We start from the raw sequence: 60948 nt of genomic DNA, 5'->3' as shown, positions 1-60948 counted from the left end.
TGGGAAACTTGGTGCGGAAACACAGGAACTATTTTTATAAGGACGGCTGTTCCCGGGGCTAGGGGGCTGTCGCGGGCTTGGAGTGCGGGATACGCCTATGCCCACCAATGGCGCTGTACACGGGGGTCTTCGTGACTATAGGGGCAGCGAGGGAGAGCTGGGTGAACCTCCAGCTCGGAATTTAACTGTGTTTAGAGCAGACAAGAGTGCATCTTGGGCCAGAAGGTGGCCGGTGGTCCTAATTCGTGGTGAACTCATGGGTCATCTTTTCTCTGGGGCTGGCCTCCCAGACTGGCCCTGATTTGGGGTCGGGAGCACTGCGGGATTTCTGCAGCCACTTACTGGTTCCTGGAGTGCGGGCCAGACAGTATTAAGTCGCGGGAGTGTCTAGCCCAGTTTCCCGACATAGAGTCACAACGCCCCCCACCCCCCACCACGAGCTATTCTCTAGTGCGCACGCGTCAGCAACCCTTTGCGCAGTAGCCGGACGCAACCATAGCCAAAAATCCGAGACTAAACAGAGACAGCTAGGAACTGACAGTGGAGCCCTCCACCAAGCTGCCTAGAGAAGCGCTTCCACCCGCAGACAGCGCACCGGAAGCGGAAGCGGGCCTAGGCCGTCCCCTGAGCGGCCATCTTGGAGGCTGAGCGGCGGTAGCGGCGGCGAGGCTGCGGCGGGTGCGGTGGGCCGAGACCCAGCGCAGGTGCGGCTCACGGCGCGGGCCCCACTCTTCCGCACCCTGCTCTGGCGTCGACCACGGCGAACAGCGGCAGCGGCCTCAGGGAGAGGTGAGCGCTCGCGGGCTGCGCGGGGCCTTGGGCCGCTCGTTCGCCCCGCCGGAGCCGGCTGCAGCGGCGGGCGGGGACTCGGGGACTCCACACGTCGGGTCCCGTTCGTTACGTCGCCGGCTGTGCCCGGACCCGGAGCGCCCCTGCGCGGACCCGAGGTCGGTTACTGAGGGCGCTTGGGGTTCCTGTTTGGGGCTGGTCCATCGGGAGGCAGGTTAGGGGTTTTGTTTGCCACTCGGCGGATTCTCTCACGAAGAGGCCTGTTGGTTGGGGCGCTCGAAATACTCCGAGGAGGAGCCACGTTTGATCTTTAAAAACGTATCCCGTGAGTTTGTTGTGGGGTGGTAGCCGTTGAGTGCCCCCTTTCATCTCGAACAGTTAGAACCTCAGACTACTTAATAGACCCCAACAGGAGCGAGTGTGTCCGCAGTTATGCCCTTGAAGGTAATACAACAAAACCTTTGGCAGTAAGAGTGGGACTTGAGCCCGTTTCGGGGGTCGGGGTGAGGACGGTCGATGCTTATTATCCACCTTTGCTAACTGCGGACTCTCAGCCAGTGACCTCACTTCCTTTTTAGTGTACATCACTTAGGTGTATGTTTAACCTAAGTCAAGCTCTCAACATTATCAGATCCAGATAGACTAGGAAGAGAGAAGAGCAGAGTTCACTGTAAGCCAACAAGTGCATAAGAATATACCTTTTTTTAAGTAGTGGTACAAGGCTTTATTCATGCCAGGTGTGTGTAATGGGGGAAAAAGGATTTTAGGATTGTATTTGATTATAAAGTCCTGTGTATGATCTTCAGCCAGAGATAGGTCTAGATCCTAGAACTTGGAGTCATTACTCTGCACATCATGTCTTCCTGTACTCAGCGTCAGTTCAGTTCTCGGTGTGTGTAAGAAAGTGGTGCTGAGGCTGTTTATTGTGAGCCTCTGGCTTCCTCCAAGCCCATGGAGTAATCCTGGAGAAGGTAAAACTCCCTGAAAATCCTGGCCTTGGGTGTGTCATGTACCCTTCTGATCATCCGTCAGGCCAAGGTCTTATTCTACACTGTCACCTAACCTGTGTGTAGTGTTGTGGGAGAGAGATGTCCAAAAGGAAAAAGAACTACCACTTTGGCACAGTGATGAAGGACTGAAAAGAGCTGCCAGTGAATGGCTGCTTCTGTCACCTTCCATCCCCTAGGAGAGTCATGAAAGATACTGCTGTTCTGATTGAGGTAGAGGAGGAGCAGTTAGGGCAGCAGATAGTGAATCATAAGTATGGTGTTATATGCTTAACAGCAAGTTTGAGGCTGGAGATGCAGCCTAGTGATAGAATACTTGCCTACTCCTCAAGAGGCTCTAGGTTTAATTTCCAATGCTGAAAGAAAAAACAGAAGTTAAAGCTGATCACAGTGTTAGATGCCTTTAATGTCAGCACTTGGGAGGCAGAGGCAGAAGGATCTTTGAGTTTGAGGTCAGCCTGGTTTACACAGGACAGCCAGAGCTATGCACTGAGACCTTGTCTCAAAAAAAAAAAAAAAAAAAAAAAAAAAAGTTAAAAGCAAGTATGAGAAAGAATTTCGTCCTGTGGTTGACTAGGCAGAAATTTTTTTTTTTTTTTTTTTAAAGTTTATGTAACCCCGGCTCTCCTGGACTTCTCTCTGTAGACAAGGCTGGCCTTGAACTCACAAAGATATACCTGTCTCAGCCTCCCAAGTGCCAGGATTGAAGATGTGCACTAAACTATTTTTTTAAGACAGGATCTTCAAAAAAAAGAAAGACAGGAAAATGTATGTATTCCAGGCTATCAGGCTATATAACTTATGATCATCTGCGTCTACCTACTGGGATTATAGATAAACACCAACCATGCTTTGCTTATGTGGTGCCAGGAATTAAACCCAGGTCTTCATGCATGTCAGGCAAGCACAACTATAGCCTGGCACAACTAACTGCTTAGTTTCCTGTGTGTGTCCACTAACCTGTCTGGACACTTAGCTCAAGCCAAATACAGTTGTGTTGGAATTACTCAATGAAGTTATTTTTTTACATGTTGGAGTTTTAACTTTAGGGGTGAAGGCTTGTAGTTCTGCTTGTGGATCATTGGATATTGCTTTGTTTCTTACTAGGTGCTGGGCAAGTTGAGCTCTCTGGCCCACATGGCTTCTGAAGCTAAGAACTTGGGGACAATGCTTTCTGGAAGCATTTCTTGGCCATGCTGGACTGTAACCTTGTTCCTGGTGTGAGCATTCTTGGATGCATCAGGCAAAAGCCCTTGATTCTGCCAGAAAGGTTTTTGTGCACTATACTCTTAGACCATGGGGGGGGTGGTGGTTGGTGGTGGTGGTGGTGGTTGTGGTTGGTGGTGGTGGTTGTGAGGTAGAAAGGCCAGGAAAGGAGGCATTTGACTAGGGAGATCAGAGAGGTCCCTGATGGATGTAGCTCAGAATAGGTAGGGAAGGATGCAGGTATATTTTCCACCAGTCCATATTGGGCTGAGAAGGTTGGGTTTTGTTAGGTGCTATGAAAACAAGGTGTAGGTGGGTTTATTTTTTTAAGGGTTTGGCAGAAAAAAAAAAGCTGTTACCATCTGCTGTCTTTGGTGGGGAGTGGATGCTTAAAGTGCATTGGTGTTAGTGTACAAGGACTCAACTGTGAAGAGCTTGGAGGAGGGTCTTGTAGTTGACAGGAAGTAATGCGTTCCTACATTATAGTTACTGGGATTGGAAGGAAGGCTCTTTCACATATCCCCGCCCCCATTGAGGGGCCACAACGGCACCTTTGCTGAGACTGCACATGAGGGATTGTGGTAGATAACCTAGCCAAGCCATTCCCTTTGAAGGTTCTGAGGGTACAGAGTAAGCACATACCTAGTCCTGGTTGTCATGGGGTATCAGTACTGGTAGAGAAGGCAGATACCGTAGTCTGTGGTGATGGTGTCTACCAAGAAGTTAGTCAGGCTAAAGGTTAAAGGTTGTTAACTTTCAAACAATATGTAAAGCAAATATTGAAGAGAGTGAAGAGCATGTGGCTGTCTGTCTGTCTGGGAATAATTCATACAAAGGCTAGAATAGGCTGGGTTTATCTGACTGGGAGATCATGTTGGGGATTTCTAGCTGTTTTTGATGTTTGATGATGTCTGTAGTCATGGTTAAAATGATCAGACAGCACTGTGTGAGACAGGTTAGGGTGGCCTGGTGATGGTGGGAGGAAGCTGCAATGGGGAAGTCTGTGCTTCCAGTGTCACAAGATAAAGCCCATATCCAGCCTGCTCTGTTATAGCCAAACTCATCTATTTTTCATTTAAATTTAAAATAAATATTTATTTTTGGTAGTGGGAGATGTATGCCAATGCATGTGCACAGAAGTCAGAAAAGCTTGTATTTTGTCAGTTCTCTCCTTCTGCCATATAGATCCTGGGGATTGAATTCAGGTCATCAGACTTGGCAACAAGTGTCTTTACCCACTGAACCATCTCACCAGCCTATTAACTTTTTTCTAATTTGTATATCCCCAAATGGCCCCTCAATCATTTTAGACTGGTGGTATTCACACTTTATTTTTAGGTGTAGATTTTTTTGTATGTTTCTGTCTTAAATTATGAGGAAAGAGAACAAGTAGGAGCTCTTGTAAATCTGTGACGGTGGGGCCCTAGTCCCACCACTGTCCATCCTTATCTTCTGGAGTAGAACTGAGGGGTCTGAGTCTGATTCAGTCTTCTCTCTCTCTTTGAGAAAGAGTCTCACTATGTAGACCAGGCTGACTTCAAACTCAGATCTGCCTGCCTTTGCCTCCCATGCGCTATGATTAAAAATGTGAACCACCACATTCAGCTGGACTCTTCTCTTTAAAAGTTTTTAGTTATATTTATTTATTGTTTGTGGATGCATGTGTGTTTGTGCATGAGTGAGTGTGCATGTCTGTGGACACTTGTGTGAAAGTCATCAGACAGCTTGCAGCAGTTAGTTCTTTTCCTTCTGCTATGTGGGTTCTGAGGAACAACCTCCTCTCATCAGTCTTGCCTGGCAAGCACTTTTACCTGTTTACTGAGATATCTTCAGAAAACCCCAGTCCCTTCTCTAGTACTTTCATGGTTTCCCTCCCTGTATGTATCTGCCACTGCTGCCCTATGTTGAAGCACCAGAGTGACCTTCCTAATAGAAGGTTCTAGGTATCTTAAGGTGGGGCCTAAAACTCTTGGGATTCTGGAAGTTTGGCCTTGCCTCTCTGGCTACCCTTTGTCCTTTATTTTGTTTAAATCCTGTTTGACGTATGACCAATGTAGCCCCCTAAACATGCCTTTTCCACTGCCTAGTCCATGCAGCTAGATTTCTGAAAGTTCTTATTTCATTTCTTTAGCCTCACACTGTCTCTATCTACCCTTGCCATTGTTACTTGTGACCAGTGATAAATGTGTAACAGGACCAGAATGGCCACTGGTACTCACTAATTTTCTGCTGTGAAATGTCCACCATTGAGGTATTGCTGATCAGATTTAAAGGATGTAAATAGTTGCTCTTTGGAGCTTGTGCAAGCTGGCTTCAGTATGCCTACCCAGGTCCCACTTGAATGAAATGTCCCATGTAAATTCTTGGAGGACTGTAATGTAGTTTCATGGTTCTTTCTACCTTGCATCTGTGTTAGGTGCTTGGTTTTGTGTTACAGGTATGAAAGTGGTGGTGGTGGTAGGGGCATATAGACAAAGAACTGAGGGAGGGACTTGATGGTGGGTGGGCCACAGATGGGAAGTAGAGGTATTCACTGCTGAAGTTGTTCATAGTAAGGAAATCATGTGTCTGTTTGGTTCTTTGTAAATAGAGATGTCTTTTTTTTCTTTTTTCTTTTTTGAATAGATGAGCAATAACAGCAATAAGAGAGCTCCAACAACAGCAACACAAAGGTTGAAGCAGGACTACCTTCGAATTAAGAAAGACCCAGTGCCTTACATCTGTGCAGAGCCCCTCCCTTCAAATATTCTTGAATGGTAAGACTACTGTAGTCACTCTGTTGCAGGTCCTGTAGTGGTCCAGCTGCTAGGCCTGGTCATGGTAGAGGCAGTCTTGTAACTCCTCAGCTGTAGATGGATACTTGAGAGGCCTGTCAATACTCTGGGCTTTGCAATGAGTGTTATGTCAAGAATATTATAGAGTCCTGCTTGGCTTAGGCTAGGACTAAAAGGAGAAATCTTCTACCCTGAGGTAGTACTTATATGGGCTTTGAGTTTATAAATCTCTCAAGTGTTGCTCAGGTGCATTAGGGTTGGGCTGCCCTTTGCTTTCTGACACTGGGAATTCACTCTGTAGCCTGGGAACATTAGTGTCAACATTGATACGATGAACCCTTGACTCTGGCCTAAGCCAAGCGCTCCTAACTTTTGCACTGACAGTGATAGAGCTTGTGAAAAACATTTGGTGCATAGTAGCTCTTTTGCTCCATTAAAAGTGTGGAGTCATCGGGTATGGTGGCACACATTAACCCAGGACTTGGGAGGCAGAGGCAGGTAGATCTCTGAATCTCTGAATTCAAGACTAGCCTGGCCTAGAGTTCTAAGCCAGAGCTACACCGAGAAACCTTGTCTTGAAAAACCAAACCAAACAAAAAGGATAGAGTCACGAGGTTTCATGTTCTCTGTGGAAGGAGTCACAAGGTTTCATGTTCTCTGTGGAAGTGCTCATTACCAGCTTTGAGAAATGAAATACAAGACTTGACTCACCAGAAAACATTTCTTACTGGGTGTGGCACATACCTTTAATCTCAGGATTCAGGAGGCAGAGTTGTGGGCCAGCCAATACAGTGTACTGAGGTCCTGTTTTTTGTTTGTTTGTATTTAAGACATTTTTTTAATACTTTTATAATTTTCCAAATCCAGAGAAAAATTTTTCCAGAGTTAAAAAGAAATGTTTTGCCGGGCGTGGTGGCGCATGCCTTTAGTTCGAGCACTCGGGAGGCAGAGGCAGGTGGATTTCTGAGTTCGAGGCCAGCCTGGTCTACAGAGTGAGTTCCAGGATCAGCCAGGACTATACAGAGAAACCCTGTCTCGAAAAACCAAAAAAAAAAAAAAAAGAAAGAAAAAAGAAATGTTTTGCGTTTGGACGTTGATAGAAGAAATGCATGAGGGGCCTCTTCAGTGGCATTAGAACTAACCCTGTTCCAGAGATGAGAGTTCGATGTAGTCCCTAGGAGACAGTTGGCTGATATGGGGACAGATTTCATTGCTGGGTCACTGGTTACCTGGTTAGTGGGAGTATCTTTGTTGTATGTGGAACTCATCTTCATGTGCTGGTTACAGGTCTCTAAGTCCACCCTTTGACTTGATTATGTGCTAAGAAGGACTTGCTTGAGATTTAAATTAAATCAATTTTTTATTGCATTGATTGTGTTTGTGGGGTGGGTACACATGTGTCAACACATATATGGGAAGGTCATAGAACAGTTTGGGGAGCCAGTTCTCTCCTTCTAACTTATAGAATCCTGGGAATCAAACTCAGGCATCATATTGGCAGTATGTGCCTTTGCCCATTAATCCATCTCACCAACTCGCACATAAGATTTGCTAGGACGAAAAGCAACAAAGGAAAAGAGGTATGTGGGGTGAAGTTCATAGGCATGCAGACAGAAGCATGTAGATTCTTGACTCTGGGCATTTGCTCAAAGCACACTCAGTTCCCCAAAACTGAGATTGGACAGCATATGAGATATGTCACTGAAGAAGCTCATTAGGCACTTACTGCCTAGTAGCCTCTTTGTTCCCAGAAATAATGACTCTGAAACTGAGCTATATTTGAATAAATGCCTAGGCCAACAGCCCTGGCTCTGTTCCCTACCTAGCTAGTATCTCAGTAATCCAGTTTATTCTAGTCTAAGTTCTTCTACTGGTTAGATACTTCTCAGGTTTATGCATCTGTCTCCTCCATTGTTGGGGCAAATCTACTCTGCCTGGCTCTTTCCCAGAATTTCCCTCTCTGTGGGAACTCTCACCTCCTATTTCCTGCCTCAGCTCGTTGGCCATAGACTTTTTTATTGACAGGTGATGCTTCCACACAGTATATAAAGATTCTTTACACACAGGTTCTGTTTGAATGGCCATTAGTGTCTGCCACCCACTAAAACACCAAACTCTTAGGAGAGAAGGATTCAGCATGAGCTATGATGTCTTTGTTCTCTTTTTATTAGGGTTGTGGGCATTGCCCCCAAACTGTAGTGCCAGACCTTTTGTGAGAATTCTGTAGTTTTAGAGAATTTATGGTACACAAATCAAGTAATTTCCTTCTCTCTCTGTTAGGCATTATGTTGTCCGAGGCCCTGAGATGACTCCTTATGAAGGTTAGTAGAAAATCTGAATCACTCCTTTCCATGTAAATGACTGTCTGTTCTGGTCACAGAGCAGCCACATTATTTACTTGAATCTTGTCCTAGAAATGTTTGCTCCTTTTGGTTTTGTTGGACTGTTTGTAACCATCTGCATTTCCCCAGCCTCTTATGTTGGTTAGAAGCGGAGAAAGATTTTTTTTAATGTATATGGGTATTTGCTTGTGTACCATGTATGTGCCTGGAGCCCACAGAAAAGGGGGTCAGTATCTGGAGTTCTAGATGATTGTGATCTACCATGTAGTTGCTGGGAATTGAACCTGGGTCCTTTTGCAAGAAAAGAGTGCTCTTAACTGCTGAACCATCTCTCCAGCCCAGAATAAATAGTAAGATGTTCTTCTGTTTCTAAGGCCAAACAAAGTAGAGATAAAGTTTTGCTAGATACTTTTTAATGTCAGATTAGTCTCTAAGCCAAACAGAGGCATGTGATGCTTAGGAAGGTCCTAGGGATCTTTATAGGACCTATCAGGGTCTCACTTCTTTATTGCTTTTTAGTGTTGACATGGTGGCCTGATCCCTCAGGTTACCAGCTGCCACTAGCTAGGGTTCTCAGTGATTTTAATAAATTAGTTCTTGAAACTGTCAGTAGGTTTCTAGGGTCTTATGGCAAGGTTGACATCTCTAGGCAAGCCCAGGGCAGAGCACTGGCCAGATGGGTAGTGCCTCTGCTTTCAACCATCAGGCCTAACTTCACATGGCAAGTGTAGCAGGCCTTCACCTAGTGGAAACCTTGTGGAGGACTGAGATGGGTCTGTGGGGCTCTGGGTTCCATTCTCAGCACAAACAAAAAAGAAAAGAAAATGACTGCTTGGAATGTTTGGTTCAGTGCTTGGGTGATTGAGAATAAAAAGGGCAAACTCTTTCAGGTTATTTGGCTGATAATTCTTTAACGGGTTCTTCTTTGGTCCAGGAACCCAGGTGTTGGGGTAATTTGTTCTGGAGAATGAGTTCACAGGGGCTGGGTGTGTGTGTGTCTGTGTCTGTGTCTGTCATGATGATGGTGCTAACACTAGAACTTACCTGTGCCCCATAGCAGTAGGGTGTGGGTTAATTGAGGGAGGCATACAGGCCATGTATCTCCAGGAGTCCTTGAATTTCTTTCGGTCAGTCTCTTAAGAGACAGATGGGGGCTGGTGAGATGGCTCAGTGGGTAAGAGCACCCGACTGCTCTTCCGAAGGTCCAGAGTTCAAATCCCAGCAACCACATGGTGGCTCACAACCATCCGTAACGAGATCTGGCGCCCTCTTCTGGAGTGTCTGAAGACAGCTACAGTGTACTTACTTATAATAAATAAATAAATCTTTAAAAAAAAAAAAAAAAAAAGAGACAGATGGGCTTCCAAATACATGATGAAAATAATATAAAATAACTTTGTGTGTTTGACATGCGTGCATATATAGAAATGAGTCATGGATATCTATCTCTAGTGGGAGACTGTGGGTACTATTTTGAGTTTTGAAGTTATTTTGGGTTTTGTTTTTAATTTTTAAATAAATTTCTGTATGTGTGTATGTACAAATAAGTGTATGTATGTGGCACTGTTTGTACAGGAGCTCATAGAGGTCAGCAGAGGTGTTGGATTCTCTGTAGCTAGAGTTATAGATAGTTTTGAATAGCGATATGGGTGCTTGGAACCAAACCCAGGTCCTTTGCAAAAGCAATAGATACTCTTTTCTCTTTTTTTCCTTCAGTAGGTACTCTTAACTGCTGAGCCATCTCCAGCCTGCTTTTAAATTTTAAATAGCATTTAACCACTATGTGATCTCTTGTAGCACCAGACTTACCAAGGTTTGCTGATGTGGTGATGGGCTAGAGAGGGTAGCTCAGAAAGATGTATAAGCAGAGAACCTTGGAGACTGCCAGATCTTGCCAACTCAACCCTGACCTGTTTCCTAATCTATAACTCTAGTGGTGTCTTAGCTGTCAATGCTGGTGTACTTCCTATTCTCCCATCTTTTTATCCTCTTCTGTGTCACCTGTGGGTATGTCCCTCGGGCTGACAGTTTACTGAATCTCTTTGCTGCATCTCCTCAGCTGTCCCTACCCAATGTTATCTATACCTACCAAGGACTAACCTTTGGTGTAGGTATAGATAACATTCTCTCAGGGTGTATAAGGAATCCTTGTCATGGTCAAGAGCTTGGCTCAGTCCTCAGTTTCTTGTCTTCTGGTATATGTTGCTGTTGATGACTGCTTTTCTGATGTGCTCCTTGGTTTTTGAGCTATTCTGTCCCTTCCTCCCTGCCTTCCTAGTGGCTCCTCTGCAATTCCACATTTTTGTCCTGAGCTCTCTGGCAGTTCTATATCTAGTGCTCTTGGACGCACCTATCCCAAGAATACAAAATTGACTTCCTATGGAAAATTTGCTAAAAATGTATCACTAATTGTGGATTTAATGTGACCCTATTCATGTTTTATTAATGTTAAAGGCTCACTTTAAACTTTACATGAAAGGACAAAGAACCTAAAGTGGATTCCTTTTTTTTTACCCCAAAGGCATTGATGGTTCTGTGTTCTCTGGGTGTGTCTGTTCCTAGGCTTGGGCCATGGTTATGCTTGTGGCCCGTCCCTCCGGGACTCTTCTTTGTGCTCTTCTTGGGTAGGCTTGTAGAGGGAGGACCTTTTGCTGACTCTGTTCCATGACAAGAACTGCACTTTGATTTCAGGGGGGAGGGTCTATGTTGCTGTGATTATTTGGTAAAAATATTCCTCACACTTTGAAGGTGAGGCCTTTGGCCACCAATAAACACTGAGTATCCTTTGTAATTTAACCTGTGTCTTAAGTTAGGGATGTATCTCAGTGGTAGACTTCTTGCTTAGCATGTGCAAAAGGCTCCAGGTCTAATCACCACCATAACCAAACAATAAGTAATGTGTATTTATACACAAAGAATCACATTTCACCGTGGGTGTGGGCACATGTGTGTGCTGGTGTACTCAATTATGAAGAAGCTAGAGGAGGTTGTCAGCTCTCTATTCCATTTGAGGAAGGGTTTCCCTGAACCTGGAATTGTAATTTTTCTGCTAGACTAGCAGCCTTCATTGCTGGAGTTGCAAGCATACCATCTTGTTCTGTGGGTTCTAGAATGCAAACTCTGATTTTAATGCCTGCATAGCTGGTTCTTAGTTTCTGATTCATCTTTTCAACCCTCATTTGTGTTCTGTAAGTAGTTCTCTGATATCCAGTTTTCTTATCTGATTTGCACTATGTTGTGTCGTGTAGATTTCACCAAGCTCATGCCTGACATCCATTCTTGTGGTCCTTTTCTTTGAAATGCAAGTGGGTGCTTCTTTTCATCCCTGCAGATAAATGCTGGTGTTTGCTAGGAAACAAATGAAGTCGTGGAAGAGGCAGAGATCTGAAGCAACTGTAGTTGTCTTCTGACGATGTAGTTCTCAGTAAGGGAGGAACATGAAGATTTGGGAGAGAAAAGGGTAGTTCTATAGCTGTAGTGGGACAAGTGATAATTATAGTCTCCTGTGAGTACAGGTGTAATAGATGGGGAGTCAGATACTCGGGGACAGGCTGAAGTGTTGGACAGTAGTGCAAGCCCTGGAGAATAAAGTCAGTAGTTGGTTAAGCTTGTGAGCCAGCATAGGGAGAGGACAGGAGGAGACCACGGGCTTGGGATGCCAGCTAGAAACTGGGTAAGGTTGGTGGGAGTTGAGAAACAGTTACATTGGATGTTGACAAGGCTAATACTTTCTTTTTTCTTTTGGTGTAGGTGGCTATTATCATGGAAAACTAATTTTTCCCAGAGAATTTCCATTTAAGCCTCCTAGTATTTACATGATAACTCCCAATGGAAGATTTAAGTGCAACACAAGGTAAGCTTCCTGGTGATGCAATGCTTTGAGCTGTCTGTGCTCATGGGAAGTGTGCATTCTTGCTTACAAAATCACTTTCTTTCAGGCTGTGTCTCTCCATCACAGATTTCCACCCAGATACATGGAATCCAGCGTGGTCCGTTTCCACCATTCTAACAGGGCTCCTGAGTTTTATGGTGGAGAAAGGCCCCACCCTGGGGAGCATAGAGACATCGGACTTCACGGTGAGGTGTGGTAGCGCCTCGCCCGGGGTCTTGTGGCACTGTGGCCTCCAACCTTTCATCCTGGGCTGATTCTGTTCTGAGACATGGAACGGTTTTCCTCTTGAGCAGATGGAGGCTGTATGGGTCTCCCACAAACCAGCTCCCTGTTCCTGGCCACACTGTAGAAATATCTCTGCTTTGGCTGCCTCACACCATGGCTCTTGGCCTCACTGTCCAGTTCTGTCTCCAACTCTGCTTTTGTTTTTTGCTAAGCATCACTGATATTCCTGTACTCCTCAGGAAACTTTGTAAGGCTTGATGCGGGGACACAGAACATGTTTCCTGCTTGTTTTATTTCTCTAATGTTTATTTACCATGTTTAATGTTAATTGATAACAAAATATAAGTAAGCCTTCATAAGACTAATTTTTTGGGGGGGGGAGAAGCATTTTAGATGTTTTCTATAATATTGATCACACAAGTCTGTTTTGAGATTTTGTTTTGCTTTGCCATTAGGATCTCATTATTAGCATAGGGTGTATGGAACTCACCTATGTAGAATAGTGTGCACCACCATATTCAGCTCTTTTTTTAGTTTTTTGTTTTTGTTTTTGTTTTTTAAGTTAGCTGGGCAATGCTGGCTCATGCCTTTAATCCCAGCACTCAGGAGGCAGAGGCAGGTAGATTTCTTGAGTTTGATGATAGCCTAGTCTATAGAGTGTGTTCCAGGACAACCAGGTCTATATAGATAAATTCTGTCTCAAAAAACAAACAAATTAAAATTAGCTTTCTGGCTGATAATTCCCTTCTCTTTTTTCCTAGAAAAAACAGCTGGCAGCACAGAGTCTAGTGTTTAATTTAAAAGATAAAGTCTTTTGTGAATTATTTCCTGAAGTTGTGGAGGTAAGAAGGCAAAAGTTGGAACTTTTTTTTAGTTTTGTCTTCCTTTATGTTAAAAACACTTTCAGATATAATTGTTTCCAAAGAGAAGCTGTGTTTGTGTGCTTACTGCTGTGTTCCTGTAGGTGTTGTAGTGGGATTGCAGGCCCTCCTGGTTGCTGGAGGACATAGAAGGCTCTGTACTGGTCATGCCTCCAGATGCACACACTATTGGGTGACAGAGCTAGTTCTTCTCCAGGACCCTATAGTGTGTGAAAGACAGAGCTTAGGGATGGGGAGAAACTCTGAGGAACATACACAAGTGTCCACACAGAGACATGCTTGCTGATCAGCGGCCATCCCTCGAGAGATCTGCCGCCAGTAGCCAGGAGGCACATTAGTTGCCTCCTGCAAGGGCTGGGCATGCACTGTGGGCTGGAAGGTGGTGTAGCCTTTGATAGCTCATTGTCACTCAACTCAGGCACAGAGGAATGATGTTGACACCTTGCTGGCTTTCTTTACCTGTAAAATGGGATGAAAAGCTATTCTCATGCAGAGGCATGGAGAACTGTGTTCTGGGTGGTAGATCTGATCTTATAAAAACTTGAGTTCTGCTCCCAAATGAACAGGTTAAGACAACTGAGGGTTTTTTTGTTTTTCTCTCAGGAAATTAAACAGAAACAGAAAGCACAAGATGAACTAAGTAACAGGCCCCAGAATCTTCCTTTGCCAGACGTGGTTCCTGACGGGGAGATGCACCGTGGCCAGCATGGAGTCCAGCTCCTCAATGGGCACGCACCTGCTGCTGGCCCGAACCTCGCTGGGCTCCCACAGGCCAACAGGCATCATGGACTCCTGGGCGGCGCTTTGGCGAACTTGTTTGTTATAGTTGGGTTTGCAGCCTTTGCCTACACGGTCAAGTATGTGCTGAGAAGCATAGCACAGGAGTGAGGTTCACAAGCCACAACCTACAGTTGCTGCTGAGGGACACAGGGGCCAGAGCTTGATGCAGGCGTGATGGACATGCTGCTGAGCACAGGGTGGCCTGCCGGACTCCTGGGCTTCACTTTTTAAAAACCTTAAAAAGAAAGCAAAAACCAAAATGTGATCTGGAGGAGACTGGAGGTTCTCAACTCCCTCTTGAGGTTGACGTGGACAGTGCCACTCACGCTTTGGTTTTACTGCTTCTCCTCCTGTGTTGTCTTTTGAACCTGTTTAGTAAACCTGTTTTGTTTGTTTTGTTTTGTTTTGTTTTTCATTTTATTAGATTTGGTCACTTAAAAATATAAAACTTTAATGCCTATCAAATACTCTGTGTGTGTTCTTAGTGGAGGAGCTGAAAGCCTCCTGGTGGGGCTAAGTGGGCTGACTGGTCTAGGAGAGGACTGATTTGATCTCATTGTAAAATTGCTTATGAGTGAGAAAAAGACTCACACAAAGTGCTGGTTCTGTTTTCTGTTAAGGTAGAAGAAGCAACTTGCTCTCTGACCACAAAGTGTTACACTTAGAACAGTGGCTGAGGACTGTGGTGAAGGCTTGTGGGTAGCCCAGGTATTGCTGTCAACCTTAGTACCTCTCTGTTCTTTCAGCTCCCTTGAGTGATGGAGAAGTAGGAACCCTTGGTGCCTGTACTCTAGCCTTTTATCGGAATTCCTTATGTCTAGTTGGCCAGAAGCCAACCCTCCTATGTTGGCAGACAGTGCACTGGGTCTATGTATTTTGATGCTTCTCCAAGTTCTTTCATATATCTTAAGGTAGGCTACACCATCCTTTCCAGGTGACCTATGTAAGATGTTGATCTCTACAGATCATGGAAAGGGAAACTGCCCAGAACACGTCACCAGGCTTAAGTAAGCTGGCAGGCTCCCTTATGGATGTCATCTCTTTGAGATTTTGCTTAATGTATCTGCAGTAGTTGTTTGGGATGGCTGACATCATCTGTGTTGGGCATCCTAAAAGGGGATAACCATCACCAGGGGCTCCTAAAAGCCTTCTAAGCCCACCTCCTTTCAGGGACCAATGGTAAAGCTGAAGTGCTCCCATGTGATCATCTTTAATTCAGCTCTGTAGTTTACAACTAGTATACCATGTAGCCCTCTCCTAAAAAAGGTCTTTAGTTATACCTTTGCTCTTAACTCCATGATATTTGTGTTAATGTCCCTTCCCTGGTAGGCTGTGACCAAGTGCCATGCCTGGAATGTTGCAGCTGCCAAAAGGTAGATTGACAACCCTTGGTTGGGCCTGTGCAACCTGTGCAGCCTTCAGTGGGTGGAGCTCTACAGACATGTGCTTCCTACTATTGGTAGATGGTAATTTTTCCCTGGTCCCAGAGTGCTCCATTGGAAATTACCTCAGCTCAATTAACTCAATTCCAAATTGGTGTTTCCTGAAGTTCTTGTAAGACAGAACATTATCAAATTTAGTCCTCTGAAATCTCAGCACCACCTCCAGCCCCCTGGCCCCAGCATGGCCTTTATGGGAGTTTAGGGGTTTCCAGACAGGGTTTCTCTGTGTGTCCCCAGCTGTCCTAGAACTCACTCTATAAATCAAGCTGTCCTTCATCTCAGATCCACGTGCCTTTGCCTCCCAAGAGCTAGGATTCAAGGTGTGGGCCACCACTGCCCAACTGAAAGCTCAACTCTGATTTTTTTAAAATTTTTTTTAAGATTTATTTTATTATATGTAAGTACACTATAGCTGTCTTCAGACACTTCAGAAGAGGGTGTCAGATGGTTGTGAGCCACCATGTGGTTGCTGGGATTTGAACTCAGGACCTCTGGAAGAGCAGTCAGTGTTCTTAACCACTGAGCCATCTCACCAGCCCTTTTTAAAATTTTTTAATTGGTTATTTTGTTTATTTACATTTCAATTGTTATCCTCCTTCCCGGTTTTCTCTCCAAAGAGCCTCCATCCCATCCTCCCTCCTGCCTCTATGAAGGTGCTCCCCCATCCACTCCTGCCCCACCACCCTACTGCCCTTCAAACTCTTTTTTTTTTTTTTTGGTTTTTCGAGACAGGGTTTCTCTGTGTAGCCCTGGCTGTCCGCACTCACTTTGTAGACCAGGCTGGCCTCGAACTCAGAAATCTGCCTGCCTCTGCCTCCCGAGTGCTGGGATTAAAGGTGTGCGCCACCACGCCCGGCCAGGACCAACTAACTCTTAACAGCTCAGAATGAAAGAAATTTTTAGGAAGTGCTTGTTCTTAAGGGTAGAAGTAAAAAGCAACCTGCTTTCTGGCCACAAGGTGTCGCACTTAATGTACAACCGAAGAGTGCTGTGAAGGCTTGGCAGGTTAGCCCCAACACTTCTCCCCTCTTTGAGTGCTACAGGACCCTATAGTATCCACTGTGTGTTCCATGCACTTACCCCCCGAGTAAAAGGTAACCTTTTTTTTTTTTTTTTTTTTTTTTTTTTAAAGATTTATTTATTTATTATATGTAAGTACACTGTAGCTGTCTTCAGACACTCCAGAAGAGGGCATCAGATCTTTGTTACAGATGGTTGTGAGCCACCATGTGGTTGCTGGGATTTGAACTCTGGACCTTCAGAAGAGCAGTCAGGTGCTCTTACCCACTGAGCCATCTCACCAGTCCAAAAAGGTAACCTTTTTTCCCATTGGCTCAAGCATGCCTGCCTTGTTGACTTTTCTTGGGAGAGGTCACTGACTGGGGCAGTTGGCATCCTGGACTGCCCTCTATTAGATCTTCCTTTAGGAGGTGAAAACCTCTCCTAAAGCTCACATTCTATTGTTATTTAAAGAGAGGGGTACCTTGGAAGGAAACTTTCCCACTTGGCCACTTCTGTTCTTCCCTGAGAAAAAAAGCTCTCAGGTAGTCTTTGGGAATTTTTTTTCCTTAATTTTTTTTATTTCAATGCATTTAATAATCAAACATTAATGGGTATTTTGAGAGTCAAATAATATATAAAAATTTTTGTTCAACTTTCATATTCTTTCATCCTAAAAATATCATTAATGAACATTTAATACTATCCATAACTGAGGATCCCATATATAATGTTGAATACTAAATTGTTTCAAAACATACAAAATATTCTTTGGGAATCAAGCATAGTATTAGAGCATAAAATATTAAAAATGATTCATTAAGAGATATATTCAAAAGCCCTTATATCACCTGGCATAGTAAGAGTATTAAAAATGCCTTATATATCTGTGTACATTGTCTTAACTATAAGTTTACTTAAAAAGAATATCGGTGTTTTTAGGGGAGATTATCAGTAAGTATATTTTTTAAATTTCAAAATAGTGAAAACTCTTCAAAGTTAAACATTAAGAAAATGCTAATTTCAAGCACAGTGAGAAAAATTATCAGTAATATTTCCATTTTGTTTGTAGAACATGATTTTAATATTTTCAACAAACAATTATTTTAAGATATAGTTCATTGTTTAGGGTTTATCTGTCTTGTTGATTTTTCTCAAAGAACCAGCTCCTGGTTTTGTTGATTCTCTGTGCAGTTCTTTTTGTTTCTATTTGGTTGATTTTAGCCCTGAGTTTGATTGTTTCCTGCCTCTTCTCCACTTGGGTGTGTTTGCTTCTTTTTGTTCTAGAGCTTTCAGGTGTGCTGTCAAGGTGCTAGTATAAGCTCTCTCAGGAATTTTTTTTTTTTAAACAGGGCCTCATGTAACTCAGGCTGGACTTTAATTCTCTGCCTCCTAGGTGCTATTATTTTAGGCCGGAGTAGCCTTTGCATCCATAGTGAGCCACTGGTTCCTGTTGAGCTGTTTTCTCCAGGGTTTGGATGAGAGCCAATAGCAGATGCTCCTAGGGGCCACTTTGGTCAGGGTACTTGTGAACCAGAGTAGGTTCCTCTTGGTTATTTTCTAAGTTGTTTGTGGCAGGGAGATATTGAAGTTGGAAAACCGGAAACATCCTAGCCATCCCTAGCCACAAAATGAGGTCCCTACCTACTGTGGTATTTCTGTGACAGGGCAAGTCTAGCCTACCTGCTTATAAACTGCCTGAAAGACAGCTGAGGAGTCCCACTACCAGATAGGCCACCAAGATATAAGTGGACCAAAAGAACAGGGTGCTGCATCTTTGAAGAGGAGGTCTCTGGGCTGAGGCACTTGCCCTCCCTGAACCTGAGACTTGAACTTGGGGCATAGAGGCTGTCTTTCTTGGCATATATAACACATGCATACACACACACACACACACACACACACACACACTAGGTACTTCCCTTTACATTCTCCCCTATCCCTGCTTTATTTGTTAGGCTTCTCTGACTGGGTGTGGCCTGGAGCTGGGATGGCTTACTTGGCCACCTTTCGCTTTTTTTTTTTTTTTTTTTTTTTTTGGAGTGAGAATTGAGGGGGCACTATTCTAGAACATTATGTTCTGTTTACCAGGACCCATACCTACTGGGACCAACCAGTGTGTGTTAGGGATGCAGCTCCAATTCCTTTATAGAGCAGTTGGAACCACACCTGGCTGTTTGTAGCCACAGCTTTTACCAGTTGGAGGCTATCTGGCTACTGGGTATCCTGGACCAGACTCAAGGGCCACTACCTCATAATCACTGAGCCCAAGGTACTCATTGGCTTGGCTTGTCCTTAGCTAACCCAACTTTGATCTTGAAGGTGATTCAGAAGGGCCTTTCTCAGGGGACCTGACACTGTCACTCACGAGGACTGGAGGGGGGAAATTGTATTGGTCAGAGATGTACAGGGACCAGTTCCCCCTTGCAGTATAGACTGGGCCTATGCTAACCTCTTAGAAGACAGGCCTAGGGGACTGACAGTGGAGTTACAGACTATAGAAGTTGGCCCTCTGTCTGTTGAAGAGTCAAGATAGATCACCAGCCTCTTCATGCTGTGCCTTTTTGCAGATGTCAGCCTGGTAGGTCTCTTGTAAGTACAGGAGGATCACTAGCTGGGAAGGGTAAGCAACCAGCTAATAAAGATGTCCTACTTTTTCCAGGGTCCTTTTTTGTGGTTTAGGGTAGGGGCTGAATGAGGTATGTGGGGCAAAGTCTGGGAGATTTGCACACAGCTTCCTAAAGTAAAGGAATCACTTGGATTCACTTCCCTGGAAGTGTGGGTATGAAAGATGCCACAGAGAGTTGACAGCTTCCACCCCCCATTGCCAGCTTAACTAAATAGAAATCCTGCTGAGAGGAGACCAGAGACAGGGCTGGGGAGAAGCAGCCCAGCTCCTCCCAACTCCTTAGGGGTGATGGAATCACTGGTCATAGGGGTCCCGCCCCGCCTTGCTCCGCCCCGCCCCGCCTTCCAAGTGGTAGAAGTGCACCTTGTGAGTCCTCCCCCTTGGAGCCTGAGAGGCCTAGGAAGAAAGTTCTCTTTTGGTGGCAGGGCTGCCGACGAGGGCACTGAGCAGGAAGATAGGTCGACAAAGACGAGGAGTTCTGGCTCCTCCTGCAGACATGCACCAGCGGCTGCTGGGCTCGTCCCTGGGCCTCGCCCCCGCGCAGGGGCTCTGAATGCCTGCCGCCGCCCCCATGAGAACACTGGCCTGGGCTCCCATCCCTAAGCCTCTGCTTGCGGAGACTGAGCCATGTGGGCCTGGGGCTGGGCCGCTGCAACCCTCCTCTGGCTACAGACTGCAGGAGCTGGGGCACGGCAGGAACTCAAGAAGTCTCGGCAGCTGTTTGTGCGTGTGGATTCCCCCAATATTACCACATCCAACCATGAGGGATTCCCAGGCTCCATCAAGGTAGGCAGAGGCTGGGGAGCATGTAGGTGTGCAGTTCTAGGCACAGCGTCAAAGCTCAGACTGGCCCCCTACCTCGACAGCTCTGCTCTCCCATTTCCAGGTTGCACTGCATGTGACTTTGATCACTGATCTGGCTTAGAGCTTGCTGCAGCCAAGACAGGGACTGGCCTGTGGGGGAGCCTCCCTCTGCCAGGCCTGGTGGGTCTGAAACGGTTAACCCTTTGAAGCCTCCGTGTGTTTTTCAACAGTCTGATACCATTAGGTATAATTGCTGTCTCAGATGAGAGTGGATGAGAGGGCATCCCGGTAAATGAATGGGTCACCTTATGTATCGTAACTCCTAAATAGGCAGTAGCCTGACTAGCTTGTCCCTTGTGCTTTCCAGGGGTCCTGTGGTAATCTCATTTGCTGTGGCATCTTGCGTTCAAAGTACCCTGTTCTTAGAGTCCTCTAGAGACATGAATCTCCTGTGTGCTAGTCTCAGAGCTCCTACTGCTGCCATCCTATGGGCCCCCAGGACAGGAAGGGAAACAGCTCTTACCCAGACAGGATCTTCCTGGCTCTGTATCTTTGACCCTTGCTCTGTATCCTTCCTAGGGTGTCTCTGTGTTGGCCTGCTTGGCTGCCTCTCAGCTCACATCAAACCACCTCAAGCCACATTTTCCTGATAGGCAGAGTGAGCAGAGCTGAGGGAGTGTAAGCCATGGGCTAGTTCCCTGTCAGGCAGAAGGGAGATTATGACCACTCAGAGTGGGAGCTCCTGCAGGTGTTGGGTCCTGAGTAACCCTCCCTAAAGATACTAGGAAAGGGAGGTTATGTCCACCCAGTTGAGTGGAGGCAGTTTTATCAACCCTGCCCTGGGTTGTCTTTCCAAAGATAGGACAGGAGACAGTTTAAGAAGATGTTGGCGTGGGTAGAGCCTCCATGAACTCACTCTCCAGGCGTCTCTGCTCTTTGTGCTGGGGTGGGGTTTGTTCTACATCTCCTTGCAGCCTTTACCCTTGGCTTAGCAATGTCTGATGTTCTCAGTGTCAAGGGGTCAGATACCTGATAGAGAATTGTGGAGCATGCATATGTCCTTGCATCTGTCCCTGGGTGGGACCTAAGGGGAAGCAGTGTTTGCAAGTCCTTTCTAGCCTATAACCTGTCTGGAAGAGAACATCTTAATTTCTGATTAGTAAATAAAGCTATCTCCAGTAGCTACCCTGTTCGTACTGAGGACTGACCTTGTGTTGTCTCAGAACCCTTGGCTTACTCTGGTTAATGAAGGCAGAAACATTTCGAAACAACCAGTCTGTCACAGCTGGACTCGTGGCTGCTACACTCCTGTCCATTCCACAGGCTGCTGGCCTGATATACAGGTCTCCTCCACATCCTAATTGTCCCCAGAGACAGGCTTGGCCCTTACCAGATACACTCTCCCAAAGCCATATCTTTGTGTCTGTAGCTACCTTACCTCATTTAAAGCCAACCTCTTGTTAGAGACACATCAGGCTTGCCCTATATGAGTCCATTATGTCCTTCTTCATGGGAGCAGGGCCAGAGGGGTCATGGACATTTTCACGAAGGCCCAAGGTGTTTTAGTGTCAGGTTCTTGCTTTCACAGAGCCCCAGACCTCACCATGCTTATTCCCTCCTCCCACCCCCAACACTAACACTCATGGGGACATCTAGGTTATAATTAGGGAGAGTTCCTTTGGGCCATGACCTGAGTTACTCCAGTGACATCTTCCTGTGTGTCTGAATCCCCCACTAACTTGAAGTTCACAGGTATCTGTGGGGTGTATTAAGATAGAGGCCAGAGGCCTGGTGGTTAATACACCAACCTTGCTTCTCTGACTTTTCAGCCACTGGAAGCCTCTGGACCTGAGCTCTCAGATGCCCACATGACATGGTTGAACTTTGTCCGCCGGCCAGATGATGGGTCCTCTAGAAAACGGTGTCGTGGCCGGGACAAGAAGTCGGTAAGGCCCTGAGCTGTGTGAGACCAGCCCTTTCTCAGCATAGAGAAAGGGGTTAGAGTGGGGGGACTCCTACTCAGACTCACTTTCTTTTACCTCTTCTAGCGAGGCCTCTCAGGTCTCCCAGGGCCCCCAGGACCCCCTGGCCCTCCTGGTCCCCCTGGTTCCCCTGGTGTGGAAGTTACCCCAGAGGCCTTACTGCAGGAATTTCAGGAGATACTGAAAGGTAAGATTGTCCTATACCCAGCCTCTCTCAGAAGCCTGAGAAGCTCTTACAGGACTAGAAGGGACCTGACCCAAAGTGGCCCTCTCCACAGAGGCCACAGAACTTCGATTCTCAGGGCTACCAGACACATTGTTACCCCAGGAACCCAGCCAACGGCTGGTGGTTGAGGCCTTCTACTGCCGTTTGAAAGGCCCTGTGCTGGTGGACAAGAAGACTCTGGTGGAACTGCAAGGATTCCAAGCTGTGAGTGGGGACACAAGCCAAATTAATACTTATATCTTTGACGATTATATACCAAGAGGTCAGGATACAGGAGTAGTCCCTTATTGGCAAGATGGGCCCACAGATAACAAATGTTGCTGGGCACATGCCTGCATTGTGCCCTAGAGATACTGTTGTAGAGGGTGAGAGCCAGCCTTTGTTAAAGTTAGGAGCTCCACCTTGTACTAAGACAAAAGTGGGGCCTAGAATTGCCATCCCCTATGATAGCTTTTGGGGTCCTATCCATCCACTGGAGCCTGGAGCCTTTGCTCTAAGGCACACATGGGTGCAGACAGAGGTCAGCCCTGTCCTTTCCACAAAGAGAATGAGGCCCAGGAAAAACCTGACTGGGGTTGGGCTATGTAGGTGTCTTGCTTGGCTAAAGTGTACATGGTGAGGATCCAGGCCCTGAATGTAGCCAGTCACCTCCTAATTTCCACAGCCTACTACTCAGGGTGCCTTCCTGCGGGGATCTGGCCTGAGCCTGTCCTTGGGCCGATTCACAGCCCCAGTCTCTGCCATCTTCCAGTTTTCTGCCAGCCTGCACGTGGGTGAGCCAGTCTATATATATGGACTATGGGTGGTGGGTAGATTATCCCTTGAGGGTGGGTCCCTAAGAGATGTCATCTACTCTGCTCGGGGCCAACCACCCTCAACCCTGGCAGACACTTGAGCCTGTTCTGGGCAGTATCCTGAAACCCCTCTACCCATAGACCACAGTGAACTGCAGAGCAGAGGCCGGTTGCGTGCCCGGGATATGGTCCGTGTTCTCATCTGTATTGAGTCCTTGTGTCATCGTCATACGTGAGTCCCACCACAGTCCTCTGGGGTCTCTCCTTGGCCTGAGATTACAAGTAGCTACCTTAAGGAGTGCCTGAGCACCATGGGCCAGTGACCTCAACACTGTTGCCCTGTGGTGCTATGCCCAGGTCCCTGGAGGCTGTATCAGGTCTGGAGAGCAACAGCAGGGTCTTCACAGTGCAGGTTCAGGGGCTGCTGCATCTACAGGTAAGCAACAGGTGGGTGGGCTTCTCTGGCCTGGGAGGGTCTTACAGCTTAGTACAAGTAGTTGCTCCGGACCTCTGAACCCTTGTGCCTTGGAGGGTGCTGTCTGGTCAAGATGTTTTTAGATCTGTATGGCTAGTACTTCAACTGTTGGGGAGTATTGGCTCCAAATGCTATTCCTATGGATGGGTAGGCTTCTAGATTGGAGCCACCCACTAATGATGCCTACCATGATGTCTTTAGTCTGGACAGTATGTCTCTGTGTTCGTGGACAACAGTTCTGGGGCAGTCCTCACCATCCAGAACAGTTCCAGCTTCTCCGGAATGCTTTTGGGTACATAGAGGAGCGGAAGAAATGATTGTGGATTGAGGAACCAACACCTTGCTTCTTAGAGGAGCTGAAAAGGACTACTCCCCTTTTAATAGTTTTCATAGCAATAAAGAACTCCAAACTTCTTCATCACTCTTGGGTGCTATCTGGTTATTGTGTTGGTAGAAATGGCAATGGAGTGGACAAGATATGAATAGGAGACGTACAGCAAACAGAAGATTGTCTATATGTGATCCCAGAGCAGAGTGTAACCCCAAAGAGGGACTAGAATAAAGTTCTCTCACATGGTCTCCAGATAGACTTCCAGCCAGCAGTGGAAACACAGCTTCCTGACAGCTCCTCTACCTGCTAGGGATTGAGTTGACCCTGAGGCAGAGGCAGGCAGATGTCTGAGTTTGAGGCCAGTATTATCTACAGAGTGAGTTCCAGGACAGCCAGCAGAAACCCTGTCTCAAGAAATAAAACAAAACAAAAATTCAAAGTCTCTTTTAAAGTACAAAATTTCTCTAAAATAGCCAAAACCTCATAACTGAGTTTCTATAAAATCAACAAAACAACAAACTACACAATTAAATGCTTTATTATTTCAAGAGAAAAGAACCAGGGTACAGTCACAAGATTATAAAGATTATAAAGTCCAAGATTATAAAGAGTTCAGTGCTTCATGTCGGGATCCACTCACAATCTTTTCCAAAGGGTCTTGGGAGTTCCACGTCGATTTTGCCACCCATAGCACACACAGCTAGTTTCATAGGCTCAGGATGGCTCCCATACCTGTTGCTGTCCTTGGTGATCGTCCTATGATGCTGGCATCCCCAAAATGCTGGGTTCTCTGCTGCCACTGGGCTCTCTCTAGGGAGCCACATGTTCCAAACCTCAGCTTCTCCATGACCCCTTCAGTCCTCGAGCCTCTATTGCAACTGAATTGTTACCTTTAGCAATGGCCTCTGAAAAGTGCCAGGTCTCTGTTGTTCTCTGTGACCCTTCGTGCCTTCAAAACCAGCATCACTTGGGGAAATTCTTACAAGTTGCCAAGTTCAGGTGCTAGCATGAGGTACAGCCTTGGCTGTTTCTAGATCATAGCTTCTATGTGCTGACCCCATGAAAATACTTTCCAAAAAATTTTCCCTCAGTAATGGTGGTCTCTTCATAATCACAACTGATTCTTCAGCCCCAGCTCACCTGTACCCATTATCCCAGCAAGCAAAGACTTAAATTTAGTGGTTATAGTCTCTTGTTAATAACAGCCAATTCTTCAGCCCTAGCTGACCAGAACTACAGATTTTTAATTCAAAAAAGCAAGTAGTCCTGATAATAATCTTTTGGGGACACTCAAACTTCCCTCCGAAAAGTCACAAACCAGGCCTCCATCATCTGAACTGTTCTCAGTGTTATCTTGTAAGTTATCGTGATAGCTCATTAAACTCAGGGCTATCAAAGTCCTTTCACAATCCTCCCCAGAACACATTGTGGTCAGGCCTTCCACACCTGCATCCCACTCCTAGGGTTTCTATTGTTGTGATAAAACACTATAATCAAGAGAAACTTGGGGAGGGAATGGTTTATTTCTGCTTATAATTCTCAGGTAACGTTCCAACAATAAGAGAAGTCAGGGCTGCAACGGAAGGCAGAAACCTAAAGGCCAAAATAGAGCCAAAGTCACTGTGGAGGGCTGCTGATTAACTATCTCTTTGCGGCTTGCTTAGCCTCTCTCTCGAGATCTCTCTCTCTCTCTCTCTCTCTCTCTCTCTCTCTCTCTCTCTCTCTCTCCCTCCCTCCCTCCCTCCTTCCCTCCCTTCCCCCCTCCCTCCCTCTCCCTTCTTCCTTCCCTATCCCTCCCTTTCTCCCTCCTTCCTTTCCCTCCATCCTTCTCTCCTTCTTTTCTTTTCTTTTCTTTTCTTTTCTTTTCTTTTCTTTTCTTTTCTTTTCTTTTCTTTTCTTTTCTCTTCTCTTCTCTTCTCTTCTCTTCTCTTCTCTTCTCTTCTCTTTTCTTTTCTTTTCTTTTTGGGGGTGGGGCAGGATCTGTCTATATAGCTCTGACTGTCCTAGAACTCAGAGAAATCCGCCTGCTTCTGCCTCGCAAGTGTTGGGATTAAAGGCATGTTCCTCCACACGTGGCCAGGTCTTATGGAAGCTTTTCTTTTTTTTTCAATTGAGTTTCTCTCCTCTGAGATTACTCTAGCTGGGTCATACATACAAACAAACAAACAAAAAACCTAATCAGCACAGGGGCCCTTTGGGGCCTGTATTCTATGAAGGGAGTCCATACACTGTCTGGGGAGCAGAAGGGAGCTCAAGTGTATATAAGCATTATACAAGGCTGCCTACTTCTTGGGCCTGTAGGTGCTCTCCAGTGTGGTACATTGTTGCCTAAGTGTGCTAAGACAAAATTTGGGGTAGGGAAAACCTGCCCAGGCTGAGGCAGGAGTTTCCCTTCTTTCCACCTTTCCTGGTAGTGGCAACCACTCTTCAAAGATCATAGGGTGTGCAGGGTAGACCTCACAGTTCAACCACTGCAGTCTTCAAGGGAGGAGCAGTGACTAATGTGAGGTTCCCTCTAGCCCTACACTACTTTGGCTCTGGCAAACTCCAGTCAAAGAATATAAATTAGCTTCAGGATGTCCCAGCTGGCTGAGCTTCCAAGATACTATCTCTAGTTGGCACCTGGGCCATCAAGTGGTAAGTTTTCAGCCTCTGACTTCTCTCAAGATAAAACCGTGGCAGGCCATCAGAATTCTGTCTTCCAGACTGAGCAGGCAGGGGAGAGTCTCCCTTGCCCTGGAATGTACAGCAGAGGCGAGGAGTCTGACGCTCATAGGCCTGTGGGCAGCATGTAAGGTGAGGTAGTAGAAATTGCAAGAGGCCAAAGGGTGTGGGCTGTTATCTCTCACCCAAGACCTTGATCCTCCTTGACGTAGAATAGGAGGGCCCTCTCCCTGCAGTCTTGCTGGGCGGTGAGGCAGGTCAAACAAACCAGGCTCTGAGGTGGTGTGGATGGCGCCAGTCTTTGTGGTAGTAAGCTTGGCCACTGACCCATCTCCACCTTTCTTCTGAACCCCCACTCCCAACCCCCATTTGTGGCGTCGGGTTGGAGCTGTCTGGGAAGATCCGTGTTTCACTTGACTGCAGCTTCAATGCCAGCTACTTTGATGGGGGATGGTGCCAAGCTTACTAGGGTCCTTACCCTAGTCGGAGCATACCAAGGTCACTACTGAGTAAATAGAAAGGGGCCTAAGAAAGGAGTAACTGTCCTCCCACTTGCCAATTACTGAGGTTCTGACAGACCTGGGACACCAGACCAGATTTTAAAATCCATTCTCAGGGAACCCTCTTCCCTTTCTGCTCTCAGCACCCTTGTTGGGCAGTCTACCGGCTGGACCAAGGTCTGGGGTTCTCAAGTCTTCCTTCTAGAGGCCCAGCCCCTTGGGCTGTGGCTCAGTGAATCCTCACCCCCAGGGGAGCAGGGCCCCCACCCACACTAAAGCAGGGAAAATAGTTTACACAGTGACTTCAGCTGGGAGAAACTAAGGATCAAGGTTCTATGAGAAGGCAGAGCAGGGACTAGAAAGTGGGTAGCACAGAAGTACGGTTTGAATATCTACACCTGCAGCTCCATAGCCACATCCCTTATATTAGTAGGGTTTTCAGGGGCTGCTTCTCAGGCCTGTAATCCCTCAGCTCCACTAGTAGTAGCATTACTCTGTGCAGATCAGGCTGAGGCTGGAAGCTAAACTACCCAGCACCAGCCAGACTATCCTGAGCCACATATAGGGCCTCCCTGGTCTCTCAGCTTTGTTCTCTGGTCTTGTTGGCTGCTGTAGGGGCCATAATCCCCCAGATGGAGACTCAGAGAATGGGACTTAGGACTCCACAAAGAGACAGCTGGAGATGAGGAGATGAGAGATGAGGAGACATAGTGATCAGGGCCCAGCTCTGCAGAGCAATGCCCGGGCAGGTGGCCAGGATCGGGGTGGGCCTTGTCTGGGCGCCTGACTCCACCTGCGTCTGTCTGTCTGCTCTTCCTCCCCATTTCTGCCCCTAATCGGAGGTCATTAGCCACTTAGCTGTAATTTCCTTGGAATGTGCTGTCTCCAGATGAGCCCTAGTGGCTGGGGGCCCAGAAGAAAGGGAGTGGTGTCTAAGGTAGAGTGGAAGACTCCTACTGAGGGTCCAGGTAACAGATACAGAAAAACACATGCCACCTACCCAGAAGACACAGCAGTCAGGGTTTTGTTTTTTGCTTTACCCAGCTGTACCATATGATTTTCTCAATTCTTATATAGTCCTAGGCTCTGATATTCCAGAGATTCATGGAAGACACGTAGCATATCTACCCAGCCAGGGGCTGTGTGGAGCAGGGGAATTATAGTCCTGGCCATGCACCCAGCCTGTGCATGGCTTGCTATGGAAGGCAGTCAGACTGGAGCTGCTTATGTTCAGGGTCCCAAGAGTGGGGAGACATCAGGGAAAGGTGATTTTCTTCTACATTCTCCCATTTTGAAACTGGTTTTGTGAAATGGCCAATATATCTAGATAATTGACTGGGGACAGAGAAAGCATGACCAGCCTTGGTTTGGCTCCTGATCCCAAACCCTTGTTTTAGAGCAGCCGGAGGTACTGTCTGGCCTTGCTAACCCCTTTGCTAGGCTGACTTCCCACAACCTCAGTCTGACCCTTCTGCCTGCCAGGCTAGGGCTTGAAGGTGGGGTATAACTACTGCCAAGAGCTCCTGACTGTCCTTGGAGGCCATACCCAACATAGAAATACTTGATCCGAAAAACCCTTCTTGAGTCTGGTTTTGAGCCATAGCCTAGTTAGATCTGGCCAGCCCCTCCTTGGAGCAATGTCCACCCAGGTTTCAGAGGTGTGGTGTAGTGTTAAGTCAGAGCCTGATCCCTTAGTATCCTTGCCACCATGTCCTGGGCTTGAGCATGAACAAAAACATGGTCCTCATGCCCACTATGGCTGGAGAGTCCTTTTAGGATGCATCTCAAGCTAGGAGTTGGAAGAGGTAGGCAGAGTCAGTGGCTTCTTCTGGTTGTGAACAAGGCTAAGCCTCTAAGGCCTACATTTTTGGTGTTATACAGCTTTGCTAGTGCCAGTCCCCACACATACCCATCTTGTACTCCCCTTTGGGAGTTCAACATACAGATGAGGACTGCTCCTATCATGGGGCCTTAGAATATAGCTAGGCAGTCTTGACTTTTGATTGGGTCTACTCTAAAGACCTGTTGGGTTATTTACCCTCTATTGGGCCTTCTGAGTTTAGAAGCAGTATATCATCCTTAGGCCCAGATCCAGACAACCTTATTCTACAGAAAACTATAAGTGTGTCTGGTTTGGCATTGTGAGTTCTTTCTTTGGAGGTGCTCCTCTCACACATCTGTGTATACTTGTGAACCTGTATATGCAACTTAATGTCTGTATAGGTGATGTCAAGAGTCTGTGGTTATGTCTTGGTATATTCCTACAAGGCACCCTGAATGTGCATGTTGTAGTGGAGGGAAAACGTTATCCGTGTCTCCAGGGATCTCTGCCCTGGATCCAGGAAGAACCGTGGGGAAGGTGTCCAGATGATTGGAGCTCTCCACAGCCAGTGGTCAGACTCAGGAGTGGACATAGTTCTTGTCCTTGGTGCTGGAAAGACCCAGTGGCACTAGTCCTGCTGAAGTCAGCTAGGAGCTCCAGCATAGGATGTGTGACTGCTCGGGGTCTCATACTAGCTTACTGTGAGTCCATCCCTAGTGTCTGAGGTTCCCTGGCTGGAAAAAGTGGGTGAAGAGGTCAAGGGAGAGAGGCTTCCCAGCCCAAAAGGGGCTCTGGCCTGGAAAGAGGAGGTTACAGTGGGAGCCTTGTGTGGACTCTGTGTTGCCCTCAGAACTTCAAGCAAGCTGAAAAATTCATGTCTGACTGTAGCTTAGAGCAGAACACAAAGTCCTGAGTTTGGGGGCACTGCTCACTGACTGGGCTTGGCCAATCCAACCCTGGGCTCCCAACTGAAGCCACTATGGGTTCTAATACCTCATGGTTCGACTCCTTCCGGGACTGTTCCTGGGGCCTCCTGCAGCCAGCCCCGGATCTTCCACACTTAGCTCTGAGAGCTGAGGCAGGTAGGCTGAGAAAATCACTCAGGTATGGAAAATAGCCTTGATTCTACTTGTACTGGCTGCCTCCATTGGCACGTCTGTCTGCCTATGTGTCTGGCCGTTGTTCACGTGGGCCAGGATGAGTGGGTTTGGGAACAAAGGGTCTTTGTTTGGGAGGATTTGGGGCACAGCCCCTTGCTCTGGGGCAGTGATTCACAGACTCTTCTAGGAGATAACATCAGTTTTGCAACAGCTAGCATGCATACATGTAGCCCAGCCCCAGCAAGACTCCAGCTTCACCTGCACCCACATCCCTGAGACAGTTCTGCTGAAATCTGGGGATATGAGGTGGCAGCCAGAACTGGAATAAACAGGAGCTGTGTGTTGGAGGCACACAAACTCCATAGTGGCCTAGAGGTAATGGAATTTGCATTCCTAGGCCTGTCCCTGCCACTGCCACAGGAACATCTCTCAGAACAGAACACTGATGCCCTGCTCTCCAGAGCATTTACAGGGGATGATAGAGGGTTCTTCCTCCAGTGCAGGCCTGACAAGGCTACATAGGGCCCATCTGGTATGCTAGAGGGCACGAGTGACCTGCCAGCACCACAGAGACTTGAGCTGACACTGAGCATCATTTCCTCTCATGATCTTAAGTGGGAGGATGGCCCATAGTAAAGGCTGGGTCTGCCAAGACCAGACTCCACAGGAGGGAGTAGCTGGGTGTTAGGTTTCCTTCTTGGGTCACTGAGCATGGTAAGTCAGGTCCTGGCTTAGTAAAGAGGCAGAGCTCACATGGCCTGCTGTCATACCAGGCCTGGCCTCAGTGAGGCAGTTGTTACCTAGGGTGTTTACTCTACAATATGAAGCTGATGTGGCCATATACCATGACTGCTGCGTTCTCCCCAACTGGAGAAGCATTCATCACCAGCACCAGCTTGGCTGGCATGACCTACACAATGTTGTTGGAAAGCCCTCAAACAGTATTCTTCCTCTGTAGCCCTTTCAGAGAAGGGTGCTACAGTCCATTGGGAATTACTGCATGAGGACGCATTACTAGTCTTGGTGGTCACACCTCATGCAGGGGCCTGAGTCTAACTAGGAGATGAGACACCAATGAGGTTCAGGGAGGCCGGGTCTTGTAGGTGCTTTGGCACTTGCCGCCTCTCCCTTCTTCCCTGCCAAAGTCTCTTTGGTTGTCACCACTAATTTTCATGCCTCCCTTACCTGCCATTTGGAATATCAAGGGGTGAAGCAACCTCAGAGTATGGCTGGAGATAAGTATCTCAATGATGGGACATTGTGCTGGCTAGTTTTATGTCAGCTTGACACAAACTACAGTCACTGGAAAGGAGTGATCCTCTGTAACCATTTGGGCTTTTCTATGTCTGCCCCAGTTCCTAAATAATGACACAGAGGGTTGTTTACTAATAAGCGAATGCCTAGGCCTTAAGGTAAGCTTGTTCCCAAATAGCTTGTAACCCAGTTATCCCATTTATACTAATCTAAGTTCTGCCACATGGCTGGTTACCTCTTCTCAGTTTCATATGTCCAACTTCCTCCATGTCTCCATGGTAAATTTTCCAGCACCTGAATTTTTCCCAGAGTTCCTACTCTTCCTGGAATTCCCACCTTCTACTTCCCGCCTTTGCTTTAGGCCATCAGATTTGTAAAAAACCAACCAGAAGGTGAAAGAGGGATTATTTACAAAACACTGAGACAGGTGATGCTGAACAATACCAGAGTTCGGCCTGTAATCAGATCTCTGCCACTTCAGTGTTTGTATAATACAGAGACAATCTTTACACAGTGCATAAAAACATCATTCCAACAAACCACAATTGAGAAAATGCCTCTGTACTGGTACAATTCTGGTTGTAAGGCGTCTTCTTTACTAGTGATTGGTAGAGGGCCCAGCCTCTTGTGGGTGGTGCCATCCTTGGGCTGATTGTAACTTTATTTTTTTTCAAATCCTATTTTTTTTTTTAAAGATTTATTTATTTATTATATGTAAGTACACTGTAGCTGTCTTCAGACACTCCAGAAGAGGGCACCAGATCTCGTTACGGATGGTTGTTAGCCACCATGTGGTTGCTGGGATTTGAACTCTGGACCTTTGGAAGAGCAGTCGGGTGCTCTTACCCACTGAGCCATCTCACCAGCCCCCAAATCCTATTTTTAATGATCAAACTTAAACGCTTTAACCTTCCTTGTAATCCACCACCTACCAGGGGTAGTGGAAAAGGAAGGACACAGCGGAAGTTGACCTGTTTGGAAAGGTTCTTTGGAACAACTTCTGTCTGTGTTGTCTGGAAATTGGCAGTTCAGTTCACAGGTTATCAGGCAGCAGCATTTCAATCCACTCACAAACACCTCATGGATACACCAGCAGTCTAGTTTTGTAGAGTTGGGTTAGCAACAGCGGTGACATGACCTAGCAGAGACAGCCAAGCCTCAGCCTCAGCAAAAGTCAGCAGGAGGGACCAACAGAAACACCAGAAGTTCTCAGCTGTGCCTCTTTCAGGGAAACAAAGATCAAAGAAGATGGGAGACCCACAAGCGTTACACAGCTAGCTGTACCAGCAAGACAGGCTCTGACTCCATCACTCTGTGGAGTCCTATTTATAACCTCCAAACATCACATGTCTTCCATGGGCCTCAGCATAGCTCTTGCCTCAGCATGTGCGCCCAATCAACCTGAGTCCTTGGAAGCGGAAATAGATGCGGTACACCACTAGAAGGTTTTTGGTGCGTTTCTCTCTATGGCATCCTGACGAATGCAGCTCAACTATTCAGTGTAAGGCAGACCAATACATGTGTGTCATTAGCAAAGAACCTTTCATCATGTGTCCTTTCACGTGCTTGCTTTAGCAGAACATCTCTCCTGAGTCTGCTTCAGTGAAACATTCCAAGTCCGCCTTATCCTTTCACACCTGTGTCCACTTTAACAAAATGTTCCTTCATGTGTTTGCCCCAACAAAACATCATCCACCTAACTTTCCAAAGTACCCTTAAGTTTCCACTTCAGCTGATGGTCCTGGATTCCATAAGGAAGCAAGCCAGTAAGCAGCATCCTTCCAATGGCCTCTGAATCAGCTCCTGCCTTCAGGTTCCTGCCCTGTTTGATTTAATGTCCTGACTTCCTTTGATGATGAACGGTGATATGAAAGTGTAAGCCTGATGGACCCTTTCCTTCCCTAATTGCTTTTTCATCATTGCTTTTTCTTCACAACAATTAGTATCCCTAAGACAGGCAGGGATCCTGTAAAAGTAACTATTATTCACCTGTCGTAATTGTCATCTCCAAGGAAAACTACTGAATAAGCTCATCCTTTCTAGCTCTTTCTGAATTCTGGCTGGCTGGTTCAACTCAGCTGTTCTGGTTCAAATGCCTCTCCAGGCTGACTGATTCAAACTTGCTTCTCTCAACTTCTGACTGAATTGCTCTGCTTGGCCTCAAACTAACTCTAGAAATCTGTCCTAATCTTCTGGCTCCTTCTCATTCTCTGGCTCATTCTGTCTTCACCCGTGTCTAGCTTGTTCTCTCTGCAACCTGTCTGTATAACTGTCCCCATAAAACTGTCTCTAAACGCCAGGAACTGAATAGCTACCAACCAAACTGCCACACTCAACTCCACTATACTCCTCTCTACTGACTGCTAAGTGCCAGAATTAAAGGTGTGTACCACTATGTCACAGACTGGCCCCAGTCGGCCCCCCTCAATCTGCGTGAGAAATCAGGGTTCCGGTTACAGGTGGGCAGGGAGTCAGCAAGAAGGGTGACAGACAGAGACACAAGGGAGTGTGTATCTGAATGTAATTTTGTCAAAATTAACATCAGATATATATAATACAGAAAACAAAGAAGTAGGGTGTCACAGCAGGCAAGGTACATTGAAGTTATCTAACACAAAACAGAGGAATGCCTACAGGAACCAGGCAATGTTTACAGTTAAGATAAAAGTAGCCCTGCCGGGCTGGTGAGATGGCTCAGTGGGTAAGAGCACCCGACTGCTCTTCCGAAGGTCCAGAGTTCTAATCCCAGCAACCACATGGTGGCTAACAACCATCCGTAACGAGATCTGGCGCCCTCTTCTGGAGTGTCTGAAGACAGCTACAGTGTACTTACATGTAATAAATAAATAAATCTTTAAAAACAAACAAAAACAAAAAACAAAAAAAAAAACTACCAAACTGTAAAAAAAAAAAAAAAAAAAAAAAAAAAAAAAAAAAGTAGCCCTGCCTAGAGTCAGCTAATGACAGGGGCCAGGAGAGGATTTCACACCCTAGTCACAATTATGCTATTCCTTTGAGCCTTGTGAAAGCTTGCACCAGGGGGTTCTGCTCTAGCAGACCTTTTCATGAATAATGTAATACTGTAGTTCCTCCTTAAACCACAACCCTCCTTTTTCCTAGGCCACGGTAAATTCTTGCATATGGGAGTAACTTGGCTGTTCTTTTAAGTATCTGTAGGGAATCTCCATTTGTCAGAAGAACTCACCAACTTTTCTTTTAATATGCAATGTAGTCTGCTATACCTGGCTGTAATGAAGATTCTAAGTATACTTTGCTAAGCTTGCCCTGAGATTTCTATCTGGCAAACTGATTACTAACTCTTATCCAGTAAAATACTGTAAGAAAGCATGCAAGACCCTCCACATGATCGAAGGGACAACTCTGGGGCATTCTAGCTATGGGAATGCCAAATTTTCAGGAGACTAAGTTTCCATGAACTTTTTGCCTCAGGGGTGCGTCCAGGTTTCTAGGCCTGTCACGTGAGTCACTACTGGAATGGATGTAGCACCACTATACCTGGACCTCAGCTTTTCTGTACCTGGAACTTGCTCTGTTCCAGGCTGGCCTTGACCTCAGAGATCTGCTTGCTCCTGGGATTAAAAATGTGTCTGTATTCCAGCCAGAGTTGCTGGATCAAATTTCCCCCCTCCCTTCCTGTTTAAGCTAAAAATCATACACTTTTTAACTATTATAACAGAAACAATTAGCAAATCCATAAATTAATAGTCCAAATGTCCTTCTGAGGACCCATTCATGTGATGATGGTCCTTCATAATGGCAGTCCTGATCATCTGTCCTTCTTCCAATGTCCAGTTCAGCATCAAGGTTTTTCAGTCTGCCAGTTTGATGAACAATCTGTCCTTCAGCCAGTTTGTTGAGTTGTTCCCATGCAGGGGTGTCAGCTTTCTGCTTCATCTGTGTTGCTGTCTTTTTGCATCTCTTCATTCCTTGAGTCATGCCTTTCATGTGGAAGTTTCTCTTATATGGATCAGATCATTATCAATTTTGATGGAACCCATGGCCTTTCATCACCTGTGGAAATATAGACAGAACCTCTTCTACAACATAACACATCCCCTGACTTCCATCCTGATGTTGAACCATCTTTAAAGTATACCGTTTACATACCAATTGCATATAGCTCTGATTTTTGAACTAAAGACTATAGCTTTGAATTACTTTATAGTACCTGACTTATAACCTGCTCTGCCATTCAGTATAAAATGTAGGAGCTTCAGAAATTGATGTCCTTTTACTATATGAAGAGAATCTAATTAGCTCTTTTTATGAACTGGAGTTGCTTGTTTTGGGAAACTTGTTGTTAATTTCTCCCAAATAATTGCTACAAACTTAACAGTCTTCATTAATTACCCATAATGAGATAATTTCAGCATTAGTGTAAGGTACTATGATTTCTTCTGGGTCTGTCAGTTTCTGATAATCAAAAGTCTTATTCTTCCTTTTACAATTAGATCAGAAACCTTTTCAACATATGTTTAAGTTTTTTAATCTGTTAATGTGCTAAGAAGACCCATTCTTTTTTTCTTTTTTCTTTTTTTTTTTTTTTTTTTTTTTTTTTTGAGACAGGGTTTCTCTGTACAGCCCTGACTGTCCTGGAACTCACTCTGTAGACCAGGCTGGCCTCGAACTCAGAAATCCGCCTGCCTCTGCCTCCCGAGTGCTGGCATTAAAGGCGTAAGAAGACCCATTCTAAAATACTGTCTTCTTTCTGCATAATGAGTCCCACAGGGCAATGAGTAGAAGACAAGATAACTAGAATACAGTTAAGTTTGGAATATAAATGGTCCACACATGCATCCTGCAACTTTTTCTCTATCTGAGTCAACTTTTCTCCACTTCAGCTGTTAATTGCCAAGGATTGTTTAACTCTGAATCACCTTTTAAGTTTGAAACAAATTACTCAAATCTTGAGTAGTTAATCTAATAGTAGGTTATAACCTGTTGTGATGGCTCATATATGCTCTGCCCAGGGAGTGTAGCCTGGTTGGAGTAGGTGTGTCACTGTGGGAGTACCATTCTTGTAGCTGCCTGGAAGTGAGTCTTCCTCTAGTGGCCTTCAAATGAAGATGTAGAACTCTCAGCTCTTTCTGCACCATGTCTGACATGATGCTGCCATGCTCCCACCTTGATGAAAACTGGCTGAACCTCTGAACCTGTAAGCCAGCCCCAATTAAAAGTTGTCCTTATAAGAGTTGTCTTGGTCGTGGTGGTGTCTGTTCCCAGCAGTAAAACCCTAACTAAGACAGCTGTTAATATCTGCCAGTTGAACTCAGAACCCCTGGAAGAGCAGCCAGTTCTCTTAACCTCTGAGCCATCTCTGTGGCCCAGTAATAAACTCTTTTTGTTTGTTTGTTTGTTTGTTTTGTTTTGTTTCTGGCTGCTCTTGCAGGGGTCCGGAGTTCAATTCCCAGCAACCACCTGGTGGCTCATAACCATCTATAATGAGATTTGGTGCCCTCTTCTGGCCTGCAGACATGTATGCTACATATGCAGCTAGAGCTCTGGGGGGTACTGGTTAGTTCATAATGTTGTTCTACCTATAGGGTTGTAGACCCTTTCAGCTCCTTGGGTGCTTTCTCTAGCTCCTCCATTGGGGATCCTGTGTTCCATCCAATAGCTGACTGTGAACATCCACTTCTGTGTTTTCCAGGGAGGGTATCATCCTGAGTGAGGTAACCCAATCACAAAAGAACTCACTGATAAGTGGATATTAGCCCAGAGACTTAGAATACCCATGATACAATTTGAAAAACACATGAAACTCAAGAAGAACGAAGACCAAAGTGTGGACACCGCCCCTTCTTAGAATTGGGAACAAAACACCCATGGAAGGAGTTACAGAGATAAAGTTTGGAGCTGAGGCGAAAGGATGGATCATCCAGTGACTGCTGCACCTGGGGATCCATCCCATAATCAGCCACCAAACGCAGACACTATTGCATACGCCAGCAAGATTTTGCTGAAAGGACCCTGATATAGCTGTCTCGTATGAGGCTATGCCAGTGCCTGGCAAACACAGAATTTCTTATTCTATCTAGCAGCTACTCTGCCCTTGATTGATGGGTTAATTGTGACTAATTCCAGAGCAATGTTGCCTTCTCTAGCAGGCCTCAGTTCTCCAATACCGAGTTTAAATGAGCTATTTCATTGTTGACAGGAAATGCCTGGCTCGTGTTGTTTGTTACCAGGTACAAACTAACCCCCCTAGGGAGGTTCCCCTATTTACAGGATATCTTGTAGGGATTTTCCCATCAGTAAAGGATTTCCTTGCATATCTCTTGCTGATCTGTGTTCATTAGTCCAATGCCGACCTTTACCACAGCTTCTACAAACCCAGAAGGGTGAAGTTTTCTAGAGAAGTCTCTTGGAACTCTTTGCCTACAATCTCTTTTCAAATGACCTCATCTCCACAGAAAGAACAATGGACATTTTGATATCTAGGATTGTTGGCCATTGCTTGTCCAATTATATAGTTATTGTGTTCAATATCAGTAATTTTAATCCATTCATCCATGAGTGTTGATCTAGATTTTAAAGGTCTAAGATTTTTTTTTTACACTCTGCATGTGCATAATAACTTTCACATTTGGATCTGTTATTTCCCTGTTTACAGTGGATGTTAATATATGTAAGAAGTCATTAAAATTCACTTCGGGGTTTTCTCCTCTGCGAAGTTTCTGTCAAATGTCTTCTGCTTTCTGCAATGTTATTGGGCTTTCTACTTAACTTTGAAAACATATAAATTAACTAACTACTAACTTGCATTTCTTTTTTTTCATATTTTTTATTGGGTATTTATTTCATTTACATTTCCAATGCTATCCCAAAAGTCCCCCACACATTCCCCCACCCACTCCCCTACCCACCCACTCCCACTTCTTGGCCCTGGCGTTCCCCTGTACTGAGGCATATAAAGTTTGCACGACCAATGGGCCTCTCTTTCCACTGATGACCAACTAGGCCATCTTCTGATTCATATGCAGCTAGAGACACGAGCTCGGGGGGTGGGGTGGGGGGGAGTATTGGTTAGTTCATATTGTTGTTCCACCTATAGGATTGCAGATCCCTTCAGCTCCTTGAGTACTTTCCCTAGCTCCTCCATTGGGGGCCCTGCTAACTTGCATTTCTTTCTTTCTTTTTTTTTTTTTTTTTAAGATTTATTTATTGATTATATGTAAGTACACTGTAGCTGTCTTCAGACATTCCAGAAGAGGGAGTCAGATCTCGATACGGATGGTTGTGAGCCACCATGTGGTTGCTGGGATTTGAACTCCGGACCTTTGGAAGAGCAGTCGGGTGCTCTTACCCACTGAGCCATCTCACCAGCCCCTAACTTGCATTTCTTAATTACCCTAAACAATTTACAACAGGACTTTTCATAGGACTAGGACTTTACTCCCCCCCCCCCCCCGCCCCCCAGACATAGTTTCTCTGTATAGCCCTGGCTGTCCTGGAGGACTTTACATTTTTTAAATGAGTTGCATTCAATTTATATGTACATATACTTTAAACAGGAGTTGAAATATTAATATAGTATGTTGTAGCGAATATAACCTTAAATTTCTATCAATATACAATAATTGATACCAATTTTAAAAAATTGAGAATTGTTGTTGCTTTCTGAGTCTAAAAGGAGATACAATAACTGTCAGTTGCGGGTTTTGTGCCTGTTTGTTATCTCCTGGCTTACCAGGGGCAACTGGCTCTTTTTTTTCTTCAGAGCCTGGAGCTGGCAGGACCCCCATTTTCATTTCCAGATGGCAAGAGATTGCCTTGTATGTCCCTCCTGGACTTGCACTCATTGCTCCAGTGACATATCTTGCCACAGTGTCTACAAATCCTGGGAAGCCTAGGTGTCCTTTAGGAGACCTCATGGCCACAAGAAAGGCTTCTTTGCTTCTCTGATAGAAAGTACCATCTTTCTCACAGTTAAAGCACTGACCTTTTTGAGATTTGAGATTTTTAGTGGTTTGGTTACAATTTCTTTGTAAATGGCCAAATTCATCCCAGAAATTAAAGCACCAGGTATCTGGTGACCTCTAGCTATAGCTTGTCCTATGATATTGGCATGATGCTCATGTCCCTTATCCATTCATCCATTAGTGCTGCAATGCTTTTACAGTCTAATAACTCTTTTACATTTGGTGTGCACATTCTCACACACTAAGACCTCTGTCAACACCTGTCTCGCATCAGGGTCTGAGGTGGCTTTGTTTACAGCTGAAACAATCTTTGCAAGAAAGCTGTGAAGCCGTCCCCCAGTGCCTTATACAATCATAGTGAATGCGTGGGATCTTTTCCTGGGCTCCTCAACCTTGTTCCAAGCTCTTAAAAACAACATTGTTCTTTCTATAAAGGCATCATCAAATGGAATCTGTTCTTGTAGGTCAGAATACTGCCCTTCGCCAAGCAATTGATCTTTAACAATATTCACACCCCTTGCTTTATTTTGTTGTTCAATATTCTTTTTTTTTTGTTGTTGTTGTTGTTCAATATTCTTGATTCCTCCCTTTGCCACGTTAACTGTTGTATCTGCTGAGCAGCCTCTAGCAAGCTGTTATCAAACCTTTCCGGTCTTGGGGAATAACTCTATTTTGGGTAGCCTAGTTTAACATAAGGATAATGTAGTGTAGGAAATAATAGCCTCTTTAAAATACCTCAGATCTATCATTTTTATAGGATGCCTCATTATCTCATCATAATCATGACCAGCACCATGAGCAGGCATGTGCTACACAATTACTGGGAAAACCCATGGTGATTTTTTAATCCCAGAACCCTCCTCTGGCAGTGCAGTTGGTTTAAGATTCAGATCTCTTGAATCAGGCTGTTTTTCTTTAACTCTGTCACCCTGCACTGCCTCCTGCTCCTTCCAGCTTCCCATCCCACCCAGAAGCTGTGGGGACTTGAAACTGGAAGTGAGCAACATAGGTCAGGATTATGATTTGCCTTCTACCCCGGTTTGTTTCCCTTCTTCATCCTGTGGGAAGTTCACTAGGTCTGAACCTCTTTCTGGCACTGTTCGCTTCCCAAGAACTTCCATCTTTACCCGTAATCTCTCCAGTTCCACAGCCAATTCTGCAACCCTTTCAAAAATGAAGAGATAGAGTGATCCTTTTGGTTTTCACATTTCATCCATTTTTTTGTTTCTCAGACCCCTCCATATCTATTCACAAACTTTCCAATTGTGTAGACACTTTCCCAGCCTTTTCTGAGACATAATGTTGGAGGAGGGGGAGGAGGAGAAGGAGGAGGGAGAAGATGAGGAAAAGGAAGAAGAAGAACGAAGAGGGTTATAGAAAATTCTCTCTAGAAGAAAACCAAGAGATAGGCCAGAGGCAGCAGCTCCTATAAACTTTTTTCTGACAGCCTGTGTAAAAATAATTATTAATTAATAATTTCCAACGACGGGTTGGTCCACTACCTGCCCCAAGGTCTAAGTTCCTGAAAGACACACACCCAGCCTTTATATTTTAATGTGCTTTAAACAGCATAATAACTGGGCCACTGCCTAACTCCATGCAGTTAACCCTGCGATCTGCCTTGGCTGCCCTGGACCCAGCTGGGCAGCCTTCTGGGTGGCACTCTCCTGACTCCTTCATATGGCAGCTATGCCTCTCTGTCCTGTATACTTCTCAGACATGGTGTCTCTCCTCTCTTCCACACTCTCCCTGCATGACAGATCTCCTCTTTCTCCTGCCTCCAGTCCCAAGCCTGGGAATTCTAAAATCCTGCCTCTGTCTGCCCTCTCTAGCTATTGGCTGTTGGCATCTTTATTTACCAATCAGAACCAACTGGGGGCAGGGTCCCAGGAGCAACAGGCAGCGGTTCTACTGAAAAAGGTTTTGAGGGAAACATAATTAGCATTAGAATACAAGTAGCTAAAGTTCTGAAACAAAATATCCATTCCTTTGTATCCTGCTGTCTCCTCTATGGAGTTAGAAACACAGTTTCCCATTCTGCCTAGCTCCTTGTCTGGGTACCACTTGGGGGCTACTTCTATCTACCACCCTTCTCCATCCAATCCCTTCCAACCACTCAACATTAGGTGGGGGAGAAAGAAGATTAGAGCAGAAGGGGACCGAGATCTCTTTACACTATTTCCTATTAGGGGTGTCAAGCTCCTAGGGGGTAAGTTTATTTTCCTTGTCAAGATATTCAATTTCTTCTCTTCTCTTTGTTCACTACTACTTGACAAACCACAGGGGGATCAGCAGCCTCCATGGGTCTGCTCAGGGCTCTCCTATATTTATACCCTCTCAAGAGTCCTCATAATTCCAAATGTAAATTATCTGTAGCTGGCAAAAATAATGCTCCTCCATGAGGCAAGTCGTAGTGGCTGTGAGCAATCTGTAGCAACCCCATATCCCACATCTGGGATTAAAACAAAAACATAAATCACATAACTGAATTAAAAAATTTTTTTCCACTATAGGGCTTGCTTACAGTTTCAGAAGTTAATCCATTATTATCATTGGGAGGAGCATGTGATATATAGGCAGACATGGTTCTGGAGAAGTAGCTGAGAAGTCTACATTTTGATCTTTAGGTTGGGAGAAAGACTTTTTTTGTTTTGTTTTGTTTTGTTTTTGTTTTTCGAGACAGGGTTTCTCTGTATAGCCCTGGCTGTCCTGGAACTCACTTTGTAGACCAGGCAGGCCTCAAACTCAGAAATCCACCTGCCTCTGCCTCCCGAGTGCTGGGATTAAAGGTGTGGGCCACCACGCCGGGCTTATCTTCAGAGTCTTAAGAGGTTGTGGCTGGTATGATGACAGGTAATAGAGTGACCCAAGCCTGCCTGGGCTCTGAAATTCATAGCCTGTCTGATGGCTCCAGGACCACAGAAAGTAGATGACTGCAAGTCATAGAGGGGCAGTCTTTTAGCTTTGAGGTATCCTTTTAATTATGACATCATGTTGCCCACAGCATGGATGAGGAAATTTAACCAGGTTGTGCTCTATTCAGCTTTAAAATTTAATGTTTTATGTGGGAGGTATGGAGGTTCTTGTGCTCACAGATAAGCATTAGGGGAACCACGAATGTTAAACATAGGATTATCCCATCAAAGGGAGGGGGAATACATAACCTCCTATCTGCCCAAAAGGCTGGGAGCAGACAGAGTTAGTAGCTTGTTGTCCTTTGTGCTATCTACCCAAGGGCCTCCAGATCCTTTCCAGACCGTTATTGTGAGCTTGTCAATCTATAGAACCTATCTTTATGGGAAGATGTCACATTTAGTCAATCTATAGAACAAGTTTTTTTTTGTTTTTTGTTTTTTTTTTCATATTGTTTTGTTTTGAGACAGGTTTTCTCTCTATAGTCCTGGCTGATCTAGAACTCACTTTGTAGACCAGTCTGGGCTTGAACTCAGATCTGCCTGCTTCTCCCTCCTGTGAATAAAGGTGTGCTCCACCGCTGCTGAGCTATAGAACCCACCTTCATGGAAGATATCACATATCGAGATATCTTTTTTTGTTTTGTTTTTGTTTTTTTTGAGACAGGGTTTCTCTGTATAGCCCTGGCTGTCCTGGAACTTACTTTGTGGACCAGGCTGGCCTTAAACTCAGAAATCCGCCTGCCTCTGCCTCTGCCTCAAGAGTGCTGGGATTAAAGGCGTGTGCCACCACACCCGGCAATATCGAGATATCTTATAGCCACGATTTATTGTATACATGGATTTGAGTAACTTATTACCAGGAAAACCTCACCAAATTTTGCTGTCCTAAAATATGCGTAAACTACTTGGGGTCTAACTCCCAAAATTTGAAACAACACTGTTTACTTAGTTGTGTTGAACTGAACTATCTTCTTGCCTTCTTTGGATTATTACCTTGCTGACAATTACACTCACAAAGACCCTTGCAGTTTTAGAGGTGGACATGGTGGCTGATGCCCATAATTACAGAATGTGAGTGCTGAGGCAGAAAGTCACTGCATATTCAAGACTAACCCAGACTACATAGTGAGTCTGAAGACAGTCTGGTGAAACTCTGTGGCTCAAAAACAAAAAATTAAAACAAAACACTGTGGGTTTAAATTTTTCTCAGCTCTAATTTTGATAAAGGCTCTTAAATGCTTTAACCTCTCTTCTAGCCCACCATGCACCAGAGGCAGTGGAAAGGAAAGGTTATTAGGATACAGGAGAAGTAGACCTGTTTAGAAACTGTTCTTTGGAGCAAGTCTAATCTGTGTTGTCAGGAAATCAGCAGTTCAGTTTATAGGAATCAGTAGCAGCAGCTCGATCTACTTGCAAACACTTCACGAATACATCAGCAGTCTAGTTTAGTAATGTCAGGATAGCAAACACAAATCAGCAGCAGTGGCATGGCCTAGCAGAGACAGCCAGGTCTCTGTCAAATTGGCACAAGTCAGCAGGAGCAACCAGGACCAGCAGGGATGCCAGAAGTTCTTTGCCATGCCTTTAACGAAGAGAAGATTAGTGAAGATGCAGATTCTCAACCAGAAGTGTTGCAAACCTAGCTATGTAAGCCTACCATCATTGTACATTGGGTCCTATTTATACTCTCTCTAAACATCATGTGTCCTCCCATGGGTCTTGTCTTACCGTGTGAGTCTGTATCAGCTGACATCACTCTGTCAATTGGCCCGAGTCCTTAGATGAGGCAAGAAGCCATCAGAGCACACCAGAGGCTTTCTTTCTATGGCATCATCATAAGTGGGGCTTAGTAACATAAGGTGAACCAATACATGTGTGTCATTAGCAAAGAATCTTTCAACATGCGTTCTTTTATGTATTTGCTTTAATAAAATATCCTTTCATCTGTGTCTGCTTCAGAAAAACATTCCTTTATGTGTTTGCCCCACTAAAACACCATCCAACACAACTTTCTAAAGAAACTGTTTTTACTTCAAAATACCCCTAAGATTGTATATGAAATATTGACTTTAATAGGCCAAATTAATTGCATGTTGGCATTTCCAGTGCCCTGTTCAAATCCTAAAGTCTTTCAGGTCTTCCTGAAGACGGTATGTACTAGGCCAAAGCCACAGAATTTCTGTCACACACTTAACTATTTGTCTCTGGATAGTGTGTGTGTGTGTGTGTGTGTGTGTGCGCGCGCGCACACACACACACACGTGAAAGAGAAAGCATGCTTGTGCCATGATGTGCTTTTGGTGATCAGAAAACAATTTTTGGAAGTCAGTTCTCACCTTCCATCTTTTTTGTTGTTGTTTTTTGTTTTTTGAGACAGGGTTTCTCTGTGTAGCCCTGGCTGTCCTGGAACTCACTTTGTAGACCAGGCTGGCCTCAAACTCAGAAATCCACCTGCCTCTGCCTCCCAAGTGCTGGGATTAAAGGCGTATGCTGGCTCTAGTGGTTCTTCTTACTTTACCTCGATTTATGCCGTAGAGTGCCACAATTACAAATGTGCACCAACACATCTAGCTTCCTACCTGTGTTCAGGTGGTTGTCAGGTTTACATGGATAGCACTTTTACTGACTAGCTATCTCTGGGCTCAGTTTAAATGCTTTCCGTGTTGGTTAGCAGTTTCCTCTCATTTCAAACTTTCCATCTTGGAGGAAAGCTCTTTAAAAGGGAGGATTTTCTGAAGGGAGATAAGACATTGTAATCTGTAAGGAAACTGGTTAAACACTGGAAGTTTGCAAGCCCAAAGCTTCAGGAAGTCTCTGATTGGATTCATTAGGTCCCTCCCTCTCCAAGCATATGTAAGGTGTAAGGACTGCTGAAAAACAGTCTCAGACAAGCTGAGCCACATAGAAGAGATAAGGAGGCTGAGACCAGTGGGGCTGAGGGTAGAGAAGGGCCCTCGGACCAACTTAACTATGCTTGGAAAGACACCCTCCAACCTGTTGAACTGTCTGTAAGTTTTGCAGTGTACTTCAGATTTTCAGTTTTCATAAACTGTCACCTGTGCTGAGGTGAGCTGTTGGTGACGCAGCTGGTTTTGAGTGGTCTGATTCTGTAAATAACCCTTTACCCATATATTCCCATTAAGTAACCCCAGTAACTCATTGGTTTACCAAGTTGGATTTTGGTGATATCTTTCACTTTGGTCTGTCACTGTTGTTTTTTTGGGGGGAGGCGGGGAGTGAGTAGATGTCTCCCTAGGAACAGTACACACACAACACCCTGATCAAGTGTGGGGTTTATTGTTGTGTGTGTCAGTGGGCACATGTTTGGAGGCTAAATAGAGGTCAACTTTGAGTATTCCTCAGGAGCTGACCATCTTGTTTTGACACAGGGTCTTGTATTGGGACCTGGGGATTACTGATAGCCTGGCTGGACATTCTTGTTTCTGTCTCCCCTGGTACTGGGACTTAAAGCCCATATCACTACATCTAGCTTTCTACGTGGGTGCCAAGCGGAGAAATCAAACTATGGTCCTCATAATTACATGGTAAGTACTTTACTGACTGAATCATCTCTACAGCTTACATTAGTTGTGGATTTTTGGCATCTGTGCTGTTTTTTGAGCAGTTATCTGGAGCCCTGAGCTTGAGTCCTGGTTGCCACATGGTCCTACATGTTGTTTAGTCTCTACAAGCTCCTTCTGAAAGACAGAGACCTAACTACTTCTCAAGCAATTCCAAGGTTCAGGTGAAACTTCCTAGGTAAAAATGATTGGTATGAAACTTGGTCTTGCTATCAACATCCCTAAAAAACACCAGACCTGTGAGGGACCTTTAAGCCCCATTGGATCTCATACTCTCATACAATGTATACACCAGGCAGTTCATCCTCTATTCAGGAGCTCAGCAGAAAGTGTACTGGGCCTCCTAATCTGACTCAGGACTTGACTGCCTCACAATATGAACATAGGAGGACCTCCTCCTTTCAGAGCCAGGGCTTTACACTCCAGTCCTGAATATTCTAAAGAAAATAACCTAGCTGGGCATGGTTTAAAATAACAGAGGTGGGGGAAAACAAACAAAAGGAAAAGAAAGAATCCAAACACGTTCAAGTTTACAGCCTGAAATTTTAAAAGCAAATTAATGACAGGCAATCAGGGCAAGTCTCTCTGCATCCACAGTTCCCCAGGCGGGAATACCTTCAGGCTATACAGATCAAACAAACAAAAAGTTAATGTAAACTAGGTATGGTGGTTTATGCCTGTAATCTCAGTAGTCAGGAGATTAGGCAGGGTCGAGTTCAAATCTAGTCTAGGCTACATAGCTAGACCCTGTCTCATAAAAACAAAACCCCAAACATCAGTCCCATTAAAATAGCAGAGATTGCAACATCATCCAAAGCTGGAGGTCAAGGCCAGCTCAGGTTGTCCATTTATCCTGGAGCCACCTTATTATATTTTTCTAAGTATACTCTTATTTTTTTTAAACATTAAAAGGGGATATGTAATATTGTTAAAGTTTGTGTGGTTGGGGTGCTATGCTAGGTAGCAAATATTATTTCCTTAATAGAGAATCTAGGAAGCCTCAACACAGGTTTGGATCCCTGAAACTTTGCTGAGACACTAGGAATCTGAAGGTCTTTGTGGAAGCTTGTATGGAACATAGTTTTAAAACCATGTTGTGTAACTCAAAGGCCTTCTTGTGTGATTTGAAATAATGCTTGAGTTTGCCACTAGGCAGCTTTGACAAGAGCTGCACCTCAGAAGCAAGTCCACTGGCAGCCCACCCTGCAGTCCAAGATAGATCTTGATATGCTAATGAACTAACCTTAAGGTGGCACTGATATGGCAGTGAACCAGTCTGCCCAATGAAATGAGAACACTGGGGATGGTCTGTAGGATCATACTGTCAATGTTCCTGTGACAAGGATTCCATACCCTCCATGTTGATACCTAAGGGACTTGAGACTCTCTTGGTGGCCCTGGCCTCAGTCAACCCGGAACTTCAGGTGCTGTTACTCAGCCCACTTAAGCCCGCCATTGACTGGCCACATGCTTACACTCTCAAGGACCTCCTTCTGGTCTGCCACAATTATAACTGAAGGACTTGACAGTGGGTGGAGGCTGAGAAGCTTCTGAAATGTATTCGCTGGAGATTACACGGTGGAACCTGCTTGGTGAGACAGCTGTTAACTTTTATATTAGCACGATATTGTAAAGAATGTTGGTGTGAATAAACCACTTTGAAAGACAAACTTTGTGTGGACATTCTAATCCCAAGCGCCTTACAGTCCATACGCTCACACTCCCTGAAAAGCTTTAAAAGTCATGTCTGTTCAGAAACAAACAAACACACAAAAGGACTGATTTATGTGTAAACCTGAAAGAGAAATGGATAGTTTAAACATTCTTCTATGCTTTAAACACACCCAGAAGTGGGGTTGGCCACCTAGGCTGTTGACAGATTAATCCACAGATACAAAATCTGACACAAGTATTTTTCTTAAGTAGTTAAAAATAAATTAAGACGTGCATTCCCAACTTAAAAAAATTTAAGGGTTCCTCTGCATAGTCCTGGCTATCCTGGACTCACTCTGTAGACCAGGCTGGCCTTGAACTCAGAGATTTGCCTGCCTCTGTAAATTCTTATCTATACAAGCATACAATATTTATAAATAGGTCTAAGCAAACTGCATTATATTTACCAACCTCTATCCACTGAGACAAAAATTCTAAGCTAGTTGACTTGAAAATCAAGTCAAACCTCATACTTGTCCATGACAAAAGATAAAAACAGGAGACACAACAGAATGGAACTTTGTCCGAACAATACAAAGACAACTTTGACGAGTAACATTTTGAGATGAATTCAACAGTCTGCAGGTTAGGCTGTGCAGAACAATCAAGATGGGCAGTGAGCTGCAGAGTTTGCAGAATGAGGGCACTCTAAGCTCATCAAGTGAGGAGGCCCTTCCCTCACACTCCAGATGGCTGATAGGTGGCATTACACAGGTCAGTGTGTGTGTGTGTGTGTGTGCGCCCATGCGCTCGCAGATGCAATCTCCACATCCATAACCAGATGTCATTGGGTAGGCCTTACACCAGACCACTAATACTGAGCACACCCAGTGGACTAGACATTGTTAGTTGTCTCTGGCCATCAGTCCCAAGGTCTCAACAGCAATTGGATAAACCAAGCTCACCCCAGATAATTTATCAGATTGTTTAGGATGCTTGGCCTGTGTTAGGAGAGACCACTGCACCTGCAATGACATCAGGGAATGCCCTCCTTGCGCTGGCAGCACTGGGAGGGTGGAGCTGACCAGTCATAGACATAGGAAAGGCGCAATTGCATCTCATGCTTGCACAACCGGCCCTCATGCAGCAACATCTGTTGCTTCTCCAACATGTCCTCTGGGCTTTGCTTGTGTGTCACGAGATATTGATTGTTGCAGCCTCGAGATTTGTACTCCGTGTCGAAGCGTGGGTCGTGCTCCCGTTGCACATCCACTGGTGCCAGCCAGGTGCCCAGCGATACGTCTTCACTGTGCCACGCACGCAGGTATTCGCGGCTGAGGCGCAGGTAATGCACCAGGTCCGCAGAAAGGACATACCCACCGCCCAGAGCGTAGGGCAGGTAGTAGTCGCAGAGTTGCCAGGCAGCTTCTCGCCAGCGACCTCCCGGCTTGACACGCCCGCGCCCGGAAAAGAAGCCCCAATAGAGGCGCCGGCGGCGTGCGGGCTCACGTGCGCGTAGGTCCACCAGTATAGCGTCCAGGCGCGCAAAAGAGTCGTCATCCGCCTTGAGCACGAACTCGAAGTCCACGTGCTCATCCAGCCAGGTTAGCATGGCCAGAACCTTGGCCGTGAGGTTCTCGTAGGCGTCGCGCAAGGCGGGCAGCAGCAGCAGGTCCCCGTGCTGTGCTTGCTCGAGCTCAAGAGTACGCCGCTCCTCTGAGCCTAAGCCGCTAGTGCCCACGGCGAAGCGCGCCCACACGTCCTTGGGTCCGCCACGCCTCTCTCGTGCCAGCCACGTGCTGCGCACTGCGGTGCGGCGCTCGACCGCGCGGGGCGCACTGGCCACAAGCACTGCCAGGAAGGCCTTAGCGCGGGGTCGAGCGGCTCCAGAAGCGGAGGGCGTCTCGCCCTCAGAAGCGCAGCGCGCCAAGTACAACAGAGTGGTGCTGCAAAACGCCAGGCCGCCTAGGCCCAGCACCACCCGATGCCGCCAAGCGCGCCGAAATACCTTCATGCTGCGGGAGTGAGGTTGCCGAGGGGCGCAGGCGCGGAGACTGGAAGGCGCCTGCGCGACTCGGAGACTGGCGTGGCAGGTTAGGCCTGGTAACCGTGGGAGGAGCCCCAAGGCGCACCGTGGCTAGGCGTCTAAACTCCCCGGAGCTGATATCCAGGGCGGCTTTGAAGGATAGGGCTGGGCCAAGAATGATTGACACGTGACCCCGCGCGCCATTTCTATTGGTTGCTTCTCAGAGGTTGCTTCCGCCCATAAAAAAGATGGTGGCTTCGAGATTCCTACCGGAGGCCGGGGTTTTTCTCACGGTTCCCGGTTGTCTTATTCGCCCCTTCCCGGAAGAAAGATGGCGGCGGCCTGAGCCGAGTTCTGCGTAAGACTTCGCGGGCGCCCAGACCCGGCGCATCAGAAGCCCGGGTGAGTGAGGGGGGGGGGGGTGTCCCTGCAGTCGCTGTGCGAGGGGCGGGCTTGGGAGGCCATTCGTATAGCGTTCGGGTCGCGTCAGGTCTGAGCTGGCTTGACCCCGCGGGCCGCCCTTCTAAGAGTGCGCCCGCCCTCTTCCTCGGCTGCTGCTTCCGGAACTCACTGCCGCGGGGGAACTGAGGCTCGGGGCTCTGTTACCGGCTGGCGTTGTGACCTCTACTTGTGGTCCAGCAGCATCTCTGCCTCGGTTTCCTCTTTGGTAAAATGTGCGCCATGAGTTCTAGTAGTATGAGTTGGAAATTGAAGGCCTGTGTAAAACCTTCATACCTAACCCGGGTCTGGTGATCGTTCTTCTCTGGTACTGTTCAGCGTAGTTCTTAAATCGACAGCGCTTTTACTTTTGTTGTTGTTGACGTTTTTCGAGACGAGCTTTCTCCGTGTAGCTCGGGCTGTCCTGGAACTCACTCTGTAGACCAGAGTGGCTGCACTGGAACTCAGCCTGGCCTGGAACTCAAGAGATCGCCTGCCTTTGCCTCCCTAGTGCTAGAATTAAAGGTTTTTTCCTTTCTTTTACTTCATTTTTTTTTTCCTGCCAGGCTTTATTTCTTTACATTCCTATTTTTGTGTTGCTGGAGGAGATCGAATCCAGCACCGTAAATGCTGGGCAAATAAATGCTCTACTACTGGGCTAAATCATCAGTCTATTACCAGCTTTTGGACTGTTTTAGACTGTTGGTTTTTAGACTTTGGTGGTCTTTTTTCCCTTCCTCTTTTGTTGTTGTTATCGAGAGTTTCCAGACAGGGTTTCCTGTAGCCTGCCTGAACTTACTATGTAGCTGAGGCTAACCTTGAACTATTGATTCTACTGCCTGTAAGTGCCACACTTTCGAAGCAAGCCTAGTCTCCTTGGCAAGTTCCTGGCCAACCAAGGCTTCATTGTGAGACCCTGTCTCAAAACAAAAAAGCAAGCAAACAAACAAAATATATAGTTTGGTTTCATCAGAATTATAATGTAAGGATGGCAAAGAAGTACAGATATTCCCCCAGCCACCCTGTGTATTCCTGAAACCTAGGTGAAACTAAGTCCTGAGTAGACTGTTATAGGTACAGCAAATTTTAATTTAGAAATTAGGCCCAGGTAGAGATTAACAAATGATCATAAAACAGTTGTGACTTTGACAAATAAAATACCATCTGACTTCGATTGATGGCAGGTCAAGGGGTATCATTGTCACCTCCACTACAGGTGTCACTAGCATTCCTTTTGACTACTTGTTGGAAACTGATGTGTGTAGAAGCTATGACAAGATGAAACTCCTGAGTTTAATGCCTGTTTTCCTCTCCTTGTATTCTTACACCCGTCTCCTCATCATTCTGGGGCAAATCCTTGAGCATTTCCCAGAATTCTCTCTACCCCTGCCAGATGTCCCACCTCCTATTTTCTGCCTTAGCTCATTGACCATAAGCTTTTTTATTGACAGGTGATGCTTATAATAGATTCTCTACAGCAAAGGTCAGATGCCTTAACCAAGGTCACAGAGCTCTGTGGTCAAGTTGGGATCTGGAGGATGAGTGACCACAGCCATCCAGTAAACACTGTAATAGTGATTAGGGAGGAATGGAGTCAGGTTTACTTTGTTGTATTGTTGGTGTGTAGGGTTAGGGTACAGGAAGTGCTGCAACTTTAGCCTGGCCAAGTACATTTCTCCAGTTTCTTTTTTAAAAAGTAAAAACATCATTTGTTGTTTTCCTTTTTCACTTTTTCACTTTTTCCTCTTCATTTTTTCCCCCCTGTAGTGCTGGGATCAGCCCTAGGACTTGAGCATACCAGACAAGTGTTTCACCCCTGCCCTAGCTATATATATAGCCCCAGCCCCTTGTGTGTGGATCTTGTTTGGAGATAGGATCTTACTGTTTATCCATGGCTGGCTTGGAGCTCACAGTGTGGACCAGGCTGGCCTTGAACTCAGAGATCCACCCATGTCTACCTCCTGTGTGTTGGGATTAAAGTTGAATGTCACCATGTCCTGCTGGAATATATGGTTGGTCCTGATTATTAAATCATGGTATGAAATAAATATATTTAGTGAAGCATTTGCTTCCACTTAACTGTGGTGGTCTGTCTTTTTTTTTTTTTTTTTTTTCTCTCCCTGAGACAATACTTCTCTGTGTAGCCCTGGTTGTCACCCAAGTGCTGGGATTAAAGGTTTGTAGTGAGAATTTGGAATTTTGGTTGCTTTAAAAAACATAAATATTATAAGGATGTAATTCCATTTTAATCCCAGGCATAAAGATGTGGGGCTGCTCTGGGCTCTCCATAGCAGCTGACTATGATTTGCCTTGTGCTGTAGCAGAGGCATGGTTTTGCCAGCTACAGATAATGTTCTGCGATTGTTTGACATTTGGAATTCTGGGAACTTTTCAGAGGATATATAAATGCTAGGGCACCTAGAGGTGTGATTGGTGGGTGTTCAGGGAGGTTGGTTATGGTTTGTTAGTAGTCATACTCAAAGAAGAAACAAGAAAAAAAAATTAGATGCAGAGATCTCTCTTTCTCACCCCTCTATCCTTCTTTCTCTCCTATCTAGTGATAGGAGATGAAACCAGAGACAGATAAAGGATGGGAAAAAGAAGGACCCACAAAGTAGCAAAGACTAGCTACAAAGGAATGTGCCATCACCCCTGGCCTGGTCTGTCTGTCTTTGTAGACTGTCAGGTTGTGGAGCCAGCCATCAGCCTTCAGTTTTCTTGGGAGTGCTAGTAACCCAGAGCCTTTGTAGTATCCAGGGCTCTAGTTTGAGCTGTGATTTCCCTTTCTTCCTTGCTGCTACCTCTTACTCCAGCTCTCGGTTCACACCTTGCAGGAGTCCCATGGTCTGGCTGGTGGCAATGACGCCCAGGCAGAGTTCCCTCTGTGGTCTAGCTGCTCATGGCCTCTGGTTCTTGGGCCTTGTCCTTCTGATGGATGCAACTGCTAGACCTGCCAACCACTCATCTACTCGGGAAAGAGCAGCTAACAGGGAGGAAAATGAGATCATGCCCCCAGACCACCTGAATGGGGTGAAGCTAGAGATGGATGGACACCTCAACAAGGACTTCCATCAGGAGGTTTTCCTGGGAAAGGACATGGATGGGTTTGATGAAGACTCAGAGCCACGGAGAAGCCGGAGGAAGCTGATGGTCATCTTTTCCAAGTAAGTGTCTCCTGTGTCCTCTGCAAATGCATGCTAAGGCATCCAGAACACAGATATTTACATTGTGATTCATAATGTAGCAAATTTACAATTATGAAGTAGCAATGAAAAGAATGTTGTGGTTGGGGGTTGCCACAACATGAGGAACTGTATTAAAGGGTCACAGCACTAGGAAGGGTGAATTTGAAAGGACTTGGAGGGCCTAAGCTGGGCTGCTTAGCTATGCCTCCGCCGTCATGGCCAGGAAGGCCTCAAGGTAGACTTCTGCCCCTGCCCCACCTCTTAAGGACTTTGTGCATGACTGTTCCAACTATAGACTTTATTAGTTGAAAAGCATAAAGTCAGGCCAAGTGGAAAGTAAAGTGGTCCTAGCATGTTATAATTTCAGATAGAGGAGGGCTGGCCCAGGGCTGCCTAGGAAAAGATATAACAAATCAATATGTTAAGAGCTGATGGGGGAAAGGGGGCATAGGCTAGTCTGTTTGGGTACCTACATTCCCTCCCTCCCTTCCTTCCTTTCTTTTTCTCTGTGGTAAGATCTTACTGTGTAGCCCTGGCTGGCCTTGGACTCACAACTGGTCCATCTGCTGCTGCTTGTCTGCTTGCTTGCTTGCTAGCCTGCTTTGTGGATATTTAGAGACATGATCTCTCTATTAAATAGCCCTGGCTATCCTAGATCTCAATATGTAGACCAGCAGGCCTCTATCTCTCAAATCTGGGGACGGAAAATGTCCACCATCATTCCTGGCTCTATCTCTGCTTTCTCAATGCTAGGATAATGGTTTCTGCAACTTCTGCAACCATGTCTACCTTTTTTTTTTTTTTTTTGGTCTTGTCTTATTAGGTTTTACATTTAATTATTTTTTGAAATGCAAGGACAATTTTATTAGAGTTTGGAAGAAAAATAACCCAGGGAGGACAAGCTGAAAATCTCTGCAGTTGCCCTAACCCTAACCTCAAGTGGAACATGCCAGGAAGGAAAAAAGCCATGCCATTTGAGTTACTGGTAGGGAGGTCCACCACATGGCAGCAGGCAGCCACATAACAGGGAGGAAAGGTGTAAGAAGAGGTTCTGATGTTAACCCTGTTTCTCAATTGGTCCCTGATTTGTTAATAAAGAAGGCTGGAGGACCAATTGTTGGGAGCAGTGGGTAGAGGTGGGACTTCTGGGCCCCAGGAGGAAAGGGCAGACTTAAGGAAGGAGAGGGGCTTTTTTGTCATGTTTTGGAGGAAGAAGGACATAACAATCATGTAAGGCCTCAGGGAGACGAGAGCCTGTGGCCCCGCTGTGGGTGAGTGGCCAAGGATGAGTCTGTGGCCCCACTGTGGGTGAGTGGCCAAGGATGTTTGGCAGGGGCTAGGTGGGATAAGCCATTAAGTTCAGGGTGGACGGAGAGATAGAGATAATAAATTGGTAAGGACATGGTGGAACGAACAAAAGGGAGCCAGGAGGGGCTGGTAGCACTGCAGCTCCCAAGCAAAGGTGGTAGGTTTTTAAAAACTGCACGCAACAGAAAGGGGCTTTAGAGAAATAGTAAGGAAACTCAGAGAGTTAGAAAAGGCATACCTAGGTTCTGAGCATCCAAAAGAAAGAGACAGACTAAAACAAAACCAGAAAGTTGCATCTTTCTGAGTTAAGATTTAGGTGGGCGGACTGTGATGGTTTGTATATGCTCAACCCAGGGAGTGGCACTGTTGGGAGGTGTGGCCTTGTTGGAGGAGGTGTGTCACTGTGGGCATGGGTTTAATACCCTAGTCCTAGCTGCCTGGAAGCCAGTATTCCACAAGCAGCCGTCAGATGAAGATGTAGAACTCTCAGATCCGCCTGCACCATGCCTGCCTAGATGATGTCCTGCTTCCACTTTGATAATGGACTGAACCTCTGAACCTGTAAGCCAGCCCCAATCAGCCCCAATTAAATGCTGTCCTTTATAAGACTTACCTTGGTCATGGTGTCTACTCACAGCAGTAAAACCCTAACTAAGACACAGACTGAACTGAACTTCAATATAGCTCAGTTCTTTTTTTTTTTTTTTTTTTTAAAGATTTATTTATTTATTATATGTAAGTACAATGTAGCTGTCTTCAGACATTCCAGAAGAGGGCGCCAGATCTCGTTGCGGATGGTTGTGAGCCACCATGTGGTTGCTGGGATTTGAACTCTGGACCTTCGGAAGAGCAGTCGGGTGCTCTTACCCACTGAGCCATCTCACCAGCCCATAGCTCAGTTCTTAAGGACTGCTCATCTCTCTCTCTCTCTCTCTCTCTCTCTCTCTCTCTCTCTCTCTCTCTCTCTCTCTCTGTGTGTGTGTGTGTGTGTGTGTGTGTGTGTGTGTGTGTGTGTGTGTAGGGGGGAATGAATGGAAATAGAGGACAGCTTGCAAGAGTTATTGCTCTTTTTCTACCATGTCCTGGCATAAAATTCAGATTGTCAGGCTTGGTTACAAGGGCCTTTTCTCTCTAAGCCATTTTACTAGTCCTGATGCAGATTCTTTCTGATATTCCCTCTACTAAATGTGTTTTGTTTTGGAGTTCCTGTAATCTACCCCCAAGTCCCAAGATCTCTGTTACTAAGACCTGGGTTTTATTCTTGAACAAAATATTAGGTTTCCAAAGGGACTTTGTTATACATTTGTTGTGAAGGAGCTTGTGTGGTTTAGCTGAAGTATATAAACTGCTGTGGTTAGAAGAGTTATGAGCCAGATACGGTAGTGCCTTTAATCTCAGCAATCAGGAGGCAGAGGCAGGTGTGTCTCTGAGTTCAAGGTCAGCTTGCTCAACAGGACAACCAGGGCCAATAGAGAAATCCTGTCTTGAAAAACTAAACTAAACAAACAAACAAATGAACAGAGGATTATAATGCTGTCCTTTGTACCTCAAGTAGGAGAGTCTCTTCCCAGTGATGATCCATTTTGTCCTCAAATAGCAGCTCCTGACTTAACTGCTCGCCCACAATTTTCCTTACAGACCCTGGCCCTCTCTCATGGTCCCTAGTGAGACTTCCAAATGGAATGTTAGTTTGTGGCAGGTTCACAGCTACTTCTGTGTAATTCCTGAAACCAGGAGCATTTGCCTTTCTATTGAGAGTCCTAGAGCCTGATCTGATGCTTGCCTTTGCCTGCTACTAGGGTAGATGTGAACACTGACCGGAGGATCAGCGCTAAGGAGATGCAGCACTGGATTATGGAGAAAACAGCAGAGCACTTCCAGGAGGCCGTCAAGGAAAACAAACTGCACTTCAGGGCTGTGGACCCTGACGGTGATGGTACAGTGGGGCCAATTGGCAGAGCTGGGTAAAGTGGGTGAAGTCAGGCAGGAGACTGCAGCCTTACGGTAGAACCTGAGCCATGTCCCCAGGCCAAGGGGCAGAAAAGTAGATGAGGTCACAGTAGGACTAGAGATGCTCACAGTGTGAGGTAGTCTCTGATGGTAGCTGTATGCTTGTTGAAACTAAAGGACACAGCAAGTGCTACATTGACATAAATGTTTTTTTGTAAAATTCCATGTATGTGTGTACACATGTCTGTGGAGGCCGAGATTAACGTTGGGTATTTTGAGTCCAGAGCTCACTGATTTCATTAAATAACCAGCTTGTGCCAGGGATTCCCTGTCTCTGCCTCTCAGTGCTGGCATTATAGGAGGGCCTCCACATCTCTGCAGCTTTTATTACATAGATGTTGGGGATTCAAATTCTGCTCCTCATGCTTGCACAGCAAATGTTTCACCTTGAAGCCATTTCTCAGCTATGACCCAAATAGTTTAGTTGAAAAGTAATACTAGGTTATGTGGTTGTGGCCCATGCTTTTAATCTCAGTACTCAGGAGGTAGAGGCAGATGGATCTCTAAGTTCCGGGCCAGCCTGGTCCACAGAGTGAGTTTCAGGATAGCTGAGGTTAGACAGAGAAACCCTGTTTTGAAAAACCAGAGAAGAAAAGAAAAAAGAAAATACCAGAATCTTAATAATTCAGGGCTAGCCTCGACTACATACTGAAACTACTTCTCAGTAAACCAAAACCACCCAGTGTCTCTTAAAAGTTTGGGGTTTCTTTCTAGTGTTCTCCCATCTTATGCTGCCAGTCAGTATCTCTTTCGGCCCTGAGGGGTGAAAGTTCCCCCTGATTCTGCTGGTGAAGAAGTTGGTATAGGATACTGGCCAAAGCTGTGGGGTGGGTATTGGTTGCTCTGCCCCTGAATGCCACCCTGGCAAGATATCTGGAGCTGTACACATCCTCAGCCTCCGCTAGTACTAGACACCCAGCACCGAGGAGTTTTTACCCTCTGCCCTGTGATTGCCTGTAGCTCAGGATTTCTAGCAGGTGTCCTAAAATAACTGTCTTTTTCATGACCTTCCCTGCCAAGTGTCTTGACCAGGGTGATCTCTTTTTAGGCCATGTGTCCTGGGATGAATATAAAGTGAAGTTTTTGGCAAGCAAAGGCCACAATGAAAGGGAGATTGCTGAAGCCATCAAGAACCATGAGGAGCTCAAAGTGGATGAGGAGAGTGAGTGCTGGGTACCAGCCAGGTCACTGTGCTGGTGTAGGGTGGGCTGGGCTGGCTAGGAGTAGAGGGCTGACTCTGTCCTGGGTGAGACTTGGGATCTGGTACTTTCAAGTCGAGGCAGGGAGGACATGAATCCAGCAAGAGAAGGGGCAGCCTTTGTCAAGGCCTTGAGTCACAAAAGCTAGGCAATGACACCCACTACACTCAGTGGTGCCCTGGGACCTCAAGAGTGATGTCACTTCCAGGTGGAAGCATGGACAGTCTGGTTTGGAGGTACTGTTAGGCATACTGGTCTTTGGGGCATGGAGCACACAGGACTCAGAGAAAACTGAGAAGCCCTCAGGGCAATTGTCAGGAAGGGAAGTCTGGCTAGCTTGTAAAGCATAAATAAAGGACTTTACTTATTACTGCCTCGAGTCCAAGACTCCTTCCCCTTCCCCTCTTTCCTTGTCCATATAGTGATTCGTTCACAGTGCTTTCTGGCTCTGTAGATGGTTAGGACTTGTGGTGTCCTGTAATTCTCCATAGTCATACATACAGTTCTTGGCAGATGTACACACTGTAACACCTGTGCTCTACTGTCTCAGTCTGTCTGTGTGGCTGACCTCAATAGAGGCCACCTGCAAAGTAGTACCTCATACCTTTCTAGCATCACAGAGATACATCCTGGAGACATACTGACCATGTTGACCCATGTGAAGTACAGTGATGACCAGTATTTTAGTTCTGTACTTTTCTTCTCTAGTTTTTTTTCTTTTTCTTTTTTCTACCAGGCTGGCCTCAAACTCAGAGACCGATCTGCCTCTGACCCCTGAGTGCTGGGAGTCGAGGCATGTGCACCACCGTCTAGCTTTTTTTTTTTTTTTTTGACATTTTTTGAATTTGCTGAAGTTTTCCTTCCTCAGCTTCTCCAGTGCTGGGATTGTTGGTGAGAGGAACCCTAAATGGCCAAGTTCTATTCATTCTTAAATTTCTTTAAATTTCTCCTCCTAAAGCAATTGTCTGCCTTTCCCCCACCTTACTGTGTTTTGTGTTTCTATTAGTTGTCCTTCATTTCATGCTGCTTCCTGGAGGGTCCTGAGGGCCCTTGTTCTGTTCCTCTGGTGAGACCAGTATATGCCTGTGCAGGTTGTTGGAAGTTTTGAAGATGCTTTTCAGAGCTTCAGGGAGTTTGGTGCCCTCACAGCAATCCATCTGTGACTTCTTTGGGATGTAGTCTCACTCTGGCCATTTTACTTTGGTGATGAACAGTGATGTGGGAATAAACCCTTTCATTCCTAACTTGCTTTTTGGTCATGGTGTTTCATTGCAGCAATAGAAACCCTAAGACTTGGGCTGGAGAGATGACTTAGCAGTTAAGAGCATTGACTGCTTTTCCAGAGTTCCTGAGTTCAATCCCCAGCAATCACGTGGTGTCTCGCAACTATCTATAATGGGATCCAATGCCCTCTTCTGGAGTGTCTAAGAGAGCAACAACAGTGTACTCAAATACATAAAATAAATAAATAAATCTTTAAAAAGAAAAGAAAAGAAAAGAAACCCTAAGACAACTATCTAAGGTCTAGCCTGAGGTCCCAACTCAACCACATCTGATCTTCTTGAGTATTGGTTAGTTTTCTCTTGTGATAAAACATTACTAAAGGCAACTTAGAAAGACTTTATTTGAGCTATGGTTCCAGAGAGTTTGAGTCCATAATGGCAACAGGCGGTAAGCATGATGGCAGCAACAGTAAGTTGGGAACTCACATCTTGAACTGCAAGCATAGAGCAGCGAGTGAACTGGAAGTGGCAAGACTCAAAAGCCCACTCTCAGTGAATTACTTCCAGTAAGGCCTCACCTCCGAAACTTCCTTGTCTTGGTTGGGGTTTCATTGCTGTGAAAAGACACCATAACCAAGGCAACTCTTAAAAAGGACATTTAATTGGGGCTGGTGGGAAGCAAGACAACATGCAGGTAGATGTGTATTGGAGAAGGAGCTGAGAGTTCTACACCTTGCTCTAAAGTCAACAGAAGGGAACTGTTCCATACTGGGTGTAGCTTGAGCACTAAGAGACCTGGAAGCCCACCTACACACACCTCCTAATAGTGTCACTCCGTGTGGCCAAGGATTCAAAATACATGAATCTATGGGGGCCAAACCTATTCAAACCACCACATTCCCATAACAGTGTCATCAACTGAGGATCACATATTTAAATGCCTAGACTATGAGAGGCACTGGTAAAAGAATTATCTTTAATATAAATGTAAGCAGTGAATTAATCTATCTGGTGGCTATATTTCTTTACTTTATTCTAGTCCCCAGTGACCACACAGAAACCAAGATTTATTTAAAACTGCACTTCAATAGTTGAGCAGTTCAGTGATCTCCTTTAACCTCCCATGCTAATCCAGCTCTCTTCCATCCCATCCCATGGTGCCTGCATGTTATTATTGGTCTGGCTCTTTGGGCTTCAGGTGTGTTTCCATGATCTCTCTCCAGACCTCTTCCTCATGGCTCCAATTCCTCCATCCCCTTGGCTGATCTGATCTCCCTCTGTCCTTACTGTGCCCACAGATATCCCCCACCCTATTCTTTATTCTGATCACCCAGTTCTGGGTGGTCAGCGTTTATTGACAAGGCAGAGAATAAATGGTAAGAATTGTTTACACAAACTTGAGACATTAGAGTCTTGGTATAAGCATCACAGTGCCGTGTACAGATTGAAACAAGATATGAGGGCAGAGACAACAGCATTTGAATAACACAAGTAAACTTTACACAATGTGCAAAAACATTGTGCCTAGAGGCACTTCTCATTAAAACCACTGCATTCTACTTCCTGGCCCCTATAGTCTCATGACCATATCATGTTGTTAGGTTCTGATCAAAATGAGAGAACTCCAAGACTTTTTCAGAAAAGAGCAGCTTTAATGTGAATGCATAGGTTCAAAACGAGCTCTTTTCATAAAAAACCCAAGCCTCAAGTACAGTGAAACAGCTTTTGTTATGATTTTTGTTTAACTTGCAATTTCATTGGCTACTTAAAAATCTTAAGATGGTACAGAGTTGACTTGGTAGTTAGGAGGATTTGTGGCTTTTTTCACAGGATCTGCGTTCAATCCCACCATCCACATGGTGACTCATAGCCATCTGTAACTTCTGGTTGCTGGGGAATCTAATACCTTTGAGTACTAGGCACATATGTGGCACACACATACATGCAGGCATAACATTCATACATATAAAATCTAAACTTTTTTTTTTTTTTTTTTTTTTTTTTTGGTTTTTCGAGGCAGGGTTTCTCTGTGTAGCCTTGGCTGTCCTGGAACTCACTCTGTAGACCAGGCTGGCCTCGAACTCAGAAATCCGCCTGCCTCTGCCTCCCGAGTGCTGGGATTAAAGGCGTGCGCCACCACGCCCGGCTAAATCTAAACTTTTTAACATTCACACACAAACTTAGAATGAGATTCTAAAGATGTCCTGGATTTAGGGGTGGGATGGGGTGGTACTCAGGATATAGCAAAGTTTCACAAACATTTTGAACTCCTTCAAGGTCTCTAGAAAGGCTTACTAAGCAAAGAGGGGTTGGGAGAGATGTGTTTAAGTTTATATATACCCAGGTTGTTAAGAATGGGACACTGCTTGGCCCATTTTTTGTCTTTATTTTCTCTGGTTCTCAAAGACCCCCTATGACAGTAGTGCAAAATGCTTTTAGTTCAACTTCAAAAGTCTCCATAGTCTTTGTTTGCTTGTTTTTTTGAGACAGGGCCTCTCAAGCCCTAGCTGGCCTTGAACACATAGAAAGCCTTCTTTGGCCTCCCTAGT

The 60948-nt window shown here is 45.6% G+C and overlaps 4 protein-coding genes across 9 annotated transcripts in view; 3 read left to right on the top strand and 1 right to left on the bottom strand.

Annotated features, from left to right (window-relative positions):
- Nucleotides 1-529: 529 nt before the first annotated feature.
- Ube2j2 (ubiquitin conjugating enzyme E2 J2) lies at nucleotides 530-14296 on the top strand. Of its 4 annotated transcripts, none has more exons than XM_021159973.3 (8): nucleotides 610-789; nucleotides 2904-3066; nucleotides 5628-5758; nucleotides 8057-8097; nucleotides 11869-11971; nucleotides 12057-12195; nucleotides 12997-13077; nucleotides 13720-14296. In XM_021159973.3, exons 2-8 carry the CDS (start codon nucleotides 3031-3033, stop codon nucleotides 14002-14004), a joined length of 816 nt encoding a protein of 271 aa, XP_021015632.1. In that variant the 5' UTR covers nucleotides 610-789; nucleotides 2904-3030; the 3' UTR covers nucleotides 14005-14296. The 4 variants fall into 4 exon arrangements, with proteins under 4 accessions (XP_021015635.1, XP_021015636.1, XP_021015632.1 ...); XM_021159972.3 differs by having other exon boundaries at nucleotides 610-947; XM_021159976.3 differs by lacking the exon at nucleotides 2904-3066 and having other exon boundaries at nucleotides 530-789.
- Nucleotides 14297-19335: 5039 nt separating this feature from the next.
- On the top strand, nucleotides 19336-23638 carry C1qtnf12 (C1q and TNF related 12). Its single transcript, XM_021161285.3, has 8 exons — nucleotides 19336-19752; nucleotides 21600-21716; nucleotides 21819-21939; nucleotides 22031-22182; nucleotides 22643-22751; nucleotides 22914-23004; nucleotides 23130-23208; nucleotides 23449-23638. Exons 1-8 carry the CDS (start codon nucleotides 19594-19596, stop codon nucleotides 23545-23547), a joined length of 927 nt encoding a protein of 308 aa, XP_021016944.1. The 5' UTR covers nucleotides 19336-19593; the 3' UTR covers nucleotides 23548-23638.
- Nucleotides 23639-45880: 22242 nt separating this feature from the next.
- B3galt6 (beta-1,3-galactosyltransferase 6) lies at nucleotides 45881-49198 on the bottom strand. The gene has a single exon (XM_021159777.3). The coding sequence runs from the start codon at nucleotides 49022-49024 to the stop codon at nucleotides 48047-48049; it is 978 nt and encodes a 325-aa protein (XP_021015436.1). The 5' UTR covers nucleotides 49025-49198; the 3' UTR covers nucleotides 45881-48046.
- A 62-nt stretch (nucleotides 49199-49260) lies between these two features.
- The window catches only part of Sdf4 (stromal cell derived factor 4), a 16635-nt gene continuing 4947 nt past the window's right edge, over nucleotides 49261-60948 (top strand). Inside the window, exons 1-4 of one of the 3 annotated variants that reach the window (XM_021159775.3) lie at nucleotides 49261-49438; nucleotides 52309-52638; nucleotides 55767-55903; nucleotides 57026-57139. In XM_021159775.3, the coding sequence (XP_021015434.1) occupies nucleotides 52316-52638; nucleotides 55767-55903; nucleotides 57026-57139 (574 nt within the window). In that variant the 5' untranslated portion in view covers nucleotides 49261-49438; nucleotides 52309-52315. Of the gene's footprint in view, nucleotides 49439-49575; nucleotides 49711-52308; nucleotides 52639-55766; nucleotides 55904-57025; nucleotides 57140-60948 lie in introns of those variants that run through there. The other 2 variants (XM_085838507.1, XM_021159776.2) reach the window with 2 other exon arrangements.

This window comes from Mus caroli, unplaced genomic scaffold (genome assembly GCF_978045245.1).
Source record: "Mus caroli unplaced genomic scaffold, Mus_caroli_1 scaffold_6, whole genome shotgun sequence".
Taxonomy (NCBI): domain Eukaryota; kingdom Metazoa; phylum Chordata; class Mammalia; order Rodentia; family Muridae; genus Mus; species Mus caroli.
This window is presented reverse-complemented; position numbering and strand designations above follow the sequence as displayed.

Excerpts from the sequence above, each read along its gene's own strand:
- Ube2j2 (XM_021159973.3), top strand. The coding sequence starts at position 3,031 with ATGCATCAGGCAAAAGCCCTTGATTCTGCCAGAAAG. Across the intron at positions 3,067-5,627 it reads CCCTTGATTCTGCCAGAAAG|ATGAGCAATAACAGCAATAA; the intron begins GTTTTTGTGCAC and ends TTTTTTGAATAG. Across the intron at positions 8,098-11,868 it reads TGAGATGACTCCTTATGAAG|GTGGCTATTATCATGGAAAA; the intron begins GTTAGTAGAAAA and ends CTTTTGGTGTAG.
- C1qtnf12 (XM_021161285.3), top strand. The coding sequence starts at position 19,594 with ATGTGGGCCTGGGGCTGGGCCGCTGCAACCCTCCTCTGGCTACAGACT. Across the intron at positions 23,005-23,129 it reads TCCTTGTGTCATCGTCATAC|GTCCCTGGAGGCTGTATCAG; the intron begins GTGAGTCCCACC and ends TGCTATGCCCAG. Across the intron at positions 23,209-23,448 it reads AGGGGCTGCTGCATCTACAG|TCTGGACAGTATGTCTCTGT; the intron begins GTAAGCAACAGG and ends TGATGTCTTTAG.
- B3galt6 (XM_021159777.3), bottom strand. The coding sequence starts at position 49,024 with ATGAAGGTATTTCGGCGCGCTTGGCGGCATCGGGTGGTGCTGGGCCTA.